The sequence below is a fragment of the Chiroxiphia lanceolata genome, chromosome 5 (genome assembly GCF_009829145.1).
Source record: "Chiroxiphia lanceolata isolate bChiLan1 chromosome 5, bChiLan1.pri, whole genome shotgun sequence".
Lineage (NCBI taxonomy): Eukaryota > Metazoa > Chordata > Aves > Passeriformes > Pipridae > Chiroxiphia > Chiroxiphia lanceolata.
The window spans coordinates 26,599,885-26,671,973 of NC_045641.1; the positions used below are offsets into that span (position 1 = coordinate 26,599,885).

General features: G+C 38.5%; 1 protein-coding gene and 1 long non-coding RNA gene across 2 annotated transcripts; one reads left to right on the forward strand and one right to left on the reverse strand.

Annotated features, from left to right (window-relative positions):
* Positions 1–2,241: 2,241 nt before the first annotated feature.
* On the reverse strand, positions 2,242–9,638 carry LOC116787312. The gene is made up of 3 exons (XR_004357241.1): positions 9,543–9,638; positions 2,475–2,660; positions 2,242–2,386 (listed from the first exon to the last, which is right to left on the reverse strand). It is a non-coding gene; the product is annotated as an uncharacterized LOC116787312 (long non-coding RNA).
* A 15,758-nt stretch (positions 9,639–25,396) lies between these two features.
* Positions 25,397–54,178, forward strand: PPP1R3A (protein phosphatase 1 regulatory subunit 3A). Its single transcript, XM_032688129.1, has 4 exons — positions 25,397–26,190; positions 48,270–48,328; positions 48,438–48,574; positions 50,801–54,178. The coding sequence occupies exons 1-4, from the start codon at positions 25,397–25,399 to the stop codon at positions 53,315–53,317; spliced, it is 3,507 nt and encodes a 1,168-aa protein (XP_032544020.1). The 3' UTR covers positions 53,318–54,178.
* Positions 54,179–72,089: the final 17,911 nt, after the last annotated feature.

The window sequence follows — 72,089 nt, forward strand, 5'->3', positions numbered from 1 at the left end:
TAATGCGAAATCCAACAGTACAAGATACTGCTTGAGCATTTGGACAACACTCTTAGTCACATGGTGTGATTCTTGGGGTGTCCTGCGCAGAGCCAGGAGTTGGACTCAATGATCCTGATGAGTCCCTTCCAACTCAGCATATTCTATGATTCTATGAAAGTAAAATGTGCTGTGAGTTCAGTGGCAAATTTTGTTTATGCACAGGAAATTCTGATCTCATTGAAGGCAATGGCAGAAGTTCTAGCATTTCGAGAGTGTGAGAATTTCCTTCTATCTCCTTTGTTGATATAAAACTGCTCAGAGAGAGTGACAAACATTGCAGAGTTTTAGAGCTATTCCTGGAAATAAATTGACTATTAATCCACAGGTATTTTGTGTTCTCCTGTGTATTATTTCAACTTATGAATCAGCTTTGGAACTGCAGAAAAAGGTTCTGTATTCCTGATCCTAAGGTTAAAGTTAATGTGTAGTAGTTTAAAGGCTATATAGTATCTCAATCCGTATATACATCTAGTTTATGAACAAAGTCACTTGTTCATAGCAATGGAAAAATACATAAGAAGTTTCATATGGAAAAAAAATTCAAATATTGCAAGCCAAGAGAGAAAGACACCAATACCATGCATTGTCTCCAAGTGGAAGATGAGGACCTTTCACATGCTGGAATTTAGTGATGACCCATCTTGCATACTAGAACATCTGCAAACTACTTAGAGCTACCATTAGCTGAGTCACTTGCTACTTTCAGTTATAGCTCCCTCACAGAGAAGGTATATTAGAAAAATCAATAGAGAAATCAATACATTTTACCCAGGTTATCAGATGTGCTCCAGATGCTTAAGTTGCTAAATAGCATTTGATTCAAATATAATGTATTTCACATCCTTTCTATTAAATTGAGATTTGGCATATATTTCCCTTCCCTCCCTCTCCATTCCCAGTTGAGAAGCATTTGCACTCTGGCACCAATTTATGTGGAATTTCACTGTGTTTTTGAAATAAAATTGATTAGCATTTTGTCTCTTGAAAAACTATCTTAACATCATTCCAACAATTATGGGAAATTAGATTGTATTAAAAAAAATTTTAGTGTATTTCCCAAAAAAAGTAATAATACAACATAATGAAGAGTTGTGCTAGGAGTACTTGGAAAAAAGCAACAGTCAATGAAGTGGAAAAATGAGGGAACAAAGACTGGATTTCACAGTAAACTGTTTCCATTGGATTTCATCTCTAGATATTACACTGATATTTTATGAGCATACAGATTATGTTCCATGGGAATAGTATGGGGTGAATTAACAGTGCATTGAACATGGATTTAGGCATGCAAATGACAAAAATGGGAGAAGTATGTAGAAAATATATTCCTAATTCAGCATGTACTTAGCTTATTGACAAACAGGAACATCAGGAAAGGATTTTAGGACACACTAGATTTTACAGGAAGATGCATAGCTTTTGGTAATAGTGTTGGTAATGCTCCTATTCAATTATCTCACAACACCATTAACGTTTAATGTAAGACTGATAAGCACTTTCTTGGCAAGCTAATTATTATGGTAGGTACATGAAAAAAAGCCAAAGCCAGGGACTGCAAGGTTTCATGGTGCTCATGGGACAGAGTGCCTCTCATATGTAGGTTAGAATGACACCTTGGTACCCTGTCAGTGAACTTCCAGTGAAACAGGAATTTCAGGTATTTCCAAAGCTTCATAACTATATCACCAAAGAAATGCACCACTACAATTTGCAATGAAGATAACCCTCACTGACTGTCTTAGTTTGAGATAATTTGGAAACTTCAGACAGAATTTCCTCCCTCAGATTCACTACCCCTGGTTTCTCCAGTACAGAGAGAGAGAGACCAAACCTGGATGTAAGTGAAAAAAATAACTCTTTACCAAGAAGAAATGCTAATAACAATATTGATAAAACTGGGTTAAGCCAACCAATAAGGAGAAACTCCCCAAGCCCTGCCCACTAGACCAAATCGAGATGGCAGCCCGCCTCCCCCACCTGGAAAAAACACACGTGGCCACAGCACAGAGACAAGATGGCCACTCTTCCACATGGTTCCCCTCGCCCACACCCGGAAAACAGGCAGGAATGGTTGGAGAGTCAGAGCTGGCAGGAAACAGCAGATAGCTGGGATTTGATACTGGCAGACACTTGTGTGGTGCTGGAGTGAGGCTGCGGTGCTAGCACAGGCAGTTGGAGCAGGGCTGCAGACCCCCATGTGACTGGAAGGATCCACAACACACCCATTGGATCCAATGATGAGACTTGGTTGTTGCAATTTCAATGTTCATTGGTTGAAGTGGTGTTTGAAAACCTGTCCAAGTGGTGGTTGCAGTCTGGAACTGTCAAGGTAGTGGTGGAAGCCCTGGGAAGCCCCAAAACTGAGAGTTACATGTGATCAGGTTCAAGTGGGAAGGCCTCCCATACTTCCCCTGGGGCAGCAAGTTTCATACTGAATGATGTAATACTGTGAGTCACAGGATACTTCAGGAGTCTTTGACACTTTCTAAGATGTTGCAGCTGTAGCTGTCTCTTATGTCCATTATGAGTTCATTATGGTCCATTATGACTCATCAACAAGAGATGAATACCTTCAGGCTTGATGTGAATGTCCCAGGGAATTATCACAGCTGAATCATCTGTGTAAGAAAAAAGAAACACTACCCCATCTTGCAGGGTTTGCCGCTTTCCTTGTCTTGTTTAACACCCAGCTTGTAGCCCGAGGTGTCAAATGTGCACATCTGCAGCCCCTGGCCTGATGTCCACTCTGCACATTGTTACACTGCTGATTAAGCCATCAGCACCAATAGCCCAGTCTCTTACAGGCTGCCACTGCAGGTGAGTGTTTGAGTCATTAATCACTAGCATTCAGTCTCTGTAGGCAAAAGAAGGCAAAACACCAAAAAGCAGAAAAGGCATACTTCGATAAAAGAGGAAAGAAAAGGTGGATACCAGAACTTTTGTGTAACCCGGAACACTGACAGTTCTAACCAGGTGACCAATGTTTGAAGGAATGGGAACCCTGAAACTATGAAAATCAGGGCGAAAGGGGAAGGTCGTAATACTGCATGTGTAGCTCACCCATGCATACTGAATTGCATCTGTTTAAACAAACTTGCATCCATGCAGTATAACAAAGTTCCTCAGGGGTTGGTATTTGGACTGGCACTGTTTAACATCTTTGTTGGTGACATAGGATTGAGTGCACCCTCAGCAGGTTTGTGGATGACACCAAGCTGTGTGGTGCCGCTGACACACTGGAGGGAAGAGATGCCATCCAGATGGACCTCGTCAGGCTTGAGAGGTGGTCCCACGTGAACCTCATGAAGTTCAGCAACTCCAAGTGCAAGTTCCTGCACCTGGGTCGAGGCAATACCAAGCACAAATACAGTCTGGGTAAAGGATGGGTTGAGGGGAAGGATTTGGAGGTGTTGATTGATAAGAAGCTTGATGTGACCCAGCAATGTGCACTTGGAACTGTGAAAGCCAAATATGTCCTGGGCTCTATCAAAAGAAGTGTGACCATCAGGTTGAGTGAGGTTATTCTTCTCTACTCTGCTTTGCTGAGACCCTACTTAAAGTACTGCATCCAGCTCTGTGGTCCCCAACATAAAAAGGATGTGAACCTGTAGGAGCAAATCTAGAGGAGGGCCATGAGGATGTTCAGAAGGCTGGAGCACTTCACCTCTCCTATGAAGACAGGCTAAGAGTGTTGGGCTTGTACAGCTTAGAGAAGGGAAAGCTTCAGGGAGACTTTCTAGCAGCCTTTCAGTACTTAAAAGGGGCCTGCAAGAGCTGGGGAGGGATTGTTTACAGGGGCATGTAGTGATAGGACAAAGGGTAATGGCTTTAAACTGAAAGAAGGTAAGTTTAGATTAGATATTAGGAAAAAAATTCTTTACTGTGAGGGTGGTAAGACACTGGAACAGTTTACCCAGAAAAGTGCGTTCCCCATCCCTGGAAGCATTCAAGACCAGATTGGATGGAGCTTTGAGCAATCTGGTCTAGTGAAAGGTGTTCCTGCCCTTGACAGGGATTTTGGAAGTAAATGATCTTCAAGGTTCCTTGAAACCCAAATAATTCTATGATTCTATAAGATACTCTCAGAATAAGCTGTTAAGACTGTTGTTGACAGACTATCAGCATCACTCAGTATCTTTTTTCAAATAGGTCAATGCACAAAAGGATTGCATCTTCTGTCTCAATCTCTTGTGTCAGTCGTGTCACTTGCCTCCATAAAGAAGACTGATATAAGGCACAGCTTTGGATAGCAGGTGCTATTGATTCACCCAGACCCAACCAGGACCTCAAAATACTGACCTAGCACCCTCCCTTCAGACCCATTGCCAACCAACCTCACACCACTGAAAATATCTCATTTTGAGTATCACTGCTGAGAGGACTGAAGAGCATGATTGCACATGCTTTAATTAAAAGTCACGGGTCTGATAGGCTGTGACATTATCTAATATATAGCTTTTCCTTTAGAGCTGCAGATCACCATTTTGTGAGGCTGCACTTTTTCTGAGTTCTGAGCACTGTCCCCGTTCACTGACTCACACTACTGATGTGATGGACCCAAAGTAGTGATGAACTTTGTGAGAATGCAGTAGCTCAGCTGCTGCTTCTGCTAGGTCACTGCGACTCTTCTCTTTTCACGTTTCCTCCTGACTGAACAAGGTTTTTGAGAGGCAGGGGGAGTCTGTGAGAAGCCAGAGTGAGTAAACTCTCTAATTCAGGGATAGACAGACTTTCTGCCAGAGTCTATCCCTCTTCACCCCATTTTCTGTCTTCTCCCCACTGAACAAGTGTCTCTGTCCCTGACACAGGCTCATCAGTATAAAACCTTGTTTGTCAGAAGTCCTGTTCTTGGTTCCCTTAATTCCCCTTACACAATATGATAACTGCAAAATATTCAAAAAGAGCAAGCAGTACAAGCTTGTGTATTTGCTGTCCAAGTCCAAAGTGAAGAGAAATTCTCAAAGACAACAATTTAAAGGACATAGAAGAAAGAGGAAGGGGAAGGGCTCTTCCCCTTCCCAGGGCCTCTTTGTGGGAAGGTAGCTGCCAGGGAAAGGATACACTGCAACCAGGACTGGAGTCCATTCACGGCATAGGAAAATGCCACAAATGTCCAGAAACATGGTAAGGTAGATGATGACATAAAATACATGGAAACTTTAGTGAGGAACGTACACCCACATGCTGCTGTTGTCCTCTGTATCTCTTTATTTCAGGATCCCTGGAAACTTAAATCAGTCTTGACCCTCCCTGGTTCCCATTCTACAAACTTGGGAGCAAGTCTTTTTTATCAGCCTTCACTGCACATGCTGTTCTTACTTCTCTTTCCCTTATGACATGTGTCCTTTTCCCTTATGACTCCTCCAATCAATCAGCCTCATTTGGTACTATTTCAAGAGTCTGACCTGATCTGAAATACCTCCAAGAGGCTGGGATAATAAACAACTGTGAGATGATCTGCACTGAAACAGGGTTAACACATTTTGAATCCTTCTTTTACTCAAAAATATGGTGTTGGCACTTTTAGGAACATGGAGATGGTTTGTTTCAAGTGTCAAATAATATCACTGCCAAAAAGCCACGTATATTAAATGTGCTGGATACCTCTTTCACACTTAGTTAAGAAAATATACAGTTCAACATAACAGGTACAGAAAACCTTTCATTTAGTCTGTCTCCTCTTGTAAATCACAGAACATAAAAATTCATAGAAATATATTTGAAACTAATGTCCTCACTCACATAGTCAGAGGAGCAGACTTTGTGTCGATATTGGCTTACACCCTTCAGTAAATCCTATTCACCATTATTTTGCAATAGGTGTACATATGTACTTTGTCTGGAAGAGTCAATCCCTAATGTAGACAAATCTTAGGTATTTTGTTAAGATACTATACAGAAGATTGCCATCCTGCAGACAAAAGGGCAGTTTTGGTTTTCAGAGTAGCTGCTTTAATAGTTTTCAAGTAAAAGAAATTTCTTCTGAAAAAAGTTCTGGTTTCCGGTACAATTAAAATTTTGTTTCTTCTTTCAATATTTATGTCTGGTACGTACTATTTAAGTCACAGCATAAATTCACAGCAACATCCGCTGGCCATGTTAGGCCATATTTCTTCTTAGGTCTTTCAAGTGAGAGTATTCTATAGAAGTAAAGTTAGAAAAATTAGCCATTCCAGTTGTTTTTCATATGCTTACATCAAACTGCCCTTCTAGAAAACAATTCATTGGCATGTTGGATTCTGGAAACTTGTCTTTGCTTTTGTTTGCTTTGTTAATTCCAAAGGTTTAGCAAGCACCTTTTTTTTCATCAGAGTTTAATTCATCTGTTCTCATTCAATCCAAATAGATGTCTTCTGGTCACTGAGACATAGGACATTGCTTTCACATTCATACATTTTCCCCCATGCTAATTATTTGAAGTGTTCGATACCCCAAATGTACAAACAGTCATTAGCCTCTGTGGAGTTTGTCAGACTGCACATTGGCAATGGATTTTAGAAAAGCATTTGGGCATGTTCTGAATCTGTAAAACAATGTATTCACTGTTGTACATTGGGCCTGTTCTTTACTGCCCTTCATAATCTTTTATATCAGCATAAAAGTCAGAGCTGACTTCCATGAGTTAAAGATCAGGCTATTAAGGGAAAAAGTAAACTGTAATATGTATTTGACAAATGGAATTCCGGTTTGTATTCTCAGAGTTATCATGACCAAAGTGGGTTTTTTTGTTGTTTGCTTAGATTCTTTTCTTAACAAGATACAGTGCTACCAGCAATCTCAAACTTTCACAAGTTAGGTTCCTAGAAGACCAGAAGATTGTCTTGAATACTGTCCATTTTGACTATAGTCTGAAACAAAGAGGAAAGAGAATTGGAGAAAGGAAGAGTGAGAGTCTGTCTTTGTGGGTGTGTATATGAAACCCGTTTGAGAGGTGGAGGAAGATCTGTTCTCTGGCCTCAGACCTACCATGTATTTGGAGTGAATAGTGAAGGATGTGCTGCAGCAGGGACTGCATTTCAGACATCCCTCCTTGCAGAAAGCTGCCCTTTGCCGCTGGCCTGTAGGAACATGCAACATCTAGTTTAGCTCTTACTGGCTGTGTGTTGCAAGTTTTGCAATGCAGAGGAAAACACCTTCAGCAGGAAGATCAGCCTGGAAAATATCCTATGACCTCTTGGGTGGTGCATCTTCCTCTAAACTGAGATTTAAATCTTCTGAAGGTACTAGGACTGTAGATAATTGCTTTGAAACTGATAGAAAACAAATTTTGATTTTTAATTTAAATAAATACACACCAAAAAATAGCCCTATTTTTTCAGCTTGCTGTAGGATACAACAGGCTTACCAAAGTTTTTATGCTTGTGATAAACAAAGGTCATCAAGCTGGCTACTGAATTATTTCCTTACAAGATCACTTAACTTCAAAACTTCATATTATACAAGTCACATGTTCTAGTGATATTCAGATGGGAATTGTCACTTTTAGACGACTAATATCAGTCATTCTTCTATCTATATTTGGATTGTAGGCTCAGGAAAGTGTGATGGCAGTTATTAACTGCTCTCAAGAAATCCACTTGCAAGATGGATTTATTTCTTGATTAATGATGGAGATTATTCAAGTATTAATTCCAGTTTTTTATATTGCAAACTTGATATCATCCTTGTTCTCTCCACCCTTAAAATTACTATGATTACTCTAATTGTTAGAAAGCTATTATTTGATTCAGATTTGCAAAGTAATTATGAGCTAGTAGCACATCTGCCATTTCTTACTAAATTTTGGTATGTATTGTTGTATCTCAATTAACAAAAGATCTACTAGCTGAAGCACTGCTGTATGAATTCTAGTAAGGCTTTCAAGCATTACATAAATTTTGTCCTGATTGATTCTGACTCTTACTGTGTGCTGTTTAATTCGTTGCTTTGCATTTCAGAATTGTCTGTGAACCCGGTGCTTGATGTTTTATGCAATGATTTCTTCATCTGCAGCAATCAGAGGTACATCTAGAGTTTTTAACTGATGGAGTATCCTTTATGACATTATTTCTACTTCTGCTTTGTGAGTTGTATTCTCATTACCTTTTTTCTTTGATTGTGTCACAGGCTACAGGGATTAAACAGAATTACAGTTTTTAATCTTACCTTTGAGTTAGTACTATTAACATAATGGGATAATTATCTGTACATATCTGGTTTTTCTGTCATGAATATGAGGAGGAGTAAAGGCAGCCAACATACCAACTATTAATACTGGGACATCATTGATGTGCTTTTTACACCAGCTGTACTTCTTATATGAAGTTGTTCAACTTATTGCAAAGTTATAAACCATTTAAGGATGAGATTTTTAGCATTCATAAGTATGCACAGGTGCTTGTGTGCACACCCAAACACACACACACACACACTTCAAATGTCTGCAAACATTTCTGTACTAGATAAACAATCTCAACAGCCTACTACTGAGATGTTTGAAATATGTCTTGTACCAAAAATATACGGTTAGTTCAGTTCATATGCAACATTGCTTTCTTAACACTGTAAACTCTTCTGGATTACCAAGTTTAGTTTACATATGTTTTCCGTAAAAATACTTTAATGAAGTTTTTAGGTGCTATTATCAGACAAATTCCATTTCAAAGAGTCTTCAGGCTTTTTTCAAACTCCTCCAGTCTCCAGATTTAGAATAATCTCTGATTCCACTGGTTTTCTTTTACAACTTTCTCTTATTTCAGTAATTTTACTTGCTGGTTTTACACATAAGGATAGTAATTAAAATAGTCCTAGAAAGTTCAAAGTTAGAAAGCAAATTAATGTAATTTGTTGAATCTATATCTGGATTAGGAAGAGTGGAATATATGCTGTTTCAATTTCATTTAATGACTACTTTAAATGACTATTTAGATATTTTTATTGTCCTTAGTATTTACATACATTACTGTCATATGAGGAACCCCAGCATGTTGCCTGTGTATTAAACTTATTAAATAATTCTGTAAGCCTTGAACAGACTGGATTGTGATCCATAGCTTCAGAATTTTTATGGAAGTGAAACAAAGAGGGATAATAATTTTTCTTCTATAGTGGAGCTGTATATCCCAGGCTATAGAGATATTGCTTTTTGAATTGTTATCTGGACTTTTTTTTAATTTGTTGGCTTTTGAAACAGTATAGTATTCTAATTATATTTTTTAGGTTTAAATGTTTATTTTTAAAATGGAATTTCATATTCTGCTATTGATAATTCTGGTCTGAGCACATATGGCTAAGTCTAATCTATTTATACTACAGATATACATATACATCTGTGTCATGGCTTAACCCCAGCCAGCAACCAAGCCCCACACAGCCACTCACTCGCTCCCCCATCAGTGGGATCAGGGATAGAATCAGAACGGTAAAAGCTAAAAAACTCATGGCTTGAGATAAAGACAGTTTAATAGGGAAAGAGAAAGCCACACACACAGGCAAAGCAAATCAAGGAATTAATTCACTACTTCCCATGGGCAGGCAGGTGTTCAGCCACTTCCAGGAGAGCAGGGTCCTATCACACATAATAGTTGCTGGGGAAGACAAACACCATCACTCGAAAGACCTTCCCTTTCTTCCACCCTTTTATATGCTGAGCATGATGTCATATGGTCTGGAATATTCTTTTGGTCAGTTGGGGTCACCTGTCCCAATTGTATCTGCTCCCAGTTTCCCATGTATCCCTTATCTTGTCACCAGTGTGGCAGTACAAAAAGCAGAAAAGGCCTTGGCTTTGTGTAAGCACTGCTCAGCACAAATCCAAAACACAGCCCCATACCAGCCACTGAGGATAATTAACTCTATCCCAGCCCAAACCAGCACAATCTGTCAACATCAACACTAGAAGATTGGAGCATTTGAATTGCTTGGTACAGAATGTGCCTTTCCTTTTAGTCTTGCTTCTACAACAGCAAACTGCTCAAATTACATGTTAAATCATTTTATTTAGGGTGAAATTTCTGTTTCTCTTGTTGAAAATTCTAGTATGTCATTCGAGTAGCTATTTGGATCAGAACTATGCTCTCCTGGGCATGGAGAGTGAGGCAGTTTCTGTTACAAGTTAGGTGGGCCTTTCTTCCCTCTCTAGTTGCATAAGTATATACAAACTGATACATAGAGGTTTAATTTTTTATTAATTTATTCTGGCTTGGCTGTGTCATATCTTTACTAAAACTTTCTCTTGCATGCATTTGGGCAGCATGGAAGCATGGAAACCCTTTTCCAGCAAGCAGATTGATGTCTTTCTTCTTACTAATAAGAGTGAGAAAGCTGTTCTGTTGCAACTCTCTACTTAAAAAAGCAAATGTCTCCAACTCTAAAACAAAACCAATACTCAGTAAAATAAACCTATTCTTATGCTATTTTTTTCACTACATGTTCGAATTTATTTGATTTTTTTCCTGGTGCTGAGGTTTCCACCATTATTTTTTCACTCCTTCAGTTGAAGACAGGCAGCCATTTAAACATCAGCAGGTCTGGCACTTTGTCTTGTTTCTACCTAACCAGATGTTCATTTTCAGCTTAGACACACTAATACTTCACAAGCATAGGGTAAACCACACACTGTCTTCAAAGCACACAAGTAGGTAAGCTCTATGTGCTGAAAACGCGTTACAAAAATGAATATTCAAACAGTTAAATAAAAATTCTAATTGTTGAAAGCTCCAAAGGGATTTTGAATAGCTAACAATTCTATCTGGAGACAAGAACTTCCCAGGAGCAAGTCCTTTAACTGAGTCTTTACTTGCTGAGCTTTGAGGCTGAGTCAAGTTTACTATAGATTGTTCTAAGAAATCTGTTGGGCTCACAGGAAAACTACTGCAGTAGGGTCTGTGATAGAAAGAAATCTGCAAGCCTGAGTTCTACTTACTTAGTGGTCTATTGCCCAGAATCAGGCCCTATAGCTTCTTTCTGCGTTGTCCTTACAGGAGTGTCATGTGAAAGTGGAAGGCTTTAGATTTTTGCCTGTCAATGCCTCCAGTAAAGTCAAGATCCTTGTGTCTGACAGTCTGTCAGCGTCTCTTAATGAGATCCTTCATCTACAGATTCACAAGATCGGAGGGTGATTCGACTGCCCTTGTCGGGGGGGGCTCAGTCAACAGCACAAAGACCCCTCAGTGGGCCCTGCCAAAGAGTTATCTGCTGCCAGTATCTGGAAGCACTCACTCTAACAGTTCACAGAATAAAACTCTTTATTAATACAAATTGTGACAGATTAATAAGGTTCAAGAGTTGTTAGTGGTAGTATCTGATTTCAAAAATACATTTTAAAGCAATCTATTGATATGTTAAGCAAACACAATCTCTAATACAAAGTAATGTACTAATATACTATAGGGCAAGCACAAACACAAGCTCAAGTCCTAAAAACAGCATTCAATGTTTGTAGAGCATAATTCTTACCCAAGGCATCCCTGTGGGGGCAGAAGATGGACTTAGCCTGTCAGCTGACCCCAGTGGTTTCAGTGGAATCTTCTCCAACTTTCCTCCCATCCCCAACTTTTATACTATTTTTTTTTATATTTAGGTGGAGCTTGAGTGGCTTTAGTTATAAATACCTTTTATTTCTGATTGGTGTAAAGCTCTCTCGCTATACCTGATGCTGGGGGGAGGATGCATGGTCATGGCTTGGCACCTGAGGAGGGGGTTCGACATGGTTTTTGCCTCAGCAGCAAAACACCTTGATTCTCCCTTGGATGACAGGTACTATGCCGTCTCATGACCTTCAAAGTACCACAGTGTTCCCCCTCTCTGCTGGAATTTCAATGGAGAGAGGCCACATAGTCTTCACCTCTTTCCATGCTCTGTTCCATCCTCTGAGCAGATTATTATTGTATGGGGAGCATGTCGACCGCATTCCATCCAGGCAGTAGCAGCTGCATTTTGCCCTAGAATTCCTAGTCTCCCCTAAATTTTAACTCTATCCATCATCCCACACAGTACTCAAAGTCTTATTCCAGTATGTTGTCATAAACTTCATTCTGTCTCTGATGAACTGGGAATATTGGGATTCAGGGTTCTGCTTTGACAGTGTTAGCTGAGCCATACATAAGAACGTAACAGAGTAGAGCCACAGAAAATCTTGAAGTGGGAAGTTCAGATTGCAACTGAAAGACAGCAAAGTGAACAGAAGGACAGAATAAATGTTGGAGGAGGACAAGAAGAATTAAAGGATAAAATAATTGATGCAGCTGACCAGTTCCTCAACTGTACCTAGAAACAGGTAAGACGCAGAGGAGCCATTCATGGATGTTATATCTAATTTCCTACTAAAACATAGTGTAAATACAGACTAAAATAGTCTTAAATATCTCAGAAGAGTCTGACCTCCAACTTTTTTCGGCCACATCATCTATGCTAACATGTCTTGGAGGCAAGGTGGTACATGACTACTACAGTGCCTTTCAGCCATTTCAGATGCCTCTTCCAGGGCATTTCTCACGTGCTGGGCTGCACCTTATCAGGAGCCTGTATTGGCGAGAAGATTCAAAACTTGATTTATGGTACAAAGATTGTGTTGTTTGACCCACGTCCACATGATACATTTGGAATGACACTACACGTTAATAACACAGATAGAATTAAATTTATAAGTGATTATCACTATTTGGTGTATAATATAGATTAGGTATGTTACAATTTTTTTCATAGTTTCAACATACACTTATAGTATTATACCAACCAGAGAAGATCATAGTTAAAATTATACTTCAAAGAAATTCAAAGATTTAGGTACCAGAGGGTGCATTTAAATGTCAGCCACATCTGTGTCCTATATTGACGCTGTATTGTTTCTGTGTGAACGCAGCATTTTCATTTTCATAATCTCCTTTCCAATTACACTAACTCTCAAAGAAGCTTTGAGTGTTTCCTTTTTTCTTTTTTTCCCTCATGGTGTCACTACAGCCTAAACCTAACAAATCCTCCTGCATCCATGTACATGAACCTCACCACACTGGATGAGGTATTTGTGTTCTGCTGCCTCCAAAGGTTGTCTTCCATGACCTGTTCAGAGAGTACAAGAAACGAATAACTATTGAGTGAGCGTAAGTTAGTGTGCATAAGTTTGAGTGGCTGTAGGGACTTGGAGGCTTCTTTTTCTACAAAGCTTTGTGCCTCTGGAGAGTGGTTATTTTCAATTTGAAAGAGGACAAGTCTCAGAGTCAACAGCTTTGCTGGGCAGGAAATGTATCAGAAATTAAACTGGATACCAACTTTCTGTGCTTAACAGACAGCTAAATTTTATTAAAGTTTTAGAATAAGTATTTGTGTAAATTGGTGAAAGTCAACTGCAAAGGCAGTATTATTTTCTTGTATAAAATTATTACATGAATAATGTTGTGAATAAAAGGTTCTCATATTGAGGCCTAGTTCTCTTACTGCTCATCATTAAGATATATTTTATTGAAAGTGTTAGCAAATGTATGGTTCAAAATTTTACTTAGAGCAGAAAAAAGAGGAGCACAATTGGCAGTTTTTATTTGTGAGAGCATACGTGACCTCTGATCCAGCTATTTATGTCATACACTGGCATTGCATCTGTGGACTCCCAAAGTAGACCTGCTGTAAAAAGATGACCACTGCCTTATTTATGGGCATAACAGAGGACAATAGTCAAAATGCTGAAATTCTGACTTCCTATCATTTTTATCAACCCCAGTAATACATTTCAGTTGGAAAATGCTGATGTCATCAACATGCAGTTTTTAGATATTGTGTTCTTGTTGGATTTTCTGTAATTCAGCATCTCTAACTGTTGGTTTTGCTTCTGAGGGAGTCTCTTACACTGTAAGTACTGCCTCAGACATTCCTGTACAAGCATTCCATTCAATTTTCAACAACATTTCTGTCTTCTCAATAAGTGGTAATTTCCTGTATCAGAAGTCTAATGTCTTCCTTAACTGGAGGATTATATTTCAAGATCACAAAAATATTTATTTTTATATGGTAAGTGGATTTGAGGGTTTGAAATTCAGGTAAAATACACAACTTGATTTGTTTCTTATTGCTTTTAAATTTTTACTTCAAGTTGTTTGCAAAATAGTACTTTGACATTTTCATTGCAAAATGACATACTAACCCTACCCCTTCAGCTGAAATGAAAAAAACATTATGAAGATTCCAATGTTAAGCTTTCAGAGGCTATGGGGGGAAAAATGGCATCTTGTCTAAATAGTGTGTTTATAACTTTGCCCTTCCCTCAGCTGAAGGCATTAAAATATTGCCTTTAATTATATGAAAAAGTCTGATGTTGTCTTGCCAAATTTAATATCCAAGGTAGACCTGTTTTGTAGATTAATTGGAATCATGCAATGAGGAAATTCTGGGTATTCTTTACATCAAACTCTATTGGGGATTACAGGAAGAAATACTGTCGTCTATATTGTGGCAGTTGCAGCTTGTCTTAAAAAGATGGATTCATCTCTTTCATCTGCTGCAGGATTTCTGGACAAGTTACCAAAATCAAACTTATCACAGGTGATCACTTGTTTCTGTGTTTCTTGGGGTCTTGGAAATATTCTGAACACTAAGAGCTGAAAGCTAGAGCAATGGGAGCTGGGCTACTGGACTTTGAACACAAAAAATTTTACACAGTGATTTCACAAACCTAATGTCCAAAGTGAACATGTACATTTGACCTCAGACTTTTAGGCCTGTGCTTCAAGGTGTTCCTCATCTCTCAGGTTAATTTGTATTGGGTATTTTTGTCTTCAGAGCAGTGTTTGAATTACACATAGTAGAAAAGTGATGGATACCCACTGAATGATGAGGACAAAATAAATAGTTGCTTATTACTTGAAAAGAATCCTTCTCCACTGCAGTATGCAGGTGCTGTACAAACAAAAAAAAACACATTGAAAAAAACCGAAAACATAACAAAGCGTACTGACAGCTACATAATCAGAGTGGAAATATCTAAGATGGGAGTTCTCAGGCTATGGTATGTGTATCACTAGTGGTATGAAAACTATTTCAAAGTGGTCTTCAAATAAAATCTGAGCATCTGAACAGAAGAATGTTTCCTCCTTCATAAGAGTTCCTAGTATTGCATTCCCATAGGAAACTGGGACAAAGATCTGGAAGCATGCGTATGGTTTGGTACATCACATTTCCACCACTGTCACTAATCTGGTAAAATACAATTCTTTTTCCAAAGCAGACTAAAATGGGTACTTCAGACTTAAGGAGTGACGTGGTAAGTGGTAGGTCACATTAGCTCAAGCAAGGTGTCTGGTTACACTTACTCTCCTCCTCTGACTCTTCACTAGCAGGGAAGATGAAGTCAAATGACATTGTGTCGTTCTAGGAGTATCCTCAGGTTCACTTCATAAACTTTAGCCAAGTATGCTAATGGAGCCAGTGAGAACAAACAGGAGTAACTTCTCTCTGTAATTTACAAGTAATCTGCTGACAACTAAAGAACTATGAATATTAAATTTTTTTCAGGCATTCCAGTACATAAACTATAGCAGGCAGAGACTTTTCTCCCCTGCTGCTCCTCAGACCTGCCCTGATTCTTCTTATCCCTCGCTTTCATTTTCATCTGGTTATAATTGCCTTGAATTCACAATCTGTATTCCTTAAACTTCTCGCAACTCCTTGATCAACATACCTGAGCATCTTGTCCCAGCTCTGGTTACCTCTGTTGTTTCCTCTGGCTGATCCCTCCATCTGGCCAGGCCCTGCACCCCCCCTTCTCTGCCTGTACCCGGGTCTTAAGTTTTGTCCACATGCAAGGGAATGTTGTGACTGAGGCACAGCAGTTCCTTAATCTATATTTTCACTAAGCAAGTATTTCAAAGGAAGTTTTTCTGAAATTTTTTAATTTAGCATAGCTGGGTTTTTTCACCATACTGCTTGCTGCACTTCCCTGGTTGAAAGTTTCTGCTACGATTTAATTGAGCACTTTATATCATTGTATACTCTGTAGCTATGTAAGCAACCATGTACACAAATATTACTATGTAAACTAAAAGTATAGATACAAGCTTAAGCAATTTACATAGGTGACATTATCTGAAAAAATGAAAATTTCTCAAATTGATTATACCTATCTAATGGGTAAACTCATAATTAGTCATGCTGTCATTAACTAATCGCATAAGTAGGTTAATAATGTGTGGCCATGCATTTAAGAAACAGATTTGAACTTAAAAATGTATTATAGATAATATTGCAGTCCTATTTCACTTGGAATATTTATTAATTTCAACATTTATTCAAACAAGAACAAGTATCCAACTTAACTGCTAAAGATACATAAATATACAGAAATTTTTGGATCAATACAATGCATCAGAATTAATAATCCCAAGGGAGTCCTAACCAATGTGTAATATTAAATGAGTAAAAGAATAATTCAGTATTTTCAGCACTTTTAGTATTTTCACCACAGGAGGTGAAAAGTAGCATTTCAAAGACATTCTCAACTGACAATGAAAAAATTAGTACTTCCTATTCAATATAATATAAAAGTAAATATGTGGGTGTACACATTTGAATACATAGTCAGAAATACATATTTATTTTTATTAATTTAAATCCAATGGAGTAGTAGTATACAATAATATGATTAACATAGGACAATTTAAAAATAATTTCATTGGGCAGTCAGTGCCAATGGATTTAATTTTATACTAAAGTAATCTATGCATGGTCAATGCATGGTCATTGACTAGCCAAATTATTAAAACCAGTATTCATTGTTATGGTTTCAAAGCTCATACACTTAGGTAATAAACATGGGTAATCACTGGCATATAAAAGTAAGCAAGTTCTTCTCCTGTCTTTAAACATATACAAAAGTTCAAAACTGTGCTATATGTATTAATGTATTGTATCTTGACAGAGTCCCAAGCTGCCTGTGAAGTTACTGCACTTCAAATACTTTCTAGTACTTACAGATGTGCCTGAATGCTTCACTTTGCTGCTGTTTTTGAGAGGAGAATAAAAGGGAATTAGGGAAACCCTGCTGAATATTTAAGAAAATATTCTGCTGCATAACTGAAGCGGCAGGAAATCCATGAAACAAGTCTTCAGTAATGCTGGGTGGTTTATCACTCCGTATTACATTGCATTTTTGGTATTCATGCACAAATGGCAGTCTCTCAGCATACAGCATTTTCCACAGAGGATCCAAAAAATAAGGCATTTGATAAAGCCAATTTGGTGCTGGGCAGAAAGGATAGTATCCCCATGGTATGAAATAATTCACAGCAAGGCAGTGCTCTAGCTCCTTTTGATGCCCTCGCTTTCGTGACCTTCGATGTTGCCTGAAGTCCCCATGAACAAAGTCATTTAAGTTTGATGGGTGAATACTCCAGTAGTTTCCTTTGCCATCTTCACATCTTCCCACCTTGATGAAACAATCATTTAGTGAAAGGTTATGCCTTATGCTGTTCCTCCAGCCTCCACCTTTGTTCCTATAAAAGGGAAAGTTATCTTCAATATATTTGTAGATAGCGGCTAAATTCAGCTTATTTGTAGGAGAAGAAAGAATTGCCTTTGCAATCAAGGCTATGTAAGATAGAGGTGGTTTTTCCAAGAATCTTCCTTCATCCACAGTCACAGGAAGACCCTTTTTTGTATATATGTGAGAGCTGGGAAGTCGGGGTGCAATACTGTGAACCAGCTTTTCTTCTTCTTCTTCTACAGTACAGATGTCTACACTTCCTTCATTGTTTTCAGAAAAGTCTTCACTCATTATAGCAGAATGAAACCTAGCATTTATTTTAAGCATCCTGATACTTTCCTGCAAGTAGCCAGTTGAATAATTGGTCCGCTGAATATAACCAGCAGGAGAAATGAAAGTTGGACTTTAAATGTGCTGCTCTCACATACCCAGATTCCTATTTTATACTCTGTTATGTCAACATTCTTAACAATGAAAACCGAACTGCCTATGTTTACAAAAGTCAAGGTGCAAGTCCTAGCTGAATGAAAAAAAAAAATTCTAGTATGTTAAGTATGAAGATAAACAGGCCATGACGTTAGCCTCTCACTTCATTATAATTTGAGAAAACACCCTTCAGTGTTCCCCACTGAAACATAATGATTAATGAGAAATTGATGGTGGCTAGACAGAGTTGTGAAAGGATTAGACCCTCCAGTGATATGCAGAACAAACTGAAACCAACATGTTGGTTCCTGTGTTCTACACTTAGTCAAACATGTTATATTTAGTACAATAAACATTTATTTTATACACTAATAGAAAGTACTGTGTGAAAGGAAACTTCCTATCCGATTTTATAGCTGCCCCTTCTTGGTGAAACTGAATTAAAGCAAAAAACCCACCACCCCCCCCAACCAACCAAAAAAGCCAAACACAATTTGCTCCCCTTTTCTTCTTATTAACTCTCTGATCCCAATTGTGTAACTAGCTTTCATCTGAGTATGCATGTGACCAGTCCTACTGACCCAAGAAACCACTTGAGGGAGCAAGTACCACTCAGAGCCAGTGGGTGCTGTGCTCTGGCACCCTCAAAGAATCTATTGTTGCTTGAACTTTAACATGGCCCTCAGCCTCCTGAGGTCAGACACTATTAAGGAATAGACAGTTATCTCATCTTGGAAAAGGTTGCCCCATGAATTTATGGATGCCCCATAGCCGTAGGTGTTCAAGGCCAGGTGGGACTGGGCTTTGAGCAATCTGGTCTGATGGAAGGTGTCCCTGCCCATGACAGGGGAGTTGGAACTAGATGATCTTTAAGGTCCCTTCCAACCCAAATCTTTCCATGATTCTACGATTTCCCAAGATTAGTCTAGGAAGGTAATTAAATATGTTGAAATATGTTCTAAAGCAAATCAAAACAAAATGGTGGAATCTTTGAAAGAGTGTATACTGTCTCCTTTTGGGTCACTTTTGATGTTCAAAATATCACAAATAGGTATGTGTTTTGAGGCATCAATAATGTCATCAAAGATTTAATCTTACAAAGCTAAAGTTGATGCTAATCTTCAGCATCATGCATTTTGAAAATAACCCTTGTTTTCTCCCTTCAGATGCGAATTCTGTCAAAGAGAGAGACTAGAGTATCCATTAAAATTATTCCTTTCCTCCTGAGCTTGAAGTTCCCATCCTGACTGATCATCTTGATTGGGCACTTATAAGCCTTGTCTCAGGTTTTCAAATCCACCAGCCTATGTTTCAGTTGGTAGCCACAAAGTTTTTAGATCAGAAAACAAGACTCATAATGCAACACTATAGTTCCCATGGGTTATCTAGTATTTTTGTGCCAGAGCAGAATTGTCACCTGCTTGCTTGCAAGATTTTATAGAGCACTTTTCTAGTAATCATTGTGAATGGGACATACCTGGTATTTTAACAGCCTTGGCAGTTCAAAAATCCCATTGATGACATGGTGAGCTATTTAACTGTTTATCCTAGGTCTTGAGCCTCAGCAATCACCCCTTTTGAAGGCATTCATTTGACCTGCTCTGTCCCTACTAGAAATTCCCTGCCTGGACCATCACAAAGTTGCCATCATCTTTCTGTTATTGGTAGTTTTCCGTAACCTTCTGATGACTAATTTACCCAGTTTGTTCTCTTCTCTTGTTTGCAGCTGAATGGTTGCCAAATTGTAGTAGAAATTACTGAGATTAGCTCTGAAATGTGTGATCTTGAACTTTAGACTATTTATTACAATCATCTCACTTCTGTTGCTGCAACTGTAAGCAGGTCATGCCTAAAGGGGTTCCTACAATAATAACATCAAAAATTTTATTTCAATTCAGAATACTGGATTCACTGTAGATTATTAGGTTATTTCTACTGAGATTTGTGTTTTTATGGAACACCGCAGTTGCAGACTGGAGAACAAATGCTGCTTACAGTGACAAGGACTATGTGTTCTTTTCCTCATATCTCCAACAAAGAAACACAGAATCAACTATGTTCTGCTATTTTAGCAGTGAGTTTGTAAACTGAGAGGATTTAAAGGACAAGGCACAGAACCTAGACTTTGAGTGCCTACAAATATCCCAGTTAAATTAAGGAAAACAATCTTATTCCAAGTTCCTATTTTAAGGACTGGTTGTCAGAAACTGAGGAAACTGAGATTATTAAATGGATCTGAAGAATTCAGAAATTTAAATGTGAATGCCCAAAAGTCAAAAGCATGAAACATGAACTCAAATCCTAAGCAAGAAGAAAAATTGTGTTGAAAAGAGCTTCATACCTGAACAGGTAAACAGTTCTTTCCATAAGTAAAGAAAGATTCTACAGGGAATGAAAGATAAAGATAAAAGGATGAGCAAAAAAAAAAGCTTCATTTGGAAGGGCTGAAAGCCCTGATCGCCAAGATTTTTTTTTTCCTTCAGATATGCCCTCAAAGAAAATATTAATCCCATGCTTCTGAGTCTCTTGCTTGTTCCTTCTTTCGCCATGTTGTTTCTGGATTTAACTTTTATTTTCCTCTGAGTCTTATCATTAAAGGTGAAAACCTCTCTTTCCCAAATCAAGGTTCCTTCTGAAAAAGAAAGACAAATTTCCTGGTTTATCCTTATTCTTTTTGAGAACCCTCTTGTCACTGTCTGAAATGTCTGCAAAGCTTTTACATTAGAGGGAGAACAACTTTCATTGGCCCAATGTCCAATTTTATGTGAAAAGAAGAATGAGAGGCGAAGAAAGTATATTGTCTACTCTTACTATGCAGACTTTTCCCAACCTGGGGAAGCAGATTCCTCTTCAAATATCCACACACACCTTAATGAAGCAGCGTTTTTGTTGCCACATTCTCTACAGAGCTGCTAAAATGATGGATGATTAGAAATCTGAGATTTCCCACAAAGCACCGTAACAAAGAAGGGACTAGCTTTATCACTCAGATTATTTGAATAGTTTATGCTACAGATTTGTCAATAAATGAAATATTCTTGAAAAGATGAATAAGGATGCCAAGGTATTTGGAAATTCTGTTCCAGTAATGTAATCTGTTCTGTATTTTCACTGTGCAATGACTGTTTCTTCCTCTGTCACTGTTTGCTCTCTGTCATCAATTTAGGTTAAGAGAGTTTTGTCAGTGACTTAGCTGTGATTGTATGAATCCAGGCTATCCCCTTACAGTAATTCTAATGTTTCTTTTTCTATACATATATTTACAAAGCCTGCAATGTGTCTGCTGGCATTATGAAAGCAAGCACAAGTTTTAAAGAGTGATCTGGTTTCTGCTGTGGGTCACGGAGTAGACCAGTTGCAGTAAAAGGAAAAAATTTCTTTAAAAAGTCTGACAGTGCATACAACCTGTAACTAAGAGCAAAAAACAATTGAGGGAAGCCTTTGTCCTCAGTCAACCTTTATTACTGATATTTAACTACAATCATATAGAATTTAAAAAGAAAGTCTTGTTTAAACGAAATACTGTGTTTTCTTCCTTAGCTCTACATACTTTAAGAACAAATTACTGTTTCAAAATATGCCACCAATGTTTTTTTCTAAAGTACGTAACCTTTAAAATATTTCTTCCGCCTCTGGTTCAGCACTTTTGACCAGTCAACAGTCAGCTAGAATAGTGTGCTCTGCAAGAAGAAAATCTATTTATGCCTTATCCTAATAGATTTATTTAATAGCAGTGCAGCAAGTAATATATCTCATACTATCAGCTGAAGAAATGCAGTTTTCTAGGGCGCTGCGAAATACACTGTTAGAAAGCCAAGTGGCAGATTTTATACTGCCTATCTTTAGTCCATGCTTAAGACATTATTGTTTTTCAGTTGACACAGAAAGGTATAGTCTCTTTCTTTCCAGTTAAGGCAAAGAAAGATCAACTGGTCAGTGCTAATAAGAGGTATGACAAAAACATGGGCAGGGGCAAGTATTTGTTAACTAAGGTCTATTTGACTGTAGTTTTTGTTGCTCTGCTGTGTGTTTAATTAGGTCCCAAGCCTGCTAATTCTGTGACGTTTTTCCCTATAATGTTTACTATGCTGTTCAATAGAGAAGCTACCCCATATAAAGCTGTCTTATTTTCTACAGATTCTTACTCAATTCTACCTAGTGATTCCACTGTTACTTAAACAGTGTTTAAAGACACCTGGAAAATGTTTGTCTTGGTTCAACACTTAATTTTTGTGTGTTTAAAAGCAGTAAGGAATGAGGCTTTAGGAAAAAAGTCATTAAAGAAGTTATCCCATTAAAATATTCTAAAATTACATGCTGCTGTTACACTTTGAAAGGAAATAGTTGCTCTGTTGTCTGATTTAGGTATTTTAGGGCACCATTTTGCAAGATGCAGAGAACAAATATTATTTTTCATTATAGTATTCTCACAGTGTTGATGCAATCCTTACATGTATAACTGTGCTTGATTTGGTGTAACTATCTCTATATACACTTTTGATAAGGTATGTGCACTGTTACGAAAAGTTTAACTCAGTGCAAACTGTCCAGACAAGACCTAAATCAGGCAGAGAACAGACATTAACCCTTACCCCTCTGCACTGAAGAAGATGAAGCTTGTGTATAGGAAATGGTTTCCAACAAGAGAGTGGTCTTCCTCTGTTCCCAGCTATGCTTATTGGTCTCCATCTTTACAACCACTGGTATTTCTTTCTTGCAAAAAGGTAGAATCTTTTCCCTCTTTCATATTGTTTATTTCTTACACAAAATTTTTCTGTTTCCTATTTTACACCCCCTTACTAAGTACACACTCTTTCTCTAACTAGATAATAGGACAAAACTGAAGATTTTATTGTTCGGTGGTAGCTCTTAGACTAAACTAACAAATAACCCTTTGCTTTCCAGCTCACTTGTTTCTTTACACCCAGGACAGAGGTGTAAGAATGACAAGATAGTTAGAGATGCACAGAATAATATGAGTTAATTAATGTCACTGACAATACTTGATTTAAACAAAAAAAGTCTTTGAATGTGTCTTTGTTTTCAGAACATCCTGCAGCACATCCTTCCTTCCTAAGCAGCCTCTGTCATGGCATGACAGCATGCAGTGATTTCTTTGACAGCTTGGGAGGATTGTCTGACCTAGTACCTGCTGAAGCTAATGTAAAGGTTCTCCTTAACTGAACTAGTGTTGGCCAAGACAAATCACTTGCTGTTTGGTGTCAGCAAGCATTAAGAAAAGAAAAATTAAAACAAAAATAATCAACAGACCAAAACCCTCTTTAACCAGACTTCAACCTATTTTCATGAAGTCTAGTGGCAATACTAGTTTCCACAGATTTTCTTTTTCTGCTTTTCTCCTTCCATTTTCAACTAGAAATGAATTAATTCTCAAAGTTTGCCTTAGTCTGAGATGTACCCAAGATTAGTCTGTCAGCAGCCCTCCTCTTGCCTGCACCTCTTACCTCCATGTCCCACCACAGTTCACCAGGGAAATTAACTTCCCATTTGCATTTGTCTGTACAGCTTTTCGTAAGAAATATACAGAATGAAAAAGAGGAAAGAGCTTTTCACAGAAACAGATGTAACCATTAAGGTAACAGTATCATAAATAAATTCTCCTTATTTGCATAATTACTACCATAGTATTTTTTTAGATTATGTTGACAGAAGAAATTGAGTTACCGTTAGACCAAGAAGCCTCATTTTCCAAGCTCTACTTAATTCATACAGTAAAAAGTCAAAATGTGCATGCAGCAAATAAGCTCTGCAGCTCTGTGCAGAGCCATAAGGGGGAGCAGGCAGAAGTTGTGTTTCTGGTATCCCACTGAAAAAAACTTTGGACTCCTCTATGGGGGAAGTTCTGGAAATCTCACTCCTTTCTTAGACACTCATGAATACATAAATGGATAGTACTGCCATCTATCTTTAAACAAGAAGTCTTGAATGCTTTTACTTTTGGCCCTTTTTGAAAAATACAGCACTGTACAGAACTGGTTCAAAATAAATAACATCCCTGGAGTGTAGAGGTTATATAGTTTGTGGTAGAAATATATTTTTAAGTCTCTCCTGATATGCCATTGTCTCAAAGTATGATGATATTAGGAAATTAGGAATGTTTTTACAATAGCAGGTGGGATGGATATTGAGGGGTTAAGATGGAGAGCATTGGTAAGATCTGGAGATGATCTCATGGTGTGGGAGGATGCCTCATCAGAAAAGATGGTACCAGATGATTCATGGTAAGATGGGTTTACCTTATAGTCTGGTAATAGTCATACCCAGGTCCTTGCTAAAGTTACCTATAAGCGAGGCTATAGTAATAGGGTGAAGGATTCAAAGGGTTTGTAACGTGTGCTGAGATCTGTGATCATGCCACTAATGTTGTGAGTCTCTGGCATGGCTAATTTCAAGATAGTCTTGCTATATTTCTTAGCTTCTACTGTGAGACAGATGCAAGGGAAGAAGTAGAGGTTAAATAATATGATGGAAAAAAGGTGACTTTTTGAGTTCAAGATCTCTGTTCTGTAAAGACTGAATCTTTCCATGCATGGAATACCATAAAAGTAAAGGCCAAATTCTAACCGATTAAGTTGATTAAGAAGACACTGTTTCATTTCATATCATGTGAAGATGAACTGCACAAAGATCGAATATCCTTTAAGAAGTGCAGTGTGTTTCTTTCTCCTGTTTATAGCTGTGTGGTACAGATTTGTGTTTCAGAGTTGGCTACACAAGTTAATTCTTTCTGTTGCTTTTCTCTTTGTTTGGCTGGATGATGCTAAATGCAGTCTAGAATTACATGATTTCCTAGTCCAATTAGTGTTGAATTCAGCCATATTTACAATGGTGCCTTACAAGTTCAGCTCTAGTGTACTCACTTCAATGTTTTATAGTATTTCTGGTTGATTTAAGTTGTGATGGCTAATCCTTTACTAGAAAAAGCTGGCATAGTCCTAGTATCTGGCCTACTGAATCAGCATGGTATAATGCTAGGGCAGCACATGACATTGCATTTTTACATCTGAAAACATTGTAAAAATGGACTTGAAAATATTTAAAGGAATAACGTACAATATAGAAACTATTTACCTGAGAAGTATGTATCCTAATCAGAGATTAATAGCTCCTCATTTGTCCAATATGATGAATTTGTTGTGCAACATAAATTGATCATCTAAAAATAGCTCTATTCGTGCAATTTGAAATGTAAAGAAGTTAGTTTTTAAACACTGTTCTTCTTCTTAGAACATAGAGCCACATAAAAATAGGCAATACAATATTTGAAATGTATCATTGAAATTATGAGACCTAACACTGTCAGATGGAGAAAGGCCAACATATCTCTCACACCATAGCATCTATTAATAGGCCTGACTCCCTTTTGCAATGTCAACTGTAACATTAATCCTTGTTTTAAATCATAGTGTCTCAAATATCAGCTGCTATACAGTTCTCTTTCAGTTTATATCAGAGAGCCCAATGGAGTCTTTTGAAGAACCTAGTCAGGTTAACAGGGCTAACTTATTACAAGTCCCGACTGTAAATGATTTCGCTTCAGAGGATGAAGATGTTAAAATTGACATTGAACTTCGTTACTCGCCACGTCCCCGAAGGCGGAATTCTGCATCTTCAGAGGAAGAGGAGGCATATACTCCCACCAACATCTCAAGAAAAGTTTCATTTGCTGATGCATTTGGCTTTGATCTTGTGTCTGTTAAAGAGTTCAATATCTGGGAATTTCCAAATACGGGACAAGACAATGATATAGAAGATGAAGTTTTTCCTCAGGATGAATATTTTTTCTCTCAGCTATTTACATTACCTCCTTCTCAAGAAGAACTTCTGCAAAAAGTACGAGAGCAAAAAGTAACGCTGGAGTCAATTCTGCTCCTGCCTGGGATTACCTGTATGAATGGCATTATACGAGTCCTCAATATATCCTTTGAAAAACAGGTGTATGTTCGAACGACACTGAATAACTGGCTCAGTTATTATGATATTCTTGCAGAGTTCATGCCTAATTCTTGTGGTAATGAAACAGATCAGTTCTGCTTTAAGATTTCTTTGGTACCTCCTTACCAGAAAGATGGAGTTAAGGTGGAGTTCTGTATACGGTACGAGACATCGGTTGGTACCTTTTGGGCAAACAATGATGACAAAAATTACACGCTGATTTGTCACAAGAAAAAAACTGCATCCAAGGTCGATAATAAACCCCAGAAAGAGGTTAAAGATAGATGTCTTAAAGGCTGCTTAAAGACAACACAAAACAGGTGAGGTTGCACCTTAACTTTTGATAATTTAGATTATAGCTGGCTAATTCTGACTTTCTATGGGTGCTTGCTGAAGTCAAGACTACCCATGTTATTTTCTTCTATTTTATTTTATTTCTTTTTAAGGAAAAATTTGGCCTTGTTTTCAGTAAAGCTCTTGTATCTATCTACCAGTGGTTTTCTACAGACAGATTAGTTGGGATCACAGTTTTAATAAATGGCATGCTTACCATTAGAGTGAAAAGCAGTGTGAGAGTCTATACATTATGGGCTATGTACCAATTTTGATCTCTATAGGACATAAATTGAGCAATGACAGCTTTGTTCCAGATTGAGGTAGCTGTACAGTTAAAACACTCCACATCCACTTCCTTTGTAAATAAAAAAAAAAAAAGGCAAAAGAAAGGTCAGTTTTCAATATATTTATTTCATGGTTCATTCCCTACATACAATAATGAAGTGGCACAAGTGGTTCAAGAAGTGGATAACTCAGGGAAGAATCCTATTGCAATTACAATAGCTGGTACAAACTTTTCTGCAAGTGTTTGGGCTATTCTGCAAGGCTTATAGTTCCTTTTCCCTGCCACTGGTAGATGCTTCTGTTTCAAAAATGGTGAAATGAATAATGTGAAATGAATAATTTCACATACCAATAAGGCAGAATTGTAACATATTAAAGAAAAATACATAGAATTTATCTTTTATATACTGTTCTAATTAAATATAGACAATTCATGTTAATTATAGAGTAAGGTGGCAGCAGTTAACTTATAATTTAATTGAATATAAAGAGAGACAATTAGGAATGGTAAATTTTGGCTTCCTACCATTATTAACTATCTTCTTTCTGTAAGCAAGGCAAAGTTGCATGCAAAAATCTAATTCTCAATTTCTTTGCTTCTCAAATTTGCTATGAATCAGTTAGAGTTCTGCAGAGCCAAATCTGTATTTTACCTGTAGTGTGCTTGGCAATACTTAGATCCCAGAACTGAATTTGTGTTGGGTTTTTGAATTCATGTTGAGTTTTTAGTTCCTACCCTCTTTCCAAATAAGGCAGTGCTGTTTAATTTCCCTGATGCTCTTCCACTGGACTGAATTGGTAGGGAAGGGGAAACAGAACTGCGGCAGTGGTGGCAGCTTAAGGAGGAGGGAGACAGCCAGGGTTTCTCCTGTGCAGAACCTCCCTTCCCAAAACCCAGACTTGCTGCACTGGGAGCTTCTGCCAGCTCTAATCATAAATGAGCCCTGTGAGGAGAGGTGTGCAATAAATATGGCTTAGTGCCTGCATCAATGCTTCAGTGTAAGAGCAGCCCCAGGGCTAGCCCAAGGCTTGATTCAGAGCCAGTCCACAAAGCTCCCCTGATAAGCGTCCCTTGGGCCAACTCTGGAGCCATCATGATGATCCTTCCATGGGGGAACATCCCAGTATGTCAGAGCAGAGGGAACGATGCTTTTACATGCCACGTGGTCAACTCCTGACATTTGAGTCTGCTTTTGTACATAATTTCTGTCCTTTAAGAAGTGTCACATGACCCATTCTGGGTAAATAGGATAGCCTAAGATACCCTGCAGAAGGACACTGATATCAAATACCATAGTATTTGATATCTTAACTGTCATCTAAGTTCAGGTAGCCCACATGGAGCAGATGATGGACTTGGAGAGCTGAGTCTTAATTTAGTGAGCCCTGGGCTTCCAGATGCTTTCAGGGATAATCTGAAAATTTAGATACAATTGGACATCTAAGGTTGAATGGCTCCTACGTGTTCAATTCCCTAAAGTTTCCCGTGACACGCATAGTGCTAGCAAAAGTTGTAGGAGCCTTTCTTCTCGGGATCCTCTTTTAATAGGATATGCTAAATGATTTATGTGTAAGTCATTTAAAAAATTTAAAAAATTGGAAATGATAATATGTCTACTCCTTAATATAAAATTGCCTGGTCTCTAATCAGCCTGTAAAGTTGTCTCCTTCTCTATCAAGCTGAAGAGGAATGTATATTTGTGAATGGGTCTATGCAAATATGTGTGTATATATACATGTATGTGCATATTTGTCCCTACAGACACATGTACACATGTATGTGTAAAATATGTAAACCAAAGCGGTCAGATTCTTGTCTACATTGTGATCTGCTCATTTCTGTCAAACAGTTAATTAGCGTGCACTTTTCAGACCCTCTTTAGTCACAGAAGGATGTACAGAGATATAACAGTAAATGCAAAAATGAGCTGAAAGTATCTTTGGAATATGGTTTCAGTGGTCACCAAGGCATCTGGAACACAGTTTTGGCAGTTTGTAATCTAGGACCAATTTTATGCTACAGAGACTTTGTTGACTTCACAGGAGATACAGCTTTCACCAGTGTAAATGAGGTCAGCATCAGGGCCTTTTGTTTCAAAAGAACTAAGATGCCAACTTCCATTGCTCACTTGTTTTTCAAAGTGTCTTTGTACGTTTCCCCTTTGAGTGAGGAGGAACACCCTGCAGACATCTGCAAAAGTACCTCATTATTCTCCTTCAGACCCTCATTAAAACTCTTTTGCTTTGATGTCTAGAAAAAAGAGCAAGAAAAACAAACCCCCCAAAACTGGCAAAGTGAGGCTGTTGATGTGCTATAACTCCTTCATATCACATTGCTACCCATTTATCAGCTCCCCTCCACCAGCCCATCTCTTTCTCTCTTGCTTTTTGTCTGGATGATAAACTCTGCCACATTTATATATGCTCTGCTGGATGTTTATAGAACATTTAGCAGAGTGGGTATTCCTCAAACGTAACTAGCTTGTCTTTGGGGCTGCAGCAATGCAAATAGATATACACAAAAGTAAAAACGAATTTACCTTTGATTCACACAATAAGGAGGCAGGTAAGGAATATTCGTATCCATGCCCATGAGCTGGTCATTTTAGATTAAAGATTTCTTTGTAGCGATCTGAAAAGAAGAATAATTTAAGAGGTCACTAATTTAGGCCTCTATATCAAATATAGAAACCTGTAATAACATTTTTTAATTTTTTTTTTTAACTCTTGGCTCTGAGATATTTATACTTTCTCTTAAAATGTGCAATTTACCTCTTCAGTTAAAAAATAGGACATTAAAGAATCATGTTTTTTAAGCAGAGAGTCTGATCCACTCTAGGGCATACTTGTGTGGCTCATTAAATGTCATTAACGAGGATTAGTTGGGTTAGTTAAGTAAAAGGAATAATATGCACTTTCAGAGGAAGTTACTGAGGAAACACAACATGACTATATTGTATTACTCTTAAGAACATGATCCAGGACAAAGTTGAGTAAATGAGGGCAATAAGGTGGCTTCTGATGCCATTATTTAGAAATAAAAATTGACTTCAGCCTGAAAAGTTCCACCTGAAAAACAGAATGACAGTGAAAAGCAATATTGCATCAAATAATTAATGCTGAAAATTGTCTATATTTGGATACTCAGAACCACATGACTTAAAAGCCTGCCTATTCATTCCATGTTTCATTCACTTTTTCTTCCATGTTTAGGTTTGTACAAATAGTCTTCTCTTAAAATTTCATGAAGTATTTGCTTCTAGATGTATTTTTTCAAGTCTTTCCTGGTCCTCAGGTTTGGACCCCCTTTTTTTTTTTTTTTTTTTGTGGACACCAGGATCCTGCATTGATCTGTTAAGACAGGAACTGGCTGGGTGTTGCATGAGGCAGACTCCTGCAGATCATGCTGCACGGTGCAGTGAAAAAGTCATGTAAACTATTTCCACTGTCACTGATGGTGCTGCATCCCATTTCTGTGCTTTGCCATCTGTCAAGATCAAGAGCAACAGCCCAAGGAAAATGGCTGATAATCAAGAAAATTGTTTTACAAAAGGATATAACATGTATTTGGACTCCTGTCCTCTGACAAGGAAGGGAAAGGCTAGTATTTATGTCATAGCTGTTAGAGTTATCCCCCTCTGAGCCCACAAATCTATCACTCTGAACTGATCCACAGGTGTATTAGTGTGATCCAGCTGATGTTGGTCCTATGCTTTTACTTGTCACTGACAGACTGTACCTTTCTTGAATAGTAGTGCATCAATTCACTTACCTCCATGATGCCACTTTAAAATGCAACACGGTGATAGCTCTTACAAGAGTTGCTCTGTGTACAATGTGTGATGAGAAAGAAGAGATTAAAAACCCTGTGTCTGTGGGCCACCAGTGCCAACTGTGAAAGCTTAAATACTGAATGGTCTTAAAGCAATTACTAGTGAGAAAATTTCTTCTGTGCATGAATAAGTTCCCATCTTCAGCTGCTGCCTTATCCCCTTTCTGATGGGAGGCAAAGGAAATTCCTGAAGACCCAGCTTGGCAGGACTGCACCGTGCTCAGTCAGTCTTCCCCAGATAGATGGCAGACCTGTGCTTAGGTTGCCCTGAGAAATGCAGTTTTGCATCAGCTCCTCTTGGCCTTTCCCACAAACTCATGATGTGATTAAAAAAATCAAAGACTTCTAAGGAAGATGTTTGGAAATAGCTACTCATGCACTTTGCTATGAGGAACAACTGTATTATTCCCAGCTAGACCATTTAAAATATGGCATTTAAGTTATGTTCCCTTTTAATCCTTGTTCTTTTGGTTGTTGTTCACCACAATCAGAACAGGGAAAGAAGAGCAGAAAAGGTGTTAAAACACAGATCTTTGTGTACCTCTATTTAATCTCAAGGTTGTTTCTGGCATTTTAAGTCACGAGTTACAGCCTGATAAACATACAGATATGGGCTTTGGCTAAAGTTTATTGCTATTATTAGAACATGACTGCAGTCACTGTTTTTACCAGGAGAGCAGCTGCTAGAGAAGCTATCCATTCACAGGGTGCCAGCTAAAAGCAGCACTCCTCTCTCCATGTTCTCAGCCCTTCTCTTGTCTCCTGGTCATTGCCAGTCTTTGTCAGTTGTACAAGGAGGTAGGACTGGCACAAAAAAAATGACTTCTCTAGGTACGTGAATACCATGATTATCAGGGACACAGGGTAATTATTTAAGGTGTTCTAAAATTCAGAGAAGTGGGGTAAAAACAAGCTGTAGATCTGAGGCTGAGTATTAGGAATGCTTCTTAATAGCAACTCTAGAGTTATCTTTTAAGGAAATTGCTGCAGCCTTACTCTCCAAAGTAATTTAAAATAAGCTAAGATAAACCACTTGAAAAATATTCTATAGGGAACAATCCTACTTAGCCAGAAACTACGCTTAATGTTTTTTTTCTGTCTGTTTAATCATAATATTTCAAAATCCAGGCATACTTACTATTTGAAATATGAAACTTATTAAAGATCCTAAAGATAGATATCTAAGTTAATGGCTTCAGGCTTTGAATGCTACCACAGAAGCGTTAAAGAAACAGGTGGAAGATATGCATGAGAATGGCATGCACTGACAAGTAGACATATGCTTCCTGTACTTGTGGACCCCTAATTGGAGAGTACCTGAAGACTGAAAACCTATCACATTTTTGCTTTTGGTGATTGTGAGCTGTGCTATTCATGTGCCATCCATTTATTGCACTAGAAATATTAAAAGAAGCTTTTAAAATTTTGGGGAACAACAAATGAAAATAGCTTGTTGCTGTATTGGCAATCTTAGCATAGTATTTACTCTGGAACTCTAATAGTATCAGTGGTTTCTCATTCACTTCCGTGAATTTAGAAATTGCTCTCAGTGCTATAGAACAGAAATCTGTGCTCTCCTAGGTGGGATATACTGGTTGTTATAAAGCTTATAAAATCCATATAGAAACCGTATAAAATCGGTACTTTGTAATCTGAGTGTCATCTCTCAACCATGTGATAAGTACTTGTAATTATACATGTAATGCTTAGCTTTACACTTGTAAGACTTTTTTCAGTTGCTACAATTTCATCAGCTTATTTAAATATGCCAATACTGTAACACTATTACAACTGACTTTTAGAACTTTTTATTTCAGCAACTGGCTCGATCCTGCAATAAGCACAATAAATAATTTAATGAACATCAGCAATCTCACTGAACTTTTTAGAACTCTGCATGTGTAAAACTATCATTGAATCTTAATATTTATAGGACCAGAGCTTATTTCTACGCTCTTTCAGATTGCTGGTTAAGGACCTTTGGACAAACAGAAATACATTGCTGAAGGAACTCCTGTATGTTCAATGATTCTTTTGTTTAGGGAGATATCTATTTTGCAAACTGAACCAGGCTGTAAATACCCATTTCAAAACTCTCTCCTGTCCACCATTCAGGTATTTCAGTTCGCAAATATTCAGTTGGAAAAAAAAATTGTTCCATTGCATTCACCTTGACCCGGCTAAATGTTAGTCTTGAAAATATGTTTAAAGTTAGTGTAACATTAACTGAGAGCACTGGAGCCATATTTAATCATTGCATTCGCTACCAGTGTCATTTGAGCTGTTTATGCTCATTCTGAGCTTTAAGCCATGATCTAGTCCCAGTACCACAGGTCTGAAATTGAAGCAATTGATTCAGCTACAGTGTAAATCTAGAGAACCTATTGCCCATCACATTTTTAGGATAAAATGTGGACTATCTTCTCAGCTACTAAAGGCAAAAAGAATGGTCCAAATAAATATTTTGTAAGTTAAATGCAGTCCCTGCCTTAGGGCAAAGGAAGGGCTAAGACCTTTTAAACACCATGGGAGCATGTTAGAAGTGGCTATTTGATCCCTGGAACTTCAGTGACACACATAAAAAAATATTAGTTGATATGTCAAAGGATAATAGGGGCTTGGTTTTCCGAGTGTTTCTCCACTCTCCTCCTGATTTGTGAAACCAGCTGATACTCTAGCACTAAACCTGAAGATTTATTGCTGTTGGTTACTAACTGCAGTCCTGACAGGCACAATTGAATGTGAACTAGGTAAAGCTGGCAGCTTTTTCTTACCTTACTCCTAGGTGCACCAAGTGGATTTGCATTTACATTTTGTTTTGATGCACAGTTATTGTCCCTGCAATGTTTATGGATACTGGACAACAAGCATAAGATGTTTTAAGACTGAGTCACAGAATCACGGAATCAACCAGGTTGGAAAAGACCTCTGAGATCATCAAGTCCAACCCTTGATCCACTACCGCTGTGGTTACTAGACCATGGCACTAAGTGCCACAGCCAGTCTCATCTTAAAAACCTCCAGGGACAGTGAATCCACCACCTCCCTGGGCAGCCCATTCCAATGTCTGATTACCCTCTCTGTAAAAGATTTTTTCCTAATATCCAACCTAAACCTTCCCTGGCACAGCTTAAGACCATGACCTCTTGTCCTACTGCTGGTTGCCTGGGAGAAGAGATCGATGCCAACCTGGCTACAACCTCCTTTCAGGGAGTTGTAGAGAGTGATGAGGTCTCCCCTGAGCCTCCTCTTCTCCAGGCTGAACAACCGCAGCTCCCTCAACCTCTCCTCACAGGACTTGTGCTTCAGTCTCTTCACCAGCCTTGTTGCTCTTCTCTGGACCTGCTCCAGCACCTCAATATCCTTCTGAACTGAGGAGCCCAGAACTGGACACAGTACTCCAGGTGTGGCTTCACCAGTGCTGAGTACAGGGGAAGAATCACTTCCCTGGTCCTGCTGGCCACACTGTTCCTGATACAGGCCAGGATGCCATTGGCCTTCTTGTCCACCTGGGCACACTGCTGGCTCGTGTTCATTTTCCTGTCAATCCAAACTACCAGGTCCCTTTCTGCCTGGCTGCTCTCCAGCCACTCTGTCCCCAGCCTGTAGCGCTGCATGGGGTTTTGTGGCCAAAGTGCAGGACCCGGTACTTGGCCTTGTTGAACCTCATCCTGTTGGAATGAGACTCTCTCTCCAGCTTGTCCAGGTCCCTTGGAAGTGCCCTCCCGCCTTCCAGCAGATCAACACTCCACCCCAACTTGGTGTCATCTGCAAATTTGCTAATGGTACACACAATCCCGTCATCCAGATCATCAATAAAGATATTAAATATAATCGGGCCCAACACTGATCCCTGGGGTACACCACCAGTCACCCACCAGCTGCCAACTGGATGCAGCCCCATTCTCCACCACTCTCTGGGCCTGGCCCTCCAGCCAGTTCCTAACCCAGGACAGAGTACCCCTGTCCAAGCCGTGGGCTGCCAATTTTTCAGGAGAATGCCATGGGAGATGGTGTCAAAGGCTTTGCTGAAGTCCAGATAGACCACATCCACAGCCTTCCCCTCATCCTCCAGGTGGGTCACCTGGTCATAAAAGGAGATCAGGTTGGTCAGACAGGACCTGCTCTTCCTAAACCTGTGCTGACTGGGTCTGATCCCTTGCCCATCCTGTAGGTGTTGTGTGATTGCACTCAGGATGATCTGCTCCATAACCTTGCTGGGCACTGAGGTCAGGCTGACAGGCCTGTAGTTTCTCAGGTCCTCCTTGCAGCCCTTTTTGTGGATGAGCGTGACATTTGCCCACTTCCAATCATCTGGGACCTCCCCAGTGAGCCAGGACTGCTGGTAAATGACGGAGAGCGACTTGGCGAGCTCTTCTGCCAGCTCCCTCATCACCCTAGGATGGATCCTATCTCGTCCCATAGACTTGTGAGGATCCAAGTGGCTCAGCAGGTTGCTGACTGTTTCCTCCTGGATTACAGGGGGGTAAATCGGCTTTCTGTCCCTGTCTACCAGTTCCGGAGGCCAATTTTCCTGAGGACAACCTGTCTTACTGTTGAAAACTGAGGTAAAGAAGGTGTTAAATACCTCAGTCTTTTCCTTCACTTTGGTGACTATGTTCCTCCCCATGTCCAACAAAGAGTGGAGGTTTTCCTTGACCCTCCTTTTGCTATTGATATATTTGTAGAAACACTTCTTGTTATCCCTAACAGAATTGGCTAGATTGGGTTCAAATTGTGCCTTTGTCTCTCTAATTTTCTTTCTACATGACCTAACTATATTCCTAAACTCTTCAAGAGTAGCCAGCCCTTTTTTCCATAGTCGGTAAGATCTCTTTTTTCCCCTAATTTACTTTAAAATTTCCCTGTTCAGCCAGGCTGGTCATCTTCCCCACTGGCTCACCTTTCAGAACGCTGTGCATTCAAGACTTGCTTCTTGAAGCATGTCCATCCCCCCTTTGTTTTCAAGGGCTGTTTCTCAAGGTACCCTCTGAACCAGTCTTCTGAGTAGGCTGAAATCTGCCCTGTGGAAGTCCAGAGTAGAAATTTTATTGATGGCCCTCTTTGCGTCCCTGAGTATTGAAAACTCTGTCATTTCATGGTCACTGTGCCCCAGACAGCCTCCAACCACCACATCTCCCACCAGCCCCTCTCTGTTTGTGAACAGCAGGTCTAGCAGGGCCCCACACCTGGTAAGCACATTTACCAGCTGGAACAGGAAATTATCCTCTATGCACTCTAGGAATCTCCTAGACTGCCTCTTCTCCACTGTGTGGAGTTCCCAGCAGACATCTGGCAGGTTAAAGTAGCCCACAAGAACAAGGTCTGGTGACTATGAGACATATGCCAGCTGCTTGTAGAATAATTTGTCACCCTCATCATCCTGATTGGGTGGTCTATAACAGAATTCCACCAGGATGTCAGCCTTGTTGGCCTTCCCCCTGATTCTGGTCCTCAGATACTCAACCTTATCATTACCGACCTCGAGTTCTACAGAGTCAAGAGTATGTCTTACATATAGAGCCACTCCTCCACCTCTCCTACCTTGCCTGTCCCTTCTGAAGAGCTTGTAGCCATCCCTGGCAGCACTCCAGTCATGTGAGTCATCCCACCACATTTCCGTGATGGTGACTACATCGTAGCTTCATGTTGGGGTAGAGGGTTGAGGAGTTTGTCAGTGTCTAAATCTACCCCATTAAGTCTGAACCAGTGTCTCCTGGGTTATATTCCATGTCTTCTTGATAGAAATATTGAGATCTATCACACAATTGCCTTGCTGTGTGGTACTAAACATGTGAAAAACAAAAAAAGGTTATAAAAGTCTCTCATGGTGATAACACCTGGGAGTTTTATCTTATTGAGATACTGAATTTACAATTGCTTTCCAAGATTTAGATCAGAGTTGCCCTTTCTCAAGAATAACTCTAAGGGGTTTTTTGTTGTCATCTGTTCTGTTCTCCTTCCCAAGGGTGGTTTTTGTGTCTTAGTCTCACCTGACTGCCATCTGTCCATCTGCCTCTTTAAGGCATTTGTCACCTTCTTGCATACCTGCCTCAGCCTTGTGCAGTCAATCTCTAGGAAATATACTCTCTTCTGACATACTGGGAGGAGACTGCTCCTTCTCTGTTCTTCCTCCGTGAGATCCAGAAAAAGACCAGGAGCCACTTTGGTTACGGTCTTTTTCGTCTCAGAGCTAGACAAAATAGGCACAACTTGAGAGTTCCTCTCCTTCCATCTTCTAAAGCAGTGTGAGAAAGAAGCAAGAGAAGAACAGAGGAACACTACCCTCATCTCCTCTCTACAAAATCATTTTGATATTTGATCATGCCCCTTCCAGAAAAAATACCAACCTAAGAAGCATATCCTCTGACCTTAGGCCAAACCTAGTCCTAAGAAAACATGACTCCTGATTCACCTTTTCCTCTCTTTTAATATCTTGGTCCTGGAAATAGGAATCCCAATAGTAAGGTCCTGCAGTACTAATTCACAATGGAGCTGTCAGTAGACCTGCTAACCCTGCCCAGGAGGATCTTTTTGAAAGAGGTTCTCTCTTTCTGAAATACTTGGCCCGTTCTGTTAAAGGACTTACTCAGGTTTCTGACTAACCCACATATAAAATAACTGTGTAACAGGACTTCTGAACTGGTTTCTTTTCAACATTGCTACATGGATGCTGCAATAAGGCACAGCAATCATGACAGAGTTACAAAATGATACGAAGAAAGTGGCAGTGTTCCTGTTTATAATTGCTATAGCTTAATTTGAGGTATAACTGTCTTATTTTGCAATGTTTTTTTCTATAGTTCTCGTATCTATAGTTATGAGATTTGGGGATAGACAGTGCTATATTAAAGGTTTGAGCCTGGCACCAAATCGGTGTTGGGCTCCTAGTTCAGATTGTATGGCACTAAAATATTCTAATGGACAGATATACATCTGTATTTAAAAAAAAAATAAATAATAAAAATTGTATTAATGTTTTGCCATTAAAACTCAAGGTCTTTTTTAATGAGCTAGAAAATAAAGACTAATTTCTTGGGACTTTGTTTGCTTTGAGGCTATGATTATTCTCATCTCAAGTCAAGCCAATGCATTTTGTTCTGTGCCACCTATGTCCCTGCTTCAATCATAAACTAAGACTGAAAAATGAAAATATTAGTAATTGGAAAATATAATCCCCTGGATAGCACCAATCCAATAATCTTAATAAAAATAGGTTTATTACAAACATTGTCTGAATCCTACTGGGAATTATCTTTTCAGAAAAAACACTCAAATTCCCTTACAGCTACTCTCCTGATCAATTGTCCCCCCTTGATACTATTAATCATCATACCATATACCGCTTATTCTGAGCATCTTTTTCCACTTCACTTTCCAAACTTCTTTTCTGATTTCTCCTTGTGCAGAAGCTACTAACAGTTCTTTATGATCATTTTGAAGCCCCACCTTTTTTCTTCTGGTGCCAGCCCCTTTTGTTAGGTGAGATGACCAAAACTAAGGACTATTTCCTCAAGGTGGAGAAATACCACAAGTTAATAGTCTTCCTCAACTTTCAAACATTTAAGTACAGGTTCTTTGTGTCTCTGTTTTCATGCAAAATGCTTGTGAATTTTGCATGACTGACTCTCCTGATAACGCAGTCTTCTATTCTCAGCCTAGTTTCAAAATGGCAGCTGCAGTGCAAACCTCCATTGACATGCCAGCCAGCAAATGTTCTCACCTACTGCTCTAATAATGAGTGGACCACTCCGTCTTCTGCCTCTGTCCTCTGTTTCCTGACTATCAACAAGGGAGCTAATTAGTGTCAGTCCTGTTTGTTTGGTGACACCTATTTACTAAGAACTAGATTGAGCCTTCTCTAACACTGCCAGTAGTTGAAGGTCATATAAGAAAATCAATCTTTCCTAGAGTTATAATAAGGGCTCTGATTTACATACAACTTCATTCTAATAGGATCAATTGTAATGGTATAATATTTTAAAGTATTATTCAGTAATTTCTACTTAATATTCGCACAGCTATTCAATTATAGATGTTGATTTTCTCTGCAGTTTTTGCTTCTGAATCTTTACCTGCGTGGTCTATAATTTCAGTTATTGTTTTCTACATTGTTTACATTAAATTATTTTTCTGTTATGCTTCTATTTTCTAAAGACCTCCTGGAAAAAACCCCATAAAAACAGAAGGCCATGGTATTGCCACATGTGACATGTAATAACAATGTTATGTGTAACATGGCATCTCCACAAGGAGAGGTCATTTGAAGTCAAAATACCTTTAGGTAGGAATTGGCCATATTTTCAGGTAAAGCCAACTGACAAGTAGAAATTCATGAGCATGCATTAGGAGCCCAGAACAAGGAATGATACTGGCTGAGTTACAGATGTCCTCTGTTTTGCACAGACAGCAATGCTCCGCACCTCGCTCACACTGCTCTGTGCTGGCCTGGTCTGTCTGTGATTAGTGCAGCTGTTGATTTCTGCTGTATCTAAGTAGTTCCCGTGACTCTACACTGAGTTTTGGTAGGAGGCAAGTATTTCAGCCTGAGGACACAGCCAGTGCCCAGGCCCACAGCCCAGCCACCTCCCAGGCTCTGCTCCCCAACACCACTCTTAACTTCACTGTGGCACCATCAATGTCCAACACAGCTCTGACATCCTACCTAACATTAAGATCAGCTTCTCTTAATAGTATGCAAAAGCCTGAAAATTACATAGAGAATTTTCCTGAAAACTGTTACAGCTGCATGCTTAGTTTCCTTGCAACTTGCTTTCAGAAACATTTTACAGCCTCTCCCCACCTGCCCTGACTAATGGGTTCTGTAGTTCAGAGCTCTCATATGCTGCAGACACAGACTGCCCTTTACTGCTTGCTCTGCTGCTCGCTTTGTCCTCTTCTCCAAACCTTGGACAGACCCTTCCCAGTTCTGATTTTATGTGTCCAGCACCTTTGCCTTCTGGGACAGCCATAATTATGTGTCCAGTTGTTTAGTGCTCTCCCTAGGGTCTAATATTTGAATTTTATTTCATTGTCTTTTACCCCTATGTCTTGTCTTAAAGAAACAGAGGACTGTTTAATTTTCTTACTCAGTATTGTCAATTTTCTTTTATTTTCTCTCTGTATGCCATAGTCTATTGCAACACATCCTCTTGTAGGGTGCACATCTTTTTTTTATGCACCCTAATCTTCGTATGTTCCAAATCTGGTTTGAACTACTGAAATTCTTTAGCAATCATAAAAACCCTTTTCCTATATTTAGATGACTCCTAAGAAAAAAATGTATTCTCTTAATTTCTGGCAAATTCTTATCAATATCTTTATATACAAATTGTCATAAAGATAAGCTATTCTTATCTAATTTTTTCTAGGAGTTTAAGATTGTCTCAGCAGGAGTTGCTGAGGGATGAAACTTCTAATGATGATTTAAAGCAGTGAAGTGTGTAGGCTGAAACTGAAATAATTACTGCTGTAACCCTCTAAGCACTCCAAGTTCCTCAAGAGAAAATACTTTGTTCAGAACAGACCCTGAACAACAAAATGCTAAAAAAGTAAAATAATAATAATAAAAAACCCCAAACCCTTGGAGCAGGATGATAATTTAGAACTAGAATCAGTATAATGTGGGGATGTTCTCAGCAACTGCTCACAAATGCACCAGACATCACAATTAAAAAGGAATAATAATTATTGCCCCATTCTAAAGTATGGAATACTTTATTCCATTCAATAAGTCATGAACACTTTAAAACCATCAGTGTAATCCACAAGCCTATATTTACAACATTAAACTGGATGTTCTGCCTTTTCAATAACTGTCATCTCATCTCTGTTATTTTCACCTCAGACTCTAATTGTTTCTTTTATAGGAGCTAACCTACCAGTGTCCTTGGCAGTACAGTTTATGGCTCATGCATTTACAGTAATTGTTTGGGCAATTTGCCACACAGTATAACAATCTTCACATCACAATCAGTTTTTATAATAAACAGCATTAGTTGTGAAAAATACAAGTGATGCATGATTCTTATGGTAGATAAAGGGCACTGAAGATGCCCTTTAGAAAAAGAAAGGAAAATGCTCAAGCCTTGAACTACTTGAGAAAAATACTGATGTCACAATAGAGCTAATTAATTTGATGGTACAAACAAGAGGGGGAAAAAACCTTGCATTCATTAGTGTCAATTTCAAATGAGAACATACTCTTCATAAAAATAATATTCTGTCTTCGTTTAGACAAAAACGTGCAGGTAAACAAATCAGAAATAAGCACCAGCTCCAGCAATAACAGTGATTACACTCCTTAGCTTTATCAGAGGTCTTTCTCCTCCGTAGCCACAGGTAGTTCAGAGCCTGGGCAGATACAACTTGCAGGTAGAACTTTCGATGAGGCCAGATTGTACTGCCCACCAGCCTGGCTGGCTCCAATGTGACCAGCACTACCAGACACTACTGGGCACTGAAGCCTCTGTACATGTACTAATCTGCTCTTGGGAAACTGAGCATGAACTTAATGGCTTCTCTCCATAACAAGTGAGTGGTTGCACCTAAAGATGTCTCACTGCATGTGTCTCTGATGCAGACAGTTTGTGGCCTCTTGGTTTTCAAGTGGCCCAAAATAAGAGGTCAAGCATTGCCAAGTGGGGAGGCTGTAGGACACACCTCCAGCAGTCAGTCTCCCATGTTAGAAATTCTCCAGAAGAGAAATAATATATATGCCCTCTTATGGCAGTGCATAGGCAGGTAATCCTCAGACTCCTTGTCATCTCCACGCCACCTTACGGACCCTGGTTGGTGCTGAGGCACAGCAAGGCAAGGCCCCAGGAGGCACAAATGTGGCTTCAAGCCAGGGCTGCACCTCCCCTCTTGAGCTCAGATGTGAATTTTCTGGCAGCACAAGGGCTTGAGACCAAGAACTGCATGCGATAATAAACTGGGGAGTGATTGTGTTATAAGACTATAACTTCAGCTTCTGATAACACAGACATCAATTTAAATCAGTGGGAGACTTGTCCCTATAGTGAATTTTGGACTGAGCCTTATGGAAGCAAGGAGTGAGTTTATCTTTACTCATTAAATATTTAGTTCATATATTTAGTGAGTGAAATAGAAGATGGAGACAACATCACAAGAGAAGTCAAAGTCTTTACGTTGAAAATCCACATCAAGATTCTTGGTGGCTCCCGAACTCCTTTAGTTGTCACACAAAGACCGACAGGTCAGGACATGGTTTGAATATAGATCCTGAAGTGTGATGGGATGTGTCTTCAGTAGTTGTCTCATCATGATAATGAGATCAGATTATCAAGATTATGGTTTTAACTTTTTTTTTTTTTTACATAGTACCATTTTCTTTTGCCTCCTGGCATTTCCATCTCCTCATGAATTTAATATTTTCTCCCCTATCCAACTGTTGTTTTAGGAACAGTATAAATAGAGCAATATTTTAATTGTAGTTTTCCAGTAAGTCAACTGTTATAAGGTTTATGTTAGTTATGTTAGTTATGTTAACAAAAAAAAAAAATCACCTCCATTTCAGGATAGAATTTTGATTTTTTTTTTAATTTATTTTGAACCTACAGTAAAAATCAGAAGCATGAAAGATTCTGCAAGATCCCAAGACTGTCTGGATTTGTAAATAAAATTGCTTTGAAAACTTTTTTTCCATTTACTTATTTTTAACTAAATATTTAAGAAATACATTCTTTGAATACTTTAACACTCTCTCTGAATTTCAGATTAAATAATATATTCCTTTAAAATATATTTTTCTTTTAAATATAAGATAGTATAAATTTGATCAGTTTTCATTAATTTCAGGAGTTTTACAGGTACATTTTCTCTTTCCATACTCTGTAATCCAACCATTTTAGCCTTTTTTTGAATTCTTTAAAATAAATACTTCATGATTTAAATAGTAAGATCTAGTGTAAGTGGATATAACATAGAACAAAGTGAACAGTGCTGTGAGGTATCCAAACATACAGACACAATTTTAGCCAAATATTGGTGTGTGAATTAAAATCATGACAAGCTATGATAACACCACCCATTATGGAAAAGTTAATACCTTTTGGCTATAGTCCCAAACCTATTTATGACCAGACCAAAGCACCTGCTATTCCACAGTGAAATGTGCAGTCCTGAAAGCATAACTCTCAGGGCATTATAGCTGCACAGGAACATTTGAAATAGGACTGGACTGGGACTATGGGGTCATGAAGTCTTATCCCTTGGGAAACATGTTACATAATCCAGTTCGCAAAAATATATCCATGTTTCCATACTGAGACCTTCTCAGTTTCTTGTGTCTGGTATTTGCACTTAAAAATTACAGGATGTAGTCTTCTAATGCTACAGAGCTTGTTTTAAGTTTCCATAAAAAATGTTTTTGTGAACTCTTTATATTAATTTTACATTAATAGTCTGACTGCTTAATAAAATTATATCTTCTGAGTATTTACCCCTTTGCTGTATCAATAACATTTTCTCCTCTCAGAGTTTATTTTGTTATGCTGAAAATGGAAGTACTCAGTTTATCTTCTTGGTTAATATAGATTTTTCATCCTGCAAGTCTTCTTGTAGTCCCCTTCTGCACCTGTTCCAATTTGAATCAATCTTTCTTTAACATTGCAGACAAGTGTTCCATAAGAGTTCTTATGGGTGCCTGCTGCCACAACATGAACATTTCTTATAAATCTTTCATTACTGGGAAAACTTTCTCTGACTCATTACTATAGAACTTGGTTTGCCTTGATATCAGTGTCCTGCTCATCTCACACCAGTGGCCTGGAAATGTTTTCTGATAAAAAATAACACTCAAATTTTTCTTGTTCATCTGTTTCTTCCAATTTCTGAGGCATAGTTTTGTGGCGGAAACTCTTTCTGGTCCCTAAATGTATAACCTGGCACTTTATAATTTTGAATTTCATCCCTTATCTATTATCCTGATCCTCCAGGCCACCTATTTCTTTCAATCCTCCTCTGTGTTGGTCATGTCTCCCAACTTCCTATCTGCCACAGATTTAATTTAACTTTGACTTCTTGTGCTTTGGTCTGTAATAACATGACTGAGTAAGTCTGATTACATGACTGGTCCTCTCCAATTCCTCAGCGGTGCCTGCTAGCTCCACACAGCCCAGCTTGTGGGACCCTGCTTGGCACTGACAGTCTCTCTTCCACCACCCAGCTCTTATACTCATATCCCTCTTCTCCTGTTTAATTAATAAATTTCCCATGTGGCTGCACAACAAATGCTTTAATGAAATCCTGATAACTGATTTTTAGACAAGGGAAATGTAGTAATCTTATCAAAGACAGATATTATCAGGTGAGTCTGGCATTTTTTATGCCATTTTCTATTTATCTGTATTTCTTCTCTCACTTAAGTTTTGTCCTAAATCCGTTGTGAAAAGGTTTTGAAGACAGCTGGGCCTGTAGTTGCCTTGACACTATTTCTCTTTTTTTTCCTAAATATAACTACTACTTTTTCTACTCTTCTAATACTGTTACAGTAGTATCAGGATCAATTTGATAGATCTGAATAGCAAAGGTTTTAAACCAATATGTGTTTTCCTCTCTTGGGTCTCTCAGATTTGGGTTGGAGATTATCTGCTTCTCTTAACTGGAGCATATTTAAACAAGTTCTGCTCCCAGACTGGATGAAATAATATAATTTTCTAAATCTCTGTTCATATCAGTTATGTCCTGTAAGATCTCTGTTCCTATAGGACTCTACCCCACTACTAGCTCTGTGGTAGAAAATTTTAGAAGTCTCTTGATTCTGGGGTTATACGTAGATCATCTGAAATCCTGATCCAACCTCACTTCTAAAAAAAAATCCCTATTTAACTTAAAAAGACTATTTAGAAAGCCTTGACATATCTTAGTTTACCCCAACCCTTTGTGAAGTCAAAGAAATATTTATTGGCTAATTATTTTTTTTCTCATCACTTATACATTGTCTATCTAGTCTTCACATCTTTAGTGTTCAAGTTTAACATTTCCTTTCTGGGATGCCAATTCCCTGCAACTTTTGGACTTCTGAACTCCTTCACACAATGTCCATCAAATTTTCAGTCCTCTCTGTCCTACTGACTAGACCCTGAGCTTCATATATGAATGCAAATTACAATGATAACCTGGTTTTATTCCTTATTTATTTTTATAATTCAGTCTGAGTGAATGATAATTCCATCAAGAATGAATCATATGATCGTAAGTTGTTCAGTTTTTTAAGCTGGTAGAAATCCTTAAGTTCCTGGTGTACTTTATGAAGATGTGCCCCATTCAGCTGAATCAGCAGAATCAACAGAGCTTCTGCAGGTTTACAGGTACATATGCTGGAGGAGAACTGCATCAGCTGACATCATGGATTTTTTTCTAGCTTTAACTGTTGTTGGAATGCCTGGATCACTCAAAAATAAAAATAAAAGCTTTTTAACAGAACACAATTTTTTTTCTCTCACAATGTAGACAAATTTAAACCACCTTTCACAACAAAGTGTGATAATTAATTTCTAAAGCAAAAGCTTAATTAACATTCTAATTTAAAAATCTGCTCACAGAATTCTGATAGTGTGCTAGGAGAATATTTCAGAAAAATATGGAGAAAATCTAACCAGACAAATACCTTCTAATTGCCCCCGTTTGATGAAGGGGGTAATTTTTATTGGCTTTTGGGAAGTATTCCAGTCCTTAGGGTATACATATATGTTTGAGGTTGTTCTGTATTACATGCACTCATAGTCTCAATATCTTCATATCACTTCTTAAATTGAAGAAGTGATTTAAATTACTATCATTTTATGCTCCTTGTGATCCTCAAACACTGCAGTATCAACATCCTCAATTTAGGTTAATTTTAGATTTTCCAATAAAATAGTGTTATGAGGATGGATATTTCTAATATAGAAGTAAAATAAGAAAAATACCTGAAATAAGAAAAATAAGAAAAACACACTGAAATTCCCTGTACTGAGGTATTTGTGGGACACGTGTGCAAAAATAATGGGCTATAAACCAGAAATCTTTATAAAATTCAGCGCAACATTCAAGAAATTACATTACAAGCCCTGCAGTGTGGATCCCAGCTGCGAGACTGTGTCATCATTGCTGTTTATTACCTGTGTAGCAGTTGTGAAAAGTGTGGACCAGGGCTCTAGATGCTACTAGAACAAGAGTTAAGGAAAGATTCAACTCCAATCACAGCAAAACTAAAACTGAAGGGCTCAGGTCACACATGCATTGAGTGTTACAGCCCTAGACACTAAAAATCCATAGCTACATTACAGTTAAAATTTATACTTACAAGGTGAGATTCATGCAGATTTCAGTAACAGCCTAAGCTGTAAGTTCCCTTTATGGTCCAGAGGCAGAGAAGCTCCTCTGAAGGATATGTCACTTCATCTTATTCATGATGCCCATGTTAGAGGGAATGCATCTCCTTTTGGAAGTGTTAATCCCTCACCACTGATGATAGGCATGATAGACAAGACTGCCTGAATACAGATGCATAGGAGACTAAAGCTAGATAAGGTAACACCAACCCAGCACACACCTGTAATTATCCAGCTTGAAGCATCTTTATACCTGTTTATTTAAAGGTTTGGGAAATAGCTACTCATCCTCAGCATCTTATTCAAAGACTGTGTCTGTATTTTTACAGTGAAAATTTGTTAATCAAAACCAAAAATATTCACTGGATAGGGAATATAGGAAACAGGGGGCAGAATCCAGTTTGTCTTTTCTCTAGGGAATGAAAATTAAGCTAAAGAGCTTGTACATCCAACTTCATGAGGAGTAGAGAAATTTGTCCTCCAGTTTTTACCCAAATGTTCTTTATCCTGGCAATTTGGATATTTTTTGGATGCATGTGCAGCATTTTTATCACATGAGGGTATGACAGAATCTGAAAGTGCCACTTCATCTTGAATGTGAACTCCAGCTGCCTGTAGACTATTATGCTAGATATAGGCATCAACATCTTCTCTTCTTCTGGGAATGTTTCTTGCATGAAAAACTCCATTCCTTTTAAGAAGTAGATGAGAGTCCCTTCTAGCAGCAAATTATGCCATCCCTCCTTCCAAGAGTTGCATTCATATTGCTGAATGCTGCAGGTAGACAGCTACATTCAAAGAATTCAGCTACATTCAACAGAATTCCCTGCTACGCCCATGTGGCTTTAGGATTATTATTTTGGGGTGATGATTTAGTTCACGTGTTTTACATATCTTGGCTTCTCATTAAGGGCTTTTGCAGACACCTATTAGCACCTAAATGTTTTAATGTATCTGTCTTATGGTTAAGCCCTGATCTACAGGGTGTCTAGATTTATGGAAACAGGTGAGTGAAAAAGATGCAGAAGGGCAGAAGAAAACTGGGAACTAGATGTAACACTAAGACGAGCATTTGAACAGTAAAAAAACCCCAACAAACAAATTAACAGCCCTCCCCAAAACCCTATGTATAAATAATAAGCACTAATGATTTACATTAAAAACTCCACAGATCTACTGAAAATAAGGGCCTGACTCTGAATTCAGGATTAAATTCAGATTATAGCAACTGCTGACAGGAGAAAGTACATCACGGTGTGAGTAGGAGAGTGGGAAATGTGTGGAGGCTATGCATATACCAGGATTCAAGAGTGACATAACATTCATACAGATTGCAAGAATATTCAGCATTATTGCAATTAATGGTAAAAAAGAACTATTGAGATAGCAATAAATCTTGCACTTCAAGGACAACTTCTAACAAAAAATGACCAAGAGGAAATTTAAGAGGCAGTGCAAATTACTTCAAGTACTTTCCTACAAGAACTTTACATCTTCCCCTGAAGTATCTGATGGTGGCCAGTGTCAGAGATCAAATGGTATACTGACAGCAGCTTCTGTCTGCTTTAGTCTGGCAACCCTATAAAGAGTGGATTTTAAAAAGTTGGTGACAGTCAAAGTCTAGATTCTTTTAACAGAGTATAAATTTAGCATCCTCCTTCTGAATTAAGCATTTAGGTGGCAGAGTTAATGCTATATCAATTCAAATGAAAGACACCAGGAGAGAATAGAAGGGGAAAAGATTAATATTTGAAAATTAGAAAGTAACTCAGGTGGACGGCTGGTTGAAAATTGCATAAATTAAAACCTACAAAAAAAGAAATCGCTCCTCATAGAGAAGTCATTAGGATTGATATAATAATTTACATTTCACATAAGTGATATTATTTTAACTTTTTTTCCCTTTTGCACTAAAGATTAGATCCCTATAAGCACACAGTTCAAACTGCTATCACTTTGCATTGATATAGATGAGGACTGCAGGCACTAAGCACCTTTCCGTAGGTGTTTTTCATGTTGGACCTGGCCTTTGTTTTCACAGCCAGCAAAACAACAGAAAAAATTACACTTGCTGCAGGGAAGCAGAATTCGTTCCTGCCGGCCAGGCATAGCTTAGCAACAGGATTTATACTGTACATATGCAGGGAGAATCTTTTGATTTATTTCAGGTAACAAAGATGTCTTTTTCCAGCCATCTCTGTATGTATACAAATATTTGAAAAACACAAGCAAGAGAGAGCCCTGGCCTCTTGAACACATATATCCTCCCAGACCCTTGCCTGACCCCAAAATTATACTCTTCTGTCACTGACCCATCTAATCACCTTTGTGCTGCTTTCTCAAAAAATGCCTGGGAAAACCCATCAGCTTTGCAATGTAATCTGAAGGTCAACACATTCTCATTTTCTTGGCCAATTCTTTCTTAAGACCAAGCCTTAATATCAGGTCACTCAAAAAAGCGCTACATTTTATATAGCTGTTATTTTCAGAATTTCAAACAGCATTTAAAATTTTGTGTAATTAACTAGCAGTCTTTATATTTGAGTGTAGGAGGAATTAGAACATAATTTTTGCAGAATAACACAAGAAGTTTCTTTTTGTTTAGCAGAAAGGAAGAAATATTGGCAACGTCTGATGATGACACATGGAATAACTCAAAGACTTCAGGTACAACACCCAATTTAATTAGTTCTTCCTTACTGCACATGCTAATTAAAAATAGTGTAATAACCAACCTCGTGAAAATTATTCAACTATGTTTTTTTTAACTCTTCAGACACAAACATCCCAGAGATTGTTTATTCACAAGCAGAAGACAAGGACACCGAACGAACTAATAAAAATATAAAAGAGAAAAATGCAGAATACAAGCAGGGTGATCACAAAGATGATGAAAAAGAATTAGAGTTGCTGGTAAGTGTTATACAATTATATCTACAGTATTAAATGATTTGAATCCATTTACGCTTCAAAGCTGGTGAAATGCCCCCTTTTAACAGAGCTGACTGATGTACTAATTTACAAATGTAAAGCCTTGGTCTGTACTTACACTGAATCTCTAACTGATTCAACAATAGAAGGTGCTTTGATTTCAGTATAGTGCATCAACTTTTTCTGGTCTTAAATTAATGACTTCTCCCTTTTACTTCTTTACCAGAGGCTCTAAATGACAGTTTGAAGGAATTAGAAGAGTAGCATTTAAAAAATCTCCCCTCCTAGTCTCTAGGGTGGAAATATTCTTAAATACAGGTTTTATATTTGGTAAAATTTTTATACTTATACTACTGCTTGCTTTTAAGGTTTTTTCAAAGTATAACTATGTAGCCTGCTGTATAAGCAAAATAGGTACATATATATTTATATAAGCAGATTTTTATGTATCAGTATTTGATATTAGATTTTTTACAATGAATTTCACACTCAGTGAACATTCAATCTATTTGGATTTGTGTGCGTGGATGAATGTGCATGATTTGCCTTGCACTTTTCAGTATGAAAGAAAAAATGGCAATAAATGAGACACATACAGCAATCTATTATTCTCAGTGTCTGTTCTCAGCTCATATCATTTGGGTGCATAGATTCATAATCATAGATTATAATAGCTATCACCTGTGAAAATGTGGATGCTGAATCAGACAGGAAAGGAAGATGAGAAGCATTCTTTTTTTTCTCATTGACATAGAGAAAAAAATCCTCTCATTTGAATATAATTTTTTTCTTGTCTTTTACTTTAAAAAAGTTGAAAATTGTTGCATATTGTGAGACCTTTCACTGCCTGAAAATCAGAGTCTCTTTGTTTTTTTACAGTGAAACAGAGAAAGGAGGACCTCTAAAATCCCTTGTTGTTCTCAGTCCACCCTTTTAGAAAAAACAGGATCGAGTATAACCGTTTGTTTATCAATTGCCAGACTTGTCCATACAATAAATGAAGGGGGAGCTATAATTTAGATGTTAATTTCCACTATGCACTCTTTAATGAATTAAACAATGAAGGCTTATAATAGATGGAAATACAACCAAATCTTTGAAATGCACAGGCATTGGCTCACAAGACAGCTGTGCAGTTGACAAGTAACATGAGCCTTATGTGAGAAGAAGGGGAAATCGTAAGATTTGCATATAATTATTGAGATCATGCAAATGTCAGTTATGAGGAGGGGAAAAAAACACAGGCATCTCACTGTTAAATCCTGACAGTTGGCATCACCGAAGAACTCAAATACACTTGAGCACTGGTTGGCAGAGGGTCATTAAAACAGAATTTGCAGAGACATTAGCTCCCTCACTTTTCTTTGAGTGACGTTTTACTATTAATAGTTTGCAGAGGCTTTGCAGAAAACATATTAATAAGAGAAACTGTAATGGGGGTATCTACAGCAAGTGCAGATGCATAAAGGGGTGCCCAAGAATCTAGCCTCTAATTGATCAGCTAGTGCTATCAGTGTGACTGTGCTAAAGTGAGAAGAGAGTGCAATGACAAGCCAGCATAGCTGAATAATACAATATGATATTTGGGAGCTAGGAGGGGGAGTGATTAGTTTCTGGCCTTTTACTTTGCTAATCTCATTTCCAACTCGTGTCTTACCAGATTGTCTAAAAACAGTCTGGTTTGAAGCCTGTAAAATGGTCCCTGAGAGAAATGAAGCGCAGATAATCCTTACAGAGTTTGTCAGTGTGAAATGTGTCTTTGTTTTACTGGACAATACTATACATTACTGGGCACTGATGTACTGTATCAATGCCCTCATTTAAGTGCCAATCCTACCCCCTCGCCCTACGGCTTCATCTCTCCAAACCTAGAATCAAATGTATAGAGAATGAATTAGCCTGCCTTTAAGGGAATATTCTCTTCAGATTTAATTTGTATAAAATGTATTAGCAGCTAACTGAACTCATGAATAAAGCAAGAGGGTTCTGAATGCTATTTTATTTCCTGCTCCTTTCAGCACCAACATAAAGCTCATTACCTATGTTAAAAAATACATCCAATGTAAATTTTGCAAATGGTTTGGAACATGTTTCCATATAAGCTTTGTTACTGAAAACAAAACTTTCCATAATGAAATCCTACCTCCTTCATTTGGCGTGTTTTTGCAAAGCACTTTTTGATCATTCTTTTCTATTCTATTGTTTCAGTTAAATCAGCACTTCACAGAAGCTAGAGGTACCTCTTCCAGAGATGAAAGGAGTTTATACACCACAGAACCAGTTAATTTTCCAAGTGAAACTGAAAGATTGGTGAAAAAGCTAACCTGTATAGAAAGAAGCAGTGACTTACACCCTGTGCCTATCAGTTCCTCATCTGAAAACACTTCACAAGTGATAGGAGGAGAATTAAAAGATAAATTTAAGTATTCTGTAACAGATTATATTAGTCAGCTACCAGGGAAGGAAGTCACTTCTGGCTCAGTAAATGGTGGTGAGCGGTCTTTGGAACATACTGTTACCAGTGAGAGCCTTTTATCCACAAAAGATTTTCCTGTGACAAAACAGAATGAGGCTATTGGTATTACGGCCACTGTCTCAAGCCGACAAGGAGAGAGCCACACAGATGTTTCAAAAGGTGAAATAGATAGTGCCTCGGGAAGTAAGACGATGGAGAGGGTATTCATCAGTGAGGATGCTCCTGCTATCTCAAAAGGGGCTTGTGAAATGAGACCAGAAACCATCGCTCCGGAGCATGATGAATCCATGCAATTAAATGCATGCATAGCAAGGACGCTGGATGGCAATGCTAATCCAGCTCCAGAGCACCAAGCACCACAAATGTCTCACCACACTCTGGATTTGTTATCAGACGCTGATAAATATGAAGGAAAAGTCAAGATGATTGAAAGCAAAGTTCAGGTACATTTAAGAGAAGATTTATATGCTGGCACTTTTGCATATGCTGATGTCTCAATAGATTCCACACAAAGACGATATACGCAAAAAAAAGGAATTGGTGAAATGTCGGGAAAAAACTCTAACACTGATGCAGGGAAGGAGAAGAAAGTCATCGAAATAGCAGACTTGGCATTAATCGGTGAGGAGGAAATTTCCAAGCCTTTCAAGTCACATAGGAAACACAATGCCAAAGCCCTGAACATAACACCTCCGCCAGCTGAGAACAACAAGCAGACACCCAGGGCCACATGGGGGAATGAAAGGCAAGTTGAGGACACTCAGGAAAACAGAGGATTCATGAGGTTAAAAGACAGAGATAAGCCAGACAACATAAATAAAGGGAGACTGACTGGAAGGGAAAGTGAAGCAAACTCCACCGAGCAGAGGTGGCAAGAAATGGGGAGCAAGGTTCATTGGGGAGCAAGAGGGAGCACGGAACCTCAGAGTACAGCTTCCACAAAGGAGTTGTTTACCTGCCAGGAGGCAGAGAGTTGTGAAAAGTCTTCTGTCTCTGAGCAGGATATTACAGAGGAAGCAGAGGCAGGTACGGCTTATATAATTAAAACAACACCAGAAAGTGCTCCAGAAAAAATGTCTGCCAGCGAAAAAGCAGTAATTGCTAAGCTACCTCAAGAGACTGCACTAAGTGACAGGCCCACAGAGGAAAAGGAAACAGCGTTTGATACACATGAAGGGAGAAATGATGGTTCACATTATGCTCTTTGTCAACTCAACACAGTGGGTGTATTATATGACACTGAATTTGAAAAGGAATCAGTTTTAGGTATTTATAATGCATGCGTTCATGAAACACTGCAAGGAGAAATGAAGTCTCTATGCAATAGCAGGGAAAAATGTGCCAAAGTACAACCAGACATAGGCAATATTCTACCTGTAGGAGAAGCAGTAAAGGTTTCTGATACAGGAAAAAAAGAAGATTTGCAGCAGACATTATATTCAGAAGTATCTAAATGTCCCCTGAGCACCCAGAAGCATCTATACAGTGAGGAAGCAGAAGAGCTCTATAGGGAAGAAAGTCATGTTGGTATGCTTTCCCATTTATATGCTAAAGCTGAAACAAAAATGCCACCTTCTGGTACAAACACTATTCCTAGTCACCATCTTAAAAGCTCTTCAGTAGCATATTCTGAAGGGTCCACTGCAGCAGGAGGTATGGAACACCTGTATAGACACTTTGAATTTGAAGTCTTTGACAAGGTTGCTGCTGAGTCAGGGTACAATTTAAATCTACCAAATGAAATTAAGTGTATTAATAAAAACTTCCCTCCCAACGTTGAAACAGCAGAAGTACCTTCCACTTCAGACACGGTAATTTCTAGAGAAGGAAGAGGAAGAAATATAGGTCAGTGTTTCCATCAAGCAGAGCTCCAACAAGAGAAGTTATGGAGGCCAGAAATTTTAATTAGTAAGTCTACCCAAGAAGGTGGAGGACCAGACTCTCAATCTGACCATTTATTAACTGACAGGAAAATGCTAAACAGTCTTGATGACTCACAGAAAGAAAGCCAGCACATTTCTGATTCTGCAGATATTTCTAACCAGAAGAGTGAAGCACTTAAGTTGCCTAATGAGTCTCCGGGTTTAAAACATATTGCCTTCAAAATATTCTGTTTCTTCTTCTTTCTTCTATTTTCTGCAACACTCTACCACTATGATTTGATGGTCTGCCTTGCAGTCTACCTGTTCTCCTTGTTTTGGCTATACCATGAAGGAGGAAGAAACAAGGAGTCTATCAAGAAGAAATAACATTTACTGTCAGCTGTGCTCAGGATCCATGGTCAATAATCTCCAATTCCATCAAAGCATTTTCACTATTAAGGAGTTTATTCATTGTTAGAACCAAAGTAAGATTTCCAGAGAAGCATCTTTTTTTAACAAATTACATATGAACTTGAGCCTTCATATAAGTAATTAAACTATACAGGACCATTATGTTTGGATCATTAAATACCTATATGAGTATGAGTTCTGAAGCATGTCAAGTTAAAATGAAGTACAGCTGTTGCTTCTTAGCAGGATTTGAAGAAGCAATACTTCATATCTCTGTAGTACTTAAACCCACCATTTACTTGCTTTAACTTCTTTTGCGGTAAAGCTTCATACTTTTCTGGGAATTTTTTTCTAAGATTCTGTGTAATAGATAACAACACAAGGAACAATATAAAACCTAAATCAGTATTTTGGTACTGACATTGCAATTGATAATCTGCTAGTGTAATTCTCAATGCTCTGAGCAATGCATCTCTTGATAAGTTAATACATTTTTCCAAATTTGTATTTCATTATTTTAACTTAGAGCTCCAGTGGTACCCTTGTTTGAAAAATGTAAGGCTTTGGCTTAGTAACATCATGTAACTTTCAGGATGTAATGTGTAGCAGAATAGATGTTCTGTTTCCGCCCTGTAAAGATTGAAGGCCACAACTACAGGCCTGGTACTATTCACTCAGGTGCATGAGAGTTTTTGGTGTTTGTAAATGAGGACTATGTAACACAACTGAGAATCTCACTGAACTGTTATTTTAGGCAAAGCCTTTGAATGCCATTTTTTCATCAGTGTTGTTGAGCATATCTACAAAGCATTAAATAAATTTTACAAAGGAACGCTATGATTGTGTGAAACATGTCTGAATTAGGTTTACTGCTTTTTTCCTATGGCTTGCTACATAAAGCTAGCCAAACACCAAGAGAAAACACAGGGCAAAACACTGGTGTTCAGTGAGCCTTCCTTGTGTGGTTTTGGTGAAGCAGAAAAGGCAGTATCTGCCCTAAGGAGAGTCCAAATTGATCTTGTGCAGCAGGATTCCTGTGGGGTAGGCATGCTGGTGTCTTTGCTGCTCCAACATTGTGGGCGTCCCATACAGGCTCATGGTGAAAGTTTGTCCAGAAGGAAAAGGAAGGACAGGTTATGACGCTCTTCAGCCATTTCCCAGAGGATGGTCACAAATGCCTTCACAGGTAGCATGTTAAAGGAAGCACCAAGGCTGCATAATGTTAGTGGAGCCCTGGAATTTAAGAAGGGAAAAGAGTTGTTTTGAAGCTCTGTTTGTTTCACTTTCCTTACTGTCACTGTGAAATACCACAACTGTGAAAGTCTTGATTGTAACATATGGCTGAAGCTATATGATGGAAAAATTATTGTCACTAACTTAGCTCTGAAATAAATCTTTTAAAGTTCATTTAAAACTTACTCATATGTTTCAGAATGTTAGGACACTGCTACAGCAGGCACCTTAACATTCCCGTTCTACAGGGGGTAAAACTTTGAAGCATTGTGGGAGCAGTGTATTCAGTGGGGTGAGCAGATGTGTACATGGTCTGTTGCTGATATGCGTGCTGATGACTGGATACCTTAACAACTTCTGAAAGCAATCCATGAATGTGTTATAGCAATGGACTAGAGGCATTAAAGAGAGACACTGAAGGTTGTGTCCAGATGTTCAAAGATATATACAAGCAAAATATTAATCAAGATAAAGAAATTAATTTAATAGGCATTAGGAGCTGGATCCAATAAAAAGCTTAGGCTTAGACTTAAAGCAGGATTGAAGTCAAATCAGTGTAATCCAAAATCATGATCGCAAACCCTTCCTTACCTGGAGACAACTAATGCTGAAAGAACCTAGGCTTTTCATGACATTTATAGTCACTTCTCCAAAATGCATAGCATTGCCTTACTTTAGGTAGTTCACTCTCTGCAGTGTGACAGGTCCCTGGCCTAAGTCATTCACAATTTCAACCTCACTGGGACAGAGACATCAGGTATTGCTTCACTTCCCAGTACAGTGGAAGCTCTCAAGTGGTGTCTAATATATTCTGGAAGGATCAAGGTCCTCAGTTAGAGGGAGAAAAAGGTGAAAAAAGCACCCTGCATTTGTGTGATGCACCCTGCTGAAAGTGTCACCATGTAGTCAGGTACCAGATTCCTCAGGGGAGAGAGATCAAGGGCATAGGACACATTTCAGTCTGATAGTTAAAACCACCAGGGCAGAAATTAGAATATTTAGTTTCAGTTGCTAGTTAAAAGCCTTCTACAATCTAATTTGCCACATAACTCTTTAAAGCAAAGTTCATAAAATTCAGAGCAAGGACCAAATCACAGGATTCAAACCCATATTTGAATATTTTCAGCTTTACCAAACCTGGGCCTGCCATCCTACAGGATATACGTTAACGATTGGAGGAGGACTGTGAGGAGGACTGTGGCCACCTCTTTGGCAGTATCTCTGTGCATAGGTGGGCTCCTACTTTCTCAACTGAGTTATGCTGAAAGTGATTCTCTGCTCAAGATAATAGATATTTCACTTTCCATTTGTGTGTAGAGGCTTTCATTTGGAACTTGTATCCCAGGGGAATTTTCTTTTCCCAGAAGTTATAATGTCTATTTTTTAGAGAAGTCTTAATCTGGCAGTCTAAATGCCTAAGGACTCAAGATAACTAAAGAACTTTAAATATCTTGGAAACAGGCCTTATTGTAGACAGAGCTGAGCAGTTCAGCCACCATGGAAGAAGTGGGAAAGCCTGGTTGCGTTTTTTATTGAATCTTGGGGACTCCAAGGAGTGTGCCTTTTAAGGACTCTTACTCTTTCACATGGAAGCACAGGCATCCTGGAGCCATGGGAACCTTTGTGTGTTGGTTGACTGTACGTAAAATGCAAGTTAAAAAGAGTTTTTCTGATTTATTTGAGCCCAGAATATTTGGTTCATTGACAAAGATTCAGCTCAGCAGATTGGACAGCAAGAAAGGGGGTCAGGGACAATTGATGGGCCCAGGACTATGGGTGGAAGAAAGTCGTTGGATTGAATGAATCTCTGGAGAACAGAAGAAAAATGTTACAGAGAGCTCAGGAGAGTCAATATGACCTGCAAAAAGAATGCCGGGGATGAATAGAGAGGATCTATTAATACAGACATTCATTAAAAATTAGTAGGCTTTTAGTGTGTGTCATGATATATTTAAACCAGTTCCTACATATCAGCTAAGTTAGTTCAATATTAGTTCATATTAGCTAAGTTAGTTCAATCTCTGCAGAAAGCATGCTGAGGCTGTACTCCTGTGTCCAACAGGTTAAACGTCTTGATTTGCCGTTTTAAGATGTAAAGTCATTCAGAGTTGGAATTTAGGGTAAATATTTGAATGTTAGAATAAGCACCTTGCATGTACACACAAGTGGAATACTGTTAGCATTTCTCAGATTTGGATTGGGATTTTATGTTCTATATTGAAAATATTTAGTGGGCATAATCAGTTTCTGATTGCAAAACAGGACTCTAGACTGATCTGTGAGCACAGTGCCTGAAATTTAAAGTACATATGTGCTTAAAACAACAAAGCAAGTAATTTTATCTTTTTTTATTTATCATGTGATAAGATATCTTTTAAAAATCCTCTTACTTTTGTTTGTTGTATAGAAGCAACACCTTTATAATGTTGGGAAAATATTGGATTTCTACTTATTTCAGTGAATAAGTGCTGTGTTGTATTTTTGCAGGGATTCATATTTAGTTTCCACACTAGGCCTTAGTAACATATTTCTAGTTAATACTTTCATTTCTAGTAGCTTCTAGTTATTTTTTCAAGCTATGCAACAGAAAGAAAGTATGATCCTATGTGGCAGGCCTGTGGTCACAAAGGGCTCGACTCCAATACAATGCAATGATTAAAAATAATATAATGGAAAAAGGCTTCCTTGCACTACTATTAGACATATGAAGTTTACATACATCCCTATCACGGGAGGTGTCCCATGGCTATTATCCAAAGTGCACATGTAACAAATAAATTAATTTTCATATTGCAACACCTCCAATCTGTTGAATTTACTTAAATCTATATTCAGGGCAGCAGAGAGAGGAGTGGGAAGAATTTCTGTATTCAGATACCTTGTTAGGAGATAGTGAGAGCAATCATTAATGACCCAAGTACTTGTTATTACCAATTGCTGGTTCTTATCCATCAGTGACTTCTGGATCAAGAGAGGATAGGCTCTGAAGCAATCTACAGCCTTTAAAGGCCTATTTAATATTGGAAATCAAAAAAATAAACAGGACAGGGTATGAACTAGATCCCTAAAGGAAGGTTAGAATGATAATGTTCAGAGTCACTATACTAAATTTTATATGCCTGGTGGTATCTACGCCCCTGAATAAAACACCTAGACACTCTTGTCATTGAACATAAGAATGAGATTCAAAATAGACAATGTGTAAAATAGGGAGCTGCCAAAATTTTCTAATAGAAAACCCTGATGGCAGAGTTGGGTCTTACACCCTTGCCCTGCCAGTGGGATTAAATACTTAATGCTAGTGGGAGGGACGTGCCTTTCTTGGTGTCAGGGCCATGCTTTTATCAGGTCGGGTTTCATATCCTGCAGCCCTCTTGTGCACTGAGGCACGTAAACTGCTGCCTTCAGTAACAGAATACTTTGCAGAAAACAATCCCAGAGTTTTGGGACTGGAGAAAGGGAAGGTTAACCCTTTATAAGTGTAGATTGGAGGGATATTTGGATATAAACTCTGTTCCAAGAATAACTTGTGCGTTTTATGTGAAATTCTATTTAGATTGAATACAAAACCAACACCAAGACCTTTATGCCTCCTCAGTGAGGTCTACTTCTTCCTTAGTCTACAAAGTTATTCTTACAGGTCTACATCAGTGCCTCATGAATTGGGATGGGAGAATTGTTCTAGCCATGAGGGAACTGTGGACTTCTCTTTAAACCTGCGAAGGTTCTTAAATTCCAGTACAGTTCCACTTCAGGGGACCATGTCCTTTCGTGAATCCCAGCTGAACTTTCTAAGACTTGCGGGTCTTCTGAGAGCACTGTCTGCAAAGGAGACCATAGAGGTCCATGGATAATGAGGGGACTGAGCATGCTTTTCTGATCTAGGAAGTCTTGATGCTGCTGAGGATTCCAAGTTTAGGTGGATGTCGGGGGAGATTTTTTGACCAAAACTACCTATGCATGAGTGAGGACAGTTTTTTTTTCAAAAAGGATGGGTAGATTGAAGGGAACTGATAATTTCTGCATTCAGAGCAAGCATGATCTAGGTGAGCTGAGACATTTAATGAGTGAGGTTTGGATGGCTTGGTGGTACATATGAGATGTTTGTATGCGTATGTGTGTGGGTGGCACTAGGACAAGTGGGTTGAAAGGTGAGAACTAGGTTTCATTGGTGAGTGGAAAAGAAATAATAAGCAGAATGGCTAATTTGAAAATTTCTGAACAGCTTTCTCTAGAGACATGAAAGTTTAATACGTTCTGAGTAGTTTGGACAGATAACACAAATATGGTATTAGCTATATAAAGTAGTAAAAATTGAAGTATATGCTAACTTCTTTTTGTAACTTATCAATTACCACTTAGTGGAATTATAGCGGAGATTATCTTGCCCTTGACCTTGATACTCAATGATTCAAGATTAGAGCATCACGCTGAGGACTAGAAATGCAGGCTCCTTCTGAGGATGCTATAGCCCTTCAGGGAGGGACAGCCTCAGGCTCGAGCCACAAACCCGCCTCATGGCCATTTAAGCAGGTCAGTACCCAATGACATGAAGCTATATGTGTCAGGAGAAAACAAGTGTACATGTCCACCTGTGCTTATTCATGCAGAAATATAAAACTATCTGTAAATAGTTGAGCTCCCACAATCCCTGCATTGTCTGGTAGAGTTCAGGGCCATGTAAGAGCTTCTTTGATTTTTTTTTTAATACATGGCTGCAGGAAGACTTTCCTGGGGACCACAGGGCATGAGCATGTTTCACATATGTATGATGACAGGGAAATCACAGAACATACAGACTAATATGAGCCACTATGCTTGCTGTATCTATGTGGAATTTTCTTCTCCTCTTCACCAAGGATCTTTCTAGGGCTGAGCATGCCAATTGCTTGTCCTCCTGGCACTACCTTCTCCAGTGGAGGACAGAAGGCAGCTCCATATTGCCATACTTCTCTAGTGTCTCTGAAGGGGAAATGAGAACTGTTGAGGAATAGACTGTGAAAAAATTACCTTTACTAGTTAAGGCCCCTTTAATAGGGAGGAATACTTTCTACTCCCAGGGCAACCAGAGGCAATTAGGAGCAGCCTGAATTCTTTCAAGGCAGCAACAGTGACCTGCTTGGGGGAAAGTCCTGATTAAGCTCCTTAAAAACTCCCTATTTATTCATACAAGCTACATGCCTATCTGTCCATCTTTGTTATGAATGAGCCAAGTTCCATAACTGAGAGATGACAGGGGTAGGAGGTTTCTCATGTAGATTTCTTACCTTCTTGAACAGTCTAGGCTGTTGAATGCCTTGGGCCAGTTAGGCCCACTAAGCAATGCCTTGACTATCCTCAGAATAAGGCAAATCCATGGAAAATGTGTCAGCAGGTACAAGGGCTCTTGGCTTGTACCCATGATAGTTTCATGTTATAGTTTCATATTATGACAGAAGTCAGGCTTTTACAAGAGGTTTGTAAGATTAGTTGTGTAAGAGAAACACTGCTTGATAAACTACCGGTTTATCCACAGAAAATTATTGGCCTAATGAAAAAATTTTCTAAGTACTAACTAGAACAGTTTTACACAATTTTGTAACGTCATTTTAGTGTCTAATTTTTATATAATGCAATATTTTTGTAGAATTATGGCAGAGCTACTAATAAAGATTATAAAACAGAGGGAAGAAAGGAAGAGAGAAAGAGCTGGAAAAGAGAGCGAGACAGCAAGCAAGCATGCACGTGTGTTCCTGCACTGGTCCATAGTAGACAAGAGTTTCATAAATAGGAAAAATCTCTTCTTCTAAGTTCAGATTGAACTTGTGATCAACAGATCAGCCATGCTGCTCTCCAGAAAGGGCACAAACTCTGACTAGTCTTTTCATTTCCCCTTCTTGCTTATTAGTAACAACAAAATCATCAACATTAGAAAGCCAGTTAATGAAGGCTGTTGTTCCTGGGGGCAAAGGCCATGCCTCTGTTAACCTTGCAGTTGAGGTGGTCAGGCTGCTGTAAATGCAGAGTGTTCGGATGGTGTGGCCAGGACGTGCTAACATCTGCATTGCTGGGACTTGGCTGTGTGTTTCTCAGACACCCACTCATGTGACCATTAGCAACCACTTAAGCGACCTGTGTCCTAGACCATCAATATTTGCCTTCAATCTTATGCTAATGTGCCTGGTAAACTGCACGTACAGTAATGCACTGGTTTATTCATTACATCATGTATAATTCGGTATAAAGAAATGTTTAAACGAGTTGTTATTGTCTTGAAGTTATCAAACATTGCAAGAAGTACAGTGTAAGAAACTCAACACTATCAAATGCATCTGCGACCTTTCAGACTAACTGATCTGAACAGACTCACACCTGTAGCTGTACATCATCCCTTAGTGCAGACATACTGAGAAAGAAGCAAATGCAGTGTCTTTTCAAAAGTGTGTTGTCTGATACTGCATAACTCAATAGCAGGATCTGTCATGTTCTTTCCTTTTAATTCTGAAAAAGTCAAGCACTTACAAATTCAATAAACACTGATAATAAGTTAGATTAATAACAATTGTAATCTCATTAATTGTATTTTTAATAAACCTGTGCTAAACCATGTTCTATTGTGTGGATAAAAAACTACATTTTTTTGCTATGCACTTGGCATCACAATTTTCATGTTTATTTGTTCTGTGTGATATTTAAGGCAGTCATACTGCTGTGGGCAAGTTTTCTTCACAGTCCACAAGACTTGACACAATGGAGAGCTCAGGTGTCCACCAGCTGGGAGTGCAAGCCAGAGACCTGAATAAGGCTTCTGTGCTCACTAACCAATGCACCATAAAATGTGCTGTTTCAGAGTGACATCTCAGAAACCCACTGATTGTGGACTCATCTCTCTTTAGAACTGAAAGTCACATGGTGAATCTAAATAAATTCAGAAGTAGGTAGAAGCCATGGTTAAGCAAACACAGCAGGGCTGAGGTGTCAGTATTCTGGAGAGTCTTACCCCCAGAGATTTCCTGCTCCAAACTCCAGGCTGGGAAAGACTGGGGCATCACGTATATGTCAGGTCTTTTGATGAGGATGACCAGGAGACCACACCTTGGGGAATGCTGTGGACCCTGCCTTATGTGAGCCACTGGATTACAACTTTGGCTTTACATTACTCAGCTCCACTTAATTCTTGTTTTAAGCATCAAAGAACTTCATTGAATATAAGCAAACGTTATTCAGCCTCAGTGCATGAGAAGAGGCAGTACTTTGGAAGATAATTTAATGGTAATCTAAGTTAAATTAGTAATAAAATATTGCAGTTCCCTTTCAGTACCTATCTTGTTTCTTTCTTGACCTTATTTTGCCTCTTGTCTGGCATCACAGCTATAATAAAGAGAACTTCCTTTTCAGATGACTAGTTCTTTAATACTTATGTCCTTTTAAATGTTCATATTCCAGAAGCACTCCCACTCAATTTGACATTAAGGAGACCTGCGTTTGGCTTTTTTTCCTTCTTCTTAGTACAAAGGCATATTAATGCAAAGATATTGCAGATACTTTACTTATATACAAATAAACCCCTTAGGATTATTTAATTTATTAGCATTGCATTAGTGGTAAGCAAATCATGGCCCAAAATTGACAGCTGCCAGATAAGCTGGTGCTGGCAGTAGGGCAGATACAGCTCTGCTATGGTGAGTCTAGATAGAAATGACTGCAAAAGCAGAGAATTTGAACTCCTGAGTGTGCAATACCTACTGAGTGGTTTATCTTTTAAAAATGCAATTTTACAGTTGCTGAAGTTTTCAGAGAGAACGTCTCTAACTGCAGCATTAAATATTACAATCCCCTTTCAAAAACCTGCTTTGCTATGTTCATAATAGTTTTTCTCCAATTTGACATCAAAGTTGTTTATTAATCGCGCTATAATTCCACCTCCTGGCATGAAGTCTCCTGCAGCTGTGCAGTGAATGTAGGTATGTCTAAACAGTGCATTACAGGCAGCTGGAGGCTTGGCCAGCTCATACTCCAGGTCAGCATGGGGCTGCTCTCCTGATGGACGGAGATGGTTGAGCACACTGCCAAGTGTGACCAGTGAGCCCTCCTTGGGGTGAACAACTCAGAGCTCCTGAGATGGGAAAGTAGTCTTTGGTTGGCACCAGCTATGGCACAATGAGCCCACATCTGCTTGGAAGAGAGGAAGAAGTGGTTCATATGTTGACTAGGAAATGGTAAATATGCTGAAGAACTGAAGGTGGATAGAGAGGCTTAAATTCATGCCAAGCAAATTGCTCCACAAATCCCAGTCTGAAATACATGAACTTTACACAAACCATCATAGTGAAATTCATTATACCTCAGTGGATTTCCTAGCAGAAATCCCCACCTGACTTACAAGTACTACTTAAGCCAGTAATAGCTTCCCGACTCGGGATCTATCCTCCTGCAGAGCCTGGAGGACCGGACAAAGGTAGTTTGGATTTGGGTGAAGAATCCTCAAGTGGATGACTCTGTCCTTCATGGAGTGTAAGTACATCCCCTGGTTATTTAATTGAGAGTCAGGTCTAGTCTGCACCACCAGCCAGACCAGCAACGGTGTGAAATATTTAGGGTAGAAATGCGATAAATTCTGCATTGGAGTGGAATTTGCCTCACTGCTGTGCAGCAGCAGTGTCTGAGACAGCATTAAATTCAGTGTTTGGACAACTCTTGGCACAACAAGGGCCAAACATTGAAATCAAAGAAGTAACAGCTGTGTTTTTAAAGGTGGGGTAGTGAAATCAATGAAAGATGTCTAAAACATCTCTGAATTGGGCTCCTCCTTCTTAATGAAATATGTGGGATTACTTTGTCTTTTGTAGGGCACTTTCAGAGCAATTATATTATTTTGATTCTAACAGGTAAAGAGATTTCAAGATGGAGGGGTGTACTAGGGGCAATGTGAAAGATACAGACCAAAAAGGAACAAATATCTCTAAAACTTGATGGTTGTTTCATCTTCAAGAAAGAGGAATTGAAGGCTGGCTGCTGACAGGAGGCCGAGCTCAGGGAGGTAGTGTGTGAGTGTCCCAGGAGCCAAAATATTCTCTGAGATCTCTGGCAAACACTGACCATAATTATTACAATCTCCTGCATAGCACAGATCATGGAACTTCAAATAAATGATCTTTTGTCTTTTGAAGACAGATCTACTTTTAATTTAAAGAGAATGAATGAAAATGCATTCTGTCCTTTGATAGTCTGTTCCAGCAGTTAGTTATTCTCACTGTCAAAAATTCATGTGTTTGTTCCTTATTTGGATGGATGCTAATTTCAAACAGGTGTTTGCTTTTGATTGTGCAATTAAAACACTGTGGAGAATTCTACAAGGCACTTCAGACAAATTGAAATTCTGAAAAACTTATTTATTATAAAGCTTCACAATTGTATAATTATGATGAAACTGTTTTTCAGCTCTCCCTTTAGCTGGCTTGTAACGATTTTTGAAATAATTAGGAAGTAAAGTTGTAAGACATTTTTATTTCTATTAAAAAACCAGATTTTATTTTTGATTGGGAAAAATAATTTATGCTGGCAGTCTATTACCAGCTCAACTGTCATATTTTGCAATCCAAATGGGATGGCCCTAAGTGTGAGTTAAAGCATTCTGAGCCAGCCCCAAATATAAAGCTAGTCTGAGTGTCACTTCTCAAATAATAAAGTGGGGAAAAAGTGAAGATATTACAATTAAGACCCATATGCTGTTGCTGCACTAAGCATAGAGTCACAGTATGCACCTCTCCATGCCTAATGATACCCTTTTGCCATGTCCACTATCTTACAGTACTTTGGTCATGTAAGAGTGTACTTTTGCAGCTCTTGTCAGAGCAGCTGTTGCCTGAGGGCGCACACCTTACACAGACCTGGTATCACATGCAGTTGCATCCAGCTGCAGGAAAGGCATAAGTGGATAAGGTCACTGTTTAAGGGCCAGAAGTAGGTGTGAAGATCAGCCATGTGTGGCTGTGATGGTGGTAGTGCTGGTGGTTCAGACTAGGGCCTGCTCACAGGCTGGAGTAGTGTGGGTCCACATGATGGGAAATACATCTGGTGGCAGTGGCACAGCATGAGATGACACCACTCTGGCATCAGACTCTGCCTTCCACAGGTGTCGCTAGGGGGATAAGGAAGTTTGGTGTGCTGTTTGATGTCTTTATTATTATGACTTCTCTCACCAAAGCCCAGCATTATGTCCTCAAGTGTATATCCTAGCGTTTCTCACTGGAAAGGTCTGTGTGCATTCCATTTGGTTTCCACATGCATTATTAGCAATGAGAGCTCAAATTATCTCAGAGCACATCAGAACTCTGAATGTAGAAGAATCTTCCTCTTGGGATTAAAATCAGTTCTGGAAATATAGGAGATACAGGAGATACAGTTTGGACTAAATGTAGTTAGTACTGCTCCCTTCTTTCCTTACAGTTGCACAAGAGGTAGCAGAGAAACAACCAGAAGAGTGGGAAGTAAAAATCTACTTGGTTAGAAGTATTTCTTTAGTTTCTTAAGTTTCCATGGCAGCTTAGATGTGATGCAGCACCAGCAAGCTGTCAAGTCAAGATGTGACTTTAACCTGGCCAGTGGGAAGAAATGATAGGGGAGTTCACAAGTGAAATGTTAGGAAAGAGGCATAGCATTTGGCACATTTGTGAAAGTGCCTTGTGATTTTGGGTGTTCAGCTGAAACAGAATATGGGTCAGATGTCTTTGATGGGCACAGGAGCTGCTTTTAGAAATATTAGCTGTGATGTCTCACATGTCCTGTAGTCAACAGGGCACTGTGGGTCATGATGTAGTACATAATTTGCACCTGCAGTGTTTGCACAGAAGAATCCACTGTTGTTCTCACACCTGTGTAAATCAACATCCTTTCTAAGATTTCAGATGAGCACTTGTATAAATTATGACAAATAAGTTCATGTATTGAATAGTCATTGTAAAATTCTTGAATTATTAAAGTTTGCACTGAGACATGAAAGCAGAAATTGAAGCTTGCATCACTGTTTTCAAAGAATTTTGATCTTTTAAATTACATTTGTTACTAACTCCATAGTAAGTCAAGCTAAATGAGAATGACATTTACAGGTAGTTTGTTAAAATGTTAATTTTTCATTTATTGTTATTTTTATTTCACAAATTATTGTCACATTCTGCTGTGCTCAGAAAACTTATTTTATAAAAATATTATCTTGTTATGGTGAGATGTTTTCGTGAGTCACACTACAGTGAAATAAATAACACTGTGTATTTCAGCCAGCAGCACTGATGGAGCTATAGAACAGAACTGTGTCCCAGGCACTGCATGAATCTTTAACAAGGCTATCAGTACTCTGCTTAGATGCTATAGTTATGGTTACATCAGGAATAACAACTAAACCAGCTAAAGGTGGTTTCCAAATCATTATTGCTAATGCTTAAGTTCTAGATTTGGTAGAAAGCACTAAATTTCAATTTAAAATTGAATATTAAATGTCCAGCACAGTCAATCTGATTTGTCAGTGAAAAAAAATGTGCTTTTGACTTTGTGAAGTGAGCACATAATTTTCACGTGTGACTTTATAAAAATTCTTGATTTAAAATAGCATATGTGCTCCTAAAGCTGCAAATTGTAAAAGTAAGAATGAAAGAGGAAATTAAGAATTAATGGTATACTAAATGACACAAGTTTCTTAGGTTTCGAATATTCCTTTCACAGTCTCACTGCCATTAGCTCCAATCCTTTTTAGTCCACCACACCAGAGAAGTGAGCTAAACAAAGTAAGTGAATTTTCCATCATTCACTTCTTTATGTTATAGTGAGGATCAATAAATGGCCATTCAAAGGGACTGAGTTTAAGCCACTCATTAATCCTGCCTTCCAGAGATTCTAAAATATTATTTTCTTTTCTTTGTCATCACCTTTAAGCACGCAAAATGCAGTTTATGGGAAGTGGGAATTATACAGAAAAGATCTTGATGAAAGATTAGGCGAATATTTATATGCAGAAAATTGAACAAGTCCTCTTATAATCTGTGGTTTAGCCACCTGTAGCACTATTTTCCTTAGAATTTTTTTGCTTAGGGATCTGGTTTCTCTCTGTACTCATTTTTTTTCCCAAGGATTTGTGTTGCTTCACAGACAAAAAAAAGTACATCCTTGAATATAAGTAGCATATAACAACATTTTTGAAATAATAAACTTGGAATATAAACAAAGAAATGCCCAATATATCAGACCAAATTCAAAAAAGCTGCTCAGAGCAGCTCAGAATTACTTTGTTTTTGCATCATCATATTTTTTCCATCTATAGTTTCTTCTTTTAGCTGTCTTTTGAGTAAAGATGGAGTTAAACTCTAAGATCCTCTAAACACTGAAGCGTAGAGCAACTGTGGCAACTCTTTCATCACCTGTAACCTTGTGAAGCATATTGCAAATAATTTATGTTTTCCCATCCGGATTTTCAGTGCTGAGACTTGCAGCAATAGGTGTTCCAGCTGTTTGAACAGTACTGTACAAGCTGCTATCAGGAAGGTCTGCTTCTCTTTGATTTGGTGTTTATTTTGGCAAAACTCCTAGAGTTAATGTTTGTTACTCTAAAACAACTTTAAACCTGCTCGGTAGTGAACCATTCAAGATATGTACAAACAGATACATAGTTGTGTTGGAATACTACTCTGGCTTGGAAACAGGGTAACTACATGGGCCTGAGCTAATAACCTAACTTGATTATGAGTTGATTTTACAAACTTGATTTGGTTTGCACCCCATCTACTCAGATGTGACTTAAATTGTCACTCAGATCAGGCTCTACCTGGAATGCCAGAAAAATAAGTTGCTAACTGAATCCAACTGACTGCACAAAAGGATGTTCCAAGTATGAAGAGAGGATGGAAACATGCAGCTGAGACTGTGGGGAGAAGCCAACCTGCCTTTCCAGCAGCACTTTGCTCTAAAATCAATTGTCAGCGTGCACCCCTACAATCATAAACATTATAAACTAAATATTTTAAAATAAATGCTTAAAAGGTCTTAAAGAAAAAGTATTTTAATTTCCTCAATATGGATATTTTTAAAACCTTCAGGATTCCTAGAGAAAGAATTTACGGGAGCAGCCATATTTTGTATTTTATTTCTGTGGAAAGTTGTTGAATTGGTAGGAAAGTCTAGTCACATACCCTGCATGAGTGATAGAGAAGTATGTATAGAGCTTCCTGTCTAGATAATTCATTGCAGTACCAATCCTATTCTGTAATGTTAATGGGATACTATACAAGATTATCACTGTATAGGAAACCAGTCTTAAATCCATTCATCTCCTTTCTATCACAACCACAAGAAGAGAGAGACAATGGCAGTATGGATTTTATGCCTATTCAGTTACATTTTGTACACAAAGAGAATACAAATATATTGTTAGTCTTCCTCTTTATTAATTGCCTCACTAGCTATTGACTCAAGTTCAGGTGGTATATTTTTCAAAAGCATTAATAACCTCTTTGTGTTCCAGGTCAGTCTTCCTCAGTCTTTTCAGAATGATAATTCCTTATTTCAAGTCAATATTACAACCGCCCTTCCAGCATTTATTGTAGAGTAAGAGTAAAAGATGTTCATGTATGGTAATAGCAATGAACAGGTTTAATCCAGTGTGTTTTGAAAGAGTGGTTCTATCCAGGTCTGAAAATCAACCTTGAGTCCCATGCCTAGGGCCTCTGTACCCTGACTACCTCCATCTGGGATGTGACCTATCTGTGGCCTACGGGGTACCCATATTCGCTATCCATACAGGAGACCAAGACAGATGGCATGCATCCAGCATTTGTTCCAGTTGAGACCAAAAGAAAAGATCTGCACCCAGGCTGGAGAGCTAGGAAGCACTACACAGCCAGCATTTTTTTTTTAGCCAGAAAACACTGGGGATTGAAATAGCTAAGAAAAGTCACTTGTGGTGGTTGGGAGGAGCAGATCTCACAGCTCTTGGGTACCTGGATGGTTTTGACATCCTGGGAGTTATTATCTGAGTTCTTTTCTTTGATATGGGCTCTACTTATTATTTCAGCTCTTTGCCGACCCACTAATTTTGCAGTCTCAAAGTATTACAGCATGATGACACAGCACTGCTGTTCCAGACCAGTGGTGGCTGCAGGCTGAGGAGCTGTCTCCTGTCCGATTCTGCATTTCTGCCCCTATCACCCAGCCCAGAATTTACTTTGGAAACTACACATACGTTCAGATTCCATCACAAATGCAGTGCCTTATTTCTTTGCCCCTCAGGCTTCACCTGGCCTTTTGATTTTGTGGAACTTCATAAATTCTCTTCCTCCAGTCTGACACCAATTCTCTACAGTCACCTTGGCAAACCAGAATCTGTTTCTGCACTTGAAGCCTTCTCTCATTGAAGCCATCACAGGGCAGTTTAGCCACCTGCCAGTCTTTCAAAAGCACAGTAGCACTAATGCCATACAAAAGCATATCAGAGAAGTAATGGCTTCCCATATGTAAAATAACAAACAACCAGTGCTTGAGGTTGTATTAAACTCAGATAAAATAGCTGAAGAAACTATAGGAACTCTGTTGTCTGTCCAAGAAGACAGATAGGTCCAGATGGGTTTACTGGTTTTGTTCATGTTTCTGGACCTTCTCTGGCCTCCGCAGAGCAAGGAAGGAGCTCTGTGCTGTCCTTGTGTGTTTGACAAAAGCTGGCTGGCTGGGCAAACTGCTGGTCCTGAGATGGTTCATGCGTCCTAATAGTACTCAGCCCAAATTAAAAGTGTCCTTGCAGGGTAAGTAGAAAGTACATTGGAGAATAAAAAAGTTAGTGGAGCAACATGGAATCAGTTCAGATCCTACATGGCCAGAGCAAATGAATGTGATAGGAGCCTCCTTGATTCCAGGGGGATCAGCTGAGTCTTGCTGTGACATTTCTGAGTGTTTCCTGCTCTGAAAGTACCTTCCAGGTTTGCATGGAGCCATTTGGGTTTTTTTATTTCATCTCCAAGCCATATGGAGAGCAGCCAAAACCTCCCTGAACCCACATGCCAGGGCTGGAAGGGGATGCTCTCTCACACCTGCTGGACCTAAACTGTCACCTCCATCTGGGGCATGGACAATCCATAGTCAAAATCATATCATCATGGATACAAATGTCTCAAAACAATTAAAAAAATCACTAAATGTTTTAGTTGTCTCTTATCTTTTATACCCTGATAGATCCAAAGGACTTCAGGTATGACTGCGTGGCCTGTTTGTCTCAATCTCATGTTTTGTAGTTTTAGGTGGAGTGTTTGTGAGACAGAATACAATTTAATGTCTCTTTAAACCTTCCCATGGGTAAATATAGGTGCTTCCTCTTCAAAAAGGTGAGTTTCTGTGATCTTTCAAAAAGCTTGTTATCATCCATCTTTGGCTGCATGGGATTTGCCTTTATTTACCTCCTGCTGCCTTTAGCAACTGCAGTAAGCGCTCCTTGTTGCAGCCACTCAGACATCAATGTTAGAGTTTGCAAACCTCTAAAGGTATGTTTGTAATACTGTGCTCATGGTGTGTTTAAGTAGTCTTGGATCCTGAAACACAGGTTTCACTCATATTCAGGAACATTTCACCCAGGCATCCACGCACTTAAAACATAGTCTTTAAATTGGAAATACTATTCATAGGGTGTGGCTATGAAGGTAATTCCAGTTTTTATCAAGTCAGATGTTTAGTTTAGCAATGTATTGTTCTCTGTAAGGAAAACTTAATATGATACTGTGTAAAACAAATTCAGATATGGTCAAAAAGTATATCAGTGTTACCAAGATAAGGAGAAATATAGTTTCATGTGCAATATTTGTACTCACACCTATTTTCTGCCTTTGAAATGGCAGTGGGTCAAAAGACAGATAAAATTGTTTGATGTGAATAATGCACAGTTGCCTTATGATTGTTATTTTCTGTGTGGATACACTGCCTGAATTCATGACAAAATGTTACATTATTTTGGTGGCTTTGCATGAAAATTGTACTGCTTTAGATTGAATAAAAATACTGAAAATATCTCTTAGTGAATTTCTTGATCACTGTGCCAAAAAAATAAAATAGAATTGTATCCTATAGAAAATTGCTTGTCTGAAACCAGTTTACTGCTATGCAGTGTAGTATTCCACCAGAATTTACATAGTTACCATGTTACAGACTGACACAAAAGGATAACATCAACCAATCTGGAGTTTGCATTATGTCTCTAGGGTATTTTAGAGAAGGAAGATAAAAGTAGATGTACGGTGTTGGTTTCAGATTTTTTTCTATTTGATAGGGTTTTCTACATTAGGTGATTGAAGCACTTGGAAGTAAAGGTGGAAAAGCAAAAATTAGTATTTTTATTTGTCAATAGTAAGTTTAAGGATCTTTGTCTTAATCATGCTAGAAGAAGCTTTATCATGACATGTTTTCTGTATCCAAAAGGCCTTCAGAATATATAAAGTCATAATGCAACCAAATAAAAAACTGCACCACAAAATGTAAATACAGTATGTACAGATATACAGTAATATACACGAATAGAGGGGACATGAAAATTGCCACAAAATATGATAATCCCAGTTCCAAGGAAAGACTCAAAAGTGGTGATTTCCTTAGTGAGTTAAGAAGGTTTCTATATGAGTGTGGAAATTATGTATTATGGCTGCTCATTACATAGCCTGTTTATCCATGGGGCATCTTTAGAAAAAGTTTTATTCCCACTGGGGTTGGTACTAGGAAAAAAAAAAAAAAAGACTACCAGAAGATCTGCAGAACTTCAATTTCTTTGATTGTATGAGTTCTTTTCATGAAAATGAAAGTTTGTCAATGCAAAGGCAAGAAAACCAACAAACAAATCAATAACAAAAAAAAAATCCAAATAAACCCGAACTCTTTCCTATTTTAACATGTTTATGCTGATTTTAGAAGTTACTTGGTCAGGACAAAACCAACATGTCTGCACAATGCCTGAAAACTTTTTCAGCATTGTGTTCTCAACTTCAAAGGCAGACATTCATGACAGTAAGACCAGAGTATGAATATACAGTATCATTCCATGAACAAAACTGAAATAAACACCTACTTTATATCTACAAAGAAATATTTTTCAATCAGTAGAACCAAATAAATAGATCTATTTTTACTTTGGAGCTGAAGAACAAGATAAAAGAACAGAAATTCCTGGGAAGAGTTGGAGGCTGTTGAAACCTCTCCCAGCTCTCCTCAAACTCTACTTAGTAAGGGCTGCCAAATCAGTAACACAAATGTTCAGTTCAACAAATAACAAGATACTATGAGACACCCCATTAACCTGATCTCATCTGATTAACATATAACTTCTCCCCCCACTAAGAATAGTGGGAATATTTTCAACAATGTGTTTTTTTTCTTTATATTTCTATTTCATGACATTTTTGTGCCCTGAAAACTGCTAAATTACTCTAGTCAACTATTGAAACTCATACTCTTTTAATAGGACAAAAAATGGAGTATCAAGAGATGATTTAGAATTTTTAGTACAATTAAGAGCAAGAGA

Excerpts from the sequence above, each read along its gene's own strand:
- PPP1R3A (XM_032688129.1), top strand. The coding sequence starts at position 25,397 with ATGGAGTCTTTTGAAGAACCTAGTCAGGTTAACAGGGCTAACTTATTA. Across the intron at positions 26,191-48,269 it reads TTAAAGACAACACAAAACAG|AAAGGAAGAAATATTGGCAA; the intron begins GTGAGGTTGCAC and ends TTTGTTTAGCAG. Across the intron at positions 48,329-48,437 it reads GAATAACTCAAAGACTTCAG|ACACAAACATCCCAGAGATT; the intron begins GTACAACACCCA and ends TTAACTCTTCAG.